Source organism: Terrapene carolina, unplaced genomic scaffold (genome assembly GCF_002925995.2).
Source record: "Terrapene carolina triunguis isolate 2854851 unplaced genomic scaffold, T_m_triunguis-2.0 Scaffold838, whole genome shotgun sequence".
NCBI lineage: Eukaryota > Metazoa > Chordata > Testudines > Emydidae > Terrapene > Terrapene triunguis.
Genome location: NW_020665189.1, coordinates 8935736 through 9002625, shown reverse-complemented (window position 1 = coordinate 9002625; position 66890 = coordinate 8935736). Strand labels below are relative to the sequence as shown.

General features: G+C 44.2%; 1 protein-coding gene across 1 annotated transcript; it reads left to right on the top strand.

The window, feature by feature from the left end:
* Positions 1-18716: 18716 nt before the first annotated feature.
* On the top strand, positions 18717-47262 carry GABRP (gamma-aminobutyric acid type A receptor pi subunit). Its single transcript, XM_026660872.1, has 9 exons — positions 18717-18772; positions 26964-27076; positions 31169-31236; positions 33874-34091; positions 34922-35004; positions 38562-38699; positions 44343-44495; positions 45926-46119; positions 46960-47262. Exons 1-9 carry the CDS (start codon positions 18717-18719, stop codon positions 47260-47262), a joined length of 1326 nt encoding a protein of 441 aa, XP_026516657.1.
* The last annotated feature ends 19628 nt before the right edge of the window (positions 47263-66890 follow it).

The following is a 66890-nucleotide window of genomic DNA, read 5'->3' as shown; positions in this document are numbered from 1 at the left end:
TTTTTTTTTTTTTTTTTTTTTGCTTGGGGCGGCAAAAATGGTAGAGCCAGCCCTGCTCCTGGAAAGCTTTTTCTTCCCTCTCAGACCTCTCTTTTACTTGAAGGGGAGAGGAGGGGACCCAGAGCTGCCCAGGGAGTGTGCCGCCTCCTTCCCTCACCGCTGCCAGCTGCTCCCCATCCCTGATTACCACCCAGTGGATTAGGATGGAAGCAAAATGAGGTCCAGTGCCAGGTATAATAATGTAGTGTGGGAGAGAGCGCTCTGTCTGCTACAGAGAGGATGGGTGGCCTGGGAGTTATAGCACTGCACTAGGCCTTGAGAGATCTGGCTTCACCTGCTGGCTCTGCTGCAGAGAGCCTGTGTGCCCTTGGGGGCATTTCCTCTTTCCGTGCCTCTATTCCCTCTCTGTAAAGGAGGATATTAATATGTCCCTGTCTCACAAGGTTGCTGCAAAAGCACACCCATTATTTGCCTGTGAAATGCCCAGACACTATGCAGATGAGCATCATAGAAAAGCGTACAAGGCAGCAGCACTCCTGTCAATGCAGGAGCAGGTTCTCCTGATCATCGCTTCTTCCCACAGCACTCGGCACCCACACAGTGGATCAATGCCTATTTTGCTATTCATATAAAACAGCCCTAAGGAAGCCTACTTGCTCCTTCACTGTTGTCCTGTTGAGAGTCTGTCTTGGGGCTAGTCTGGAACAGAACTTCTTTCTGTCTGAGACAAAACAGTGAAAGTGATCCCCTGGACAGATCTTCTTCATAAACATTCCTTGATACTATCAGGGATGGTATGGTTATTTCTCTACCCTGACTTTTATCTTAGCAAGATAGCTTGCATTTTGGAAGTCAATATTTCAATACATAAAAAAAATTAGGAGTTGAAATGTGAAGACCTTTTTGAAAGACTCTCTGTGGTCTTGAACTCTAAAAGTGATCATCATTTCATGCAGATTTCTCTTTAATGGAGAAAACAACACTGCTTTGGTTGTCAAAAATCAAGATTTCATCCATTCATCATCTGGAGGAAGAGAGAAGCCAGAGAACTGCATTATTTTCCTGATATTCCCAATTAGATCTTGTCTACATACAAATTGCATTGATTTAACAATTGACAGTATTTGGTCCTGCCATGCGGGCAGGGGACTGGACTCGATGACCTCTCGAGGTCCCTTCCAGTCCTAGAATCTATGAATCTATGAATCTATGAAAACAAAAGGAGTTTAGAAACTGGTTTAAGACTGTCCACACAGGGAGTTGTATCAACTTAATTGAATCAAGTGTCAGGGGATAGCCGTGTTAGTCTGTATCCACAAAAACAACAAGGAGTCTGGTGGCTCCTTAAAGACTAATAGATTTATTTGGGCATAAGCTTTCGTGGGTAAAAAACCCACTTCTTCAGATGCATCTGAAGCCCAAATAAATCTGTTAGTCTTTAAGGTGCCACCGGACTCCTTGTTGTTTTAATTGAATCAGTTTCTAAACTTCTTTTGTTAAATCAGCACAACTTCTGTGCATAGGCATGGTCTTACCCTAGAAATGTAATGGCTAAACTAACTTCCCTGCAAATTAGGAGCCAAAAACCCAAGTGATGGGAATCAGTCTCCTAAACAAAAGCCCAAGTATTGACATACCATTGTTCAATATTCATTTCTGCCCCATGTTTAGCATTAGTAACCTGTAAAGGACAAACGCAACAACAAAATTGCATATGAGATGACATCAGGGCTCCTTGGTGTGAAATACAGCTCTAATGGAATGCGACAGCATCTGCTTTCACGTTGCTGAAGTCAATTCATCAATATGATGAGGGCAAATGTTTTGACAGGAAGCTTGAAATGATTAACGAGCAGGCACACATTTTATGTGTAGTTAAAATTGCAAACACCTGCTAAGCCTGAAACTTTATTAAATATAAAGGTTGAAGCAACCAGCACGTGGACTATGCTTTTTTTAAGGTGTAAATCTAGGCTGAGGCTTATGGGACTGTTCCAACACTGAACTCCTAGTGACTTTAGATCAGGCCCTCTATTATTTACATTCTGTGGTCTTTTTGGCCAAAGTTAGACAATACGAGGTCAGGTTATTAAATAGTGTCACTAAAGGGTGAGATTGCAGACTACCCCATATGTTTCTGTTCCATGAAATGCCTTTAACAGTGAGAACAAACATGTTAAATGGTTGTCAGTAGAACTATCCAGTGCTGAGCTAGTAATGGCCAACTAGATTAGTGCCCTTGAAACACACAGGAAGGATGGGGAAAAATGCTGATGCATGATGATGTGCCTCAGTGTAATGCTATGTAGGACAACTTCTTGGATGTTGTTAAACGTGAACCTAACATCAGGTGAGGCAGCGTAAGGGTGTGACTAGATTAGATGGCTAGATTCCAGTCTTCTTTCTCTGTTTGTTGTAGATAGATTTCTTTTTTCCTTTGTCTTAACATAGTAGTTTTGTTGGTATGTTCATCCATAGCTGTGTCTGGTGTAACATCCATTTATAATTACATTTGTGCTGTAAGAAGGTGGGGCTAAATTCATCACAGTTACATCAGCATCACAAGGACTGTCTTTGTGTTTGTATAGGGTCTGACTGTTCTATATTTGGGGCTCCCAGGAGCTCCCACAATACTGATAGTAAATAATAATGATCTTACATCCCTTCTATGTGTAGTGGAATTGTGCTGGTCTAAGAGAGAGCAGGATTGGCCCAATTCCTTCACTTTTCCACAGAATCAATATGACAAGGGCAGAGGTAGTGCAAGCTTCCCCTGGACTACAATTCAACTTTTCACTCAGAGCTAGGCTGAGACCACCTCTGAGCACTGCCAGGGGAAATGACAGACACTCCAGCATGGACACTGTGGATGCCTTTCTGGAAGATATGTTTTAGCAAACACGCGTTACTGGACTCAGTTCAGGGATAAGTGGGTGAAATTCTGTGGCATCTAGTCTGCAGGAACTCAGACTAGATGATCTAATTGTTCTTTCTAGCCTTAAAATTCACAAATGACCAATTCACAACACAGGGTCACTGACCAGCCATCTGATTGTAATAACTTGGGGTTTTTGGTAGCTTGAGATGGAGTTGAACCACTGATTTTCTGATGAAAAGGTCTCTGTCTAGTTATTAGTTCCCTGAACCATCTAGTCTCTCTAGCAGGTACTACTACAGCAAAGCATGTAAGAGCATGCTTGAGCCCCTTTGACTTCTGTTAAAGCTAAGCACATGCTTAAATGCTTTGCTGATCTGGGACCATACCGTATGCTTTGAGAAAATGCAATCACTCTATTACTCCTTCCTAAGACCTTAAAAAAAAAAGAATTCATTTATTAAACAATAAAGAAGTGCCTGCTTAAAACAAGAGATCCATGAATACAGTAGACCTCCCCTTTTTTTGCAAGTTGAAGCATCTCATCTTTCTTAGAGAACAGATATAAGTCACTTTGGTTGCAAGCCCTGAGCAGTAATTTGTATTCATAGTAAGTCATTTATTGAGTTAATTTATTTAAGGCTAGGGCATAATTTCTAATAATGGAAGAGACTCTAGGCCCTGTGAAATCTTCTGTCTGATAGGACATTAATATTTTAAGGGATTATAATACTCTGTCAATTGATCTATGTTTTTTAGGGGGTGAGTTAGAAGTTATTGATGTTCAGTCTTATGAAAGATCACCTTTAGTGTGACTAGTACTCTGCAGCCTGAAGTCTGCATTGTGATCTTGAGCAGTGGGTCTCAAACTTTTTTACTGGCCACCCTTTTCACATCGCAAGCCGCTGAATGTGACCCCCCCTCCACAATAAGTTAAACACACTGTTTAATATATTTCACACCATTATAAATGCTGGAGGCAAGCGGGGTTTGGGGTGGAGGCTGACAGCTCGCGACCCTCCATGTAATGATCTTGCGACCCCCTGAGGGGTCCCGACCCCCAGTTTGAAAACCCCTGATCTTGAGTGATGGTAGGAAGGTATTTTACTGAGGGAATGGGTGCAAGTGAAATGGGGAGGCTTTCATGTGTTGTGGGTTTGCAAGGTAGCTGATTGTCTCAGATCTCTACACATAGAGTGCAGCGAAGGGAGAATTTAATTCAGAAAAATTCACCAACTATCTTAAAGGTTTATTTGATAATCTTGTTGTTGATCTCAATTTCCAAAGACTTTAGACATGACAAATGAGATAGTGATTTGGGCATGGAGATGTTGTCATATACTCTGAAGGAGTCCCTGTGGCACCTTAGAGACTAACAAATGTTTTTGGGTATAAGCGTTTGTGGACTATAACACACTTTATCAGATGCATGGAGTGAAAAATACAGTCGGCAGGGATAAATATATAGCACATGAAAAGATGGGAATTGCTTTACCAAGAGGGGGGTCAGTGCTAACGAGCCCCATTCAATCAGGGTGGATGTGGCCCATTCCCAACAGTTAACAAGAAGGTGTGAGCGTCTACAGAGGGAAAATTACTTTTAGTAGTGACCCAGCCACTCCCAGTCTTTATTCAGGCCTAATTTGATGGTGTCAAGTTTGCAAATTAATTTCAGTTCTGCAGTTTCTCATTGAAGTCTGTTTTTGAAGTTTTTTAAGTAATGGAGATATCCTATCTCCTAGAACTGGAAGGGACCTTGAAAGGTCATCAAGTCCAATCCCCTGCCTTCACTAGCAAGGCCAAGTACTGATTTTGCCCCAGATCCCTAAGTGGCCCCCTCAAGGATTGAACTCACAACCCTGGGTTTAGCAGGCCAATGCTCAAACCACTGAGCTATCCCTCCCCCATTCTTTTGTTGTTGAAGAATGGCCACTTTTAAGTCTGTTATTGCATGTCCAGGGAGATTGAAGTGCTCTCCTACTGGTTTTTGAATGTTACTCTTGATGTCTGATTTGTGTCCATTTATTCTTTTGCGTAGAGACTGTCTGGTCTGGCCAGTGTACATGGCAGAGGGGCATTGCTGGCACATGATGGCATATATCACATTAGTAGATGTGCAGGTGAATGAGCCCCTTATGGTGTGGCCAGGTCCTATGATGGTGTCCCTTGAATAGATATGCAGACAGAGTTGGCAACAGGGTTTGTTGTAGGGAATGGTTCCTGGGTTAGTGTTTCTGTTGTGTGGTGTGTAGTTGCTGGTGAGTATTTGCTTCAGGTTGGGGGGCTGTCTGTAAGCGAGAACTGGCCTGTCTCTCAAGGTCTGTGAGAGTGAGGGATAGTCGTCCAGGATAGGTTGAAGATCCTTAATGATGCGCTCGAGAGGTTTTAGTTGGGGGCTGTAGGTGATGGCTAGTGGCGTTCTGTTACTTTCTTTGTTGGGTCTGTCCTGTAGTAAGTGACTTCTGGGTACCCTTCTGGCTCTGTCAATCTGTTTCTTCACTTCACCAGGTGGGTACTGTAGTTTTAAGAACGCCTGATAGAGATCCCGTAGGTGTTTGTCTCTGTCTAATCTAAGTGCAATGATAGTAATATGGGACTCATACTAATAGAAAGGGGAAATCCCATGATAGTGACTTGTACTGCAAGATAATAGGGAGGTTATCTTAACATACAAAATGTCATGCACAGGCACCCTGCTAAAGTTATAAATGTTAAAGCTCTTCAGCCAGGCTTGCTTTTGACTCTGCCTGTGATAGTTTTTGACATTCTGATGTCCTGCAAAATGGCACCGGTTCGATAGATCTTGTGTAAAGATATAGTTCCCTTTAATTTAACTCCAACTCACTTCAGTGAAATGCTGCATACAATAGTGAAGTGACCTGAGAAAACAGAGAGCCCAATCCTGCCTTAGGGTCTGATGCTGTGAGCACTTGCTACTGGATGCAGTGTTTGCCATCACAAGTAGTCCCATTGGCTTCAAGTATATATAATTAGTTATGCCTCTTAATGCATTGTGTGTGTGTTTAAAAAAGGTATATTTACTAAGAGCTGAATTCTGCTCTTGGCAGATTCCAACTCCACCACTTTGCGATCAATAACCCTACACGTATGATATCCCACTGGCATTAATTATCATGATTATTTTATCCTTATTGAGCAAAATGACTGTTGGCCTAGAAGGGTGTGCAGCCATAATGCACTGCATTTCCAACTATTGTTTTGATAAGATTGCATAAATAATGTTATTTATAAAGAGGAGCCCATGGAGGCTTTCAGGGCACTACTTAGTCATATAAAGGCCTACTTCTGCCAACACTTACTACCAGACGTGGTGATTCACTGCCATGCAGAAATTGAGTTTGCTGTCCAAATAGAACAAATGCTCGTGTCTGAACTATGCTCCTTGGGGCATCATCTGACTTTTCCTATGTTTGTGCATTGCTGTGCACATTATCAGTACTGGAGCCATCACTTAACAATCTCATCTTTTCTATGTTATTCTTTATCTCCGTCTTCAGAAAGACCAAATTCCAGTTCCCCTTTTCACCAGAGCTGCTGCGCTGTGCCAGGCGGGCACCTATTCAGTGATGGACCGTGCTCAGAGCAGCAGAGGCAGAGAGAAGCCAGTCAAACCCCCGTGCACCATCTCATTCCTTGTCCCAAACTCAAGGGAGCTCTTCCTGTGTCTGCTGCCAATGAGGGGCTTTTGCAGGGTCCCAGGGAATGGAGAAGGACACCACAGCAGAAACAGACTGGATTGTGCCAGTGGCTTATGTGTTTGTGATGGGGACGGTGTCCACCCCACACAAAGGCTGAAGGGGTTAAAGTGGCTAGGTGGGCCTTTGAGAACCCAACACACACACACACACCCCACCCCAAAAGAGGAAAACTGCAGTGACCTGGCCTAAAGAGGGAGCAATTGAGTCCTGAGAGGTAGAGAGGACCTGTAGGAAGGGGTGTCAGACTGGCAGAGCTAATACCCAGACATGACTATGAGGAGGCGCTCCAGCGGTGAGTAGACCACCCCATGACAGTGCTCCAGTATTCTGCCTCTGAGAGTTGCCAGTAATGGATACTTCAGGGGCAGGGACAAGAAAGCCTATAATGAGCAAGTCTGAAATAACTTGCCCATAAGGAAAGTCGTGTCCTTATCCCCTGCCAGGTAGAGGTTGGTTTATGCCTAGCAGCTGGAGGGCTTAAATTCCATCTTTCAAAAAATAATTCTATCTAATGTAACTTTGGGTGTTCTCATGATCCATATAAATCTCTCACCCTCTTTTGAATCCTGTTTAGCTCTTAGCGTCAATGACATATGGTGGCAGTGAGTTCCACAGGGTAATGGTGTTCTGTGTGGTTTTTTAAAAGCATCTCCTTCTATTTGCTTTGAAATGGTTGTCATTCAAATTCATAGACTGTCCCTTTGTTCTTATATCATGAGAAAAGAAACACAAGTGCATGACTTACTTTCTCTATACTGTTCATTATTTTGTATGTATCATGCCCCTTTTATTATTCCTTTCTTCCCTAAGCTAAACAATCCCAATCTTCTCAACTGCTTCTTATATGGAAATCTTTCCCTGGTACTGATCAATTTTATCTTCCATTTCTGAACCCCCTCCTATGTCTGCTATGCTTATTCTAAGATGATATGGCCAGAACTGAACAAAGTATTATAAGTAAGGCTGTACTTTTGGTTACTTTTACATTATAATTTCTATCCCAATCTTTATGGAGTATAGATGACATTGGAGTGGCCCCATTTCATGCCATCAGGGCGAGTTAAACTTGTATATGGTAAAGGAACCATTTGACTGCGATGAGCAGAATAACATTGTCCCACACCTGTGCACAAATAATGGAGAGGAATCCGATGGGAGAACTGCTGAGGTGGGAAGTACCATGAGTATAGGATTACAGGTAGAGATCTGAGGAGGGAATACAAAGCTTTGCCTGCAATCTGAGTGCCTGCTAGGGAAGGGAAGGTGAGCTATCTGCACCTGCTGCTGGATCCCTGCCTGCAGTGGATTGGTGAGGGGACAGGTTTAGTGAATGAATGAAATCTCTGTTCTGTAACAGTCACACAATGTGACTGAGCTCAGACAGCAGTGAGCCAGCTAGATCCCCTGTTGCAACAGACGACTCCACACAAGTTTATATTAGAAGTTGAGTTCAGAAATCTAGTATCTAGAGAGAGATTGGAAAACAGTTGGGGTTGGGGTGATATATATTTTTATAAACAACCTCATTTATATTCACATATATATTCACATATTTTGCTCAAACAGCATAAATGAACTGCCTGACCAGGAGCAAAGCTTGCCATTTTGGAGGAAGAATTTATTGCATGTAAGTAAATCTTGGAAATCCTTATTTTATTTTTTCTTTGTCTTGCTGCATGTATTTAAGAACTCAATCCTAAAGCTCCAGGCAGGTCCATATGCCATTTTAACTTCAGTGGGGCTCTGTGCAGGCTCAGGTTTCCCCCTCTACCAAGCAGTGTGAAGAATCAGGGCTTATGTCCTGGAATCTTACACTATTTGGGGCGGAAGGGTTTCTTCTCTTCTACATGAAAGGCTTGTTTCTAATTTCATTTGCACTGGTCTTAATCCGGTGTAATATCATCAGACTTCTCCGGAGTCTTTCACTGGTGTAACTGACGGCAGAGTTCTATTATATTGAAACTGGCATGATTCTCCTTTTTCTTATGCTGTTGAAGGCAGTGGTGTGAGTGCGTGTACCATTCACTACACTAGTGTAAATGAAATCAGAATTAGGCCCTATATTTTAAGCTATTCACTGTGGATTTGGGGGGATAGTTAAAATTGGGTGATGGAGTGTGTGAATGCCTTCAATTGATTGTTCATATTTGTTTTAAGCATGCAGTCCTTGGACTTCCTGTACGTCACTGAGCTCAATGGGAGTTTGGGCTGTGCAAAGAATGTAGGCTCAGGCCCCAAAGTTTAAGACATTGGTAGCCTTGGCTAGAGCTCAGTGTGGCTATTTGCTGTGAAACTTCCCCATGCAACTGCCACAATTCACCTCAATGGTGCTAATTATTTCTGGAATGTAAAGGTCATTTTTCATATGATGTAATGATAGTCGCTTCAACCGAAACTGTCTATTTTGAGCAAGAACAAAGTTCACATGAGTTTGTATAGGACTCCTGAGAGTGCCAGGAAGTCACTTATTTGTTGTTCATGATTTCAGCAAAACTTTTTCAGCCTAATGAAAACTAAATGCATAGGAAAACGTCAGTGTCTAGCATTGTGAAGATAGTTCTCAGTGCTAGCATAACAATCCTACCCCAGGCATGCATGCACCTTTGCCAGCAGAGTACAGGGGACAGTACTGCTGCTTCTGCTCATGACACAGTCCTGCCCTACCTGACTGTTTCAGTGCATAGGGACACAGCTCCCAGCTCTCACCGCTCTATACATGGGTGAAGGGGACATGCGTATACAGACGAAAACTCTTCAGAACTTTCAGATTATCTCCTTACCATGTCAAGTGAGGAACAAAGAGAAGACATAATGGTGGGGGGAGCTATTAAGTCTTTTAATCCATCCCTCTGTTGGAATAGGATTGTTGCTCAAAGAAAGGTATGTACAGTAGGAGTTACCAAACTGTGATGAACAGAGCACTGGCTGCTGGTGTGCAGAAAGTTGGCTGGTCAGAGGGTGTTGGCTGCTTTTGCTTCCAGTTGTGAAATCACATTAAAAGAAGCTAAATATGTACAAAAACTTTCCTAATATCACTTTTCTATGTAATAATTGCAGTAGTTGTTATAGGGATTCTGTGCGATCACTAGTGGGAGACAAGGTGTCCATGGACAATCTATTAATGCATGGTCCACACTACGTACAAGTTTGAGAACCTCTGACTTACAGACTATTTCCTTTTTAAAGGGATGTTTCCAGCAGTAGTGCCTGGCCCAACCCCACACAAAGTTTTGTCATTCATTCCAGTTTAGTGTTTAAAATATATTTTCATTGTCAAATTCACTCCTGTGCAGAGAGCCAGCAGAAGCTCTGTGCATCACATCAGTCCCATTTAAATTGCTCACTAGATGGACTTCCATCATGGCAGCAGCTCTCCCATGTGTTGACAGGTCGGCAGAGTCCTTTTAACTCTTCAGGTCCATAGCAACATGTCCATGTCCATTCTAAGTGATTGTAAAGTGAGCTGATGAAAAGTTCTAGGAGGACTAGCTTGAATATCATTCAATTTTATACATAAACTAGCTGCCTAATTTTCCTCCCATGTAAGTAATAAACCAGTGTAATTCCATTGCCTTCAAAAGCGTTGCTCCTAATTGACACTTGTGAAGAGAATCAGCTGACTGGTTTTTCAAGTCCACAACTACAAGAGGATGTGCCAAATTTATCCAAAAATTCAGAACTCCATTCCCGCAGGCTATAAACTTTATTTTTCCATCCAATGTATAAAAACTGCTTAAATAGTTATTTAGATTTTAAAATTGTAGCCTTGTACCTCAATAATTAGAAAATGGGTCCTTTCCAGAAATCTATCTTGCATAATATAACCTTTATATGACTGGCTCCTCTCCTGTCATCGCAACAGGGCCCATGTGTCAAACTGGATTTCCATACTCTTGTATGGTAGGTATATCCTAATAACACCTGGTTCTTTCCCGATTGGCTGGCAGAGAAGACGATGCATTTTAGGAGCCCTTGCTCACAAAGTCCCCTGACTACTCACATTCCAAAGCCGGTTTCTTTCAAGATCAGTTCAGAGATACCTACTTAAAATTCAGGCTTTGGGCAAAAAAGACAGACGATCTCAGGTTTGAATCTCTTCATTTCCTCTTCTAGATGGAAAACTACTGAAACATACTTGATGTCTAGAATACTCCAAAGCCAATTAAATCTGATCCCAGAGTGTCTGATGGCACAGAATGATTAGGAAAGCAAGCAGCAATCATTCTAGTCATACCAAGGACCATTGTCACAGGGCAGTGTGATTACAGCCATGGGACACTCACTCTGAGGGAGGACAGGGGACATTCCCAGCAACACCCTCTTTAGTGTTCTCTGTTGGAGGAGCAATGCTAATAAATGGGGACACTCTAATCTCTGGCTGTAAGCCTTTCCCTGCCACCAGTACCTAATCTTGGGGGGTTGCACTGACTCCCAGATAACCTCTAATGACACAGCACCGGCTCCACTTAAGGACTATGCTGTGCTGCACAGAAGCTGACATGCACTCAAGGTGAACCCAAATTTCTTCACATTCAGGATGGAAATACCACTGAGTTATCACTTCCTTGCGAGACTTCCAGCAACTCTAGTCATGGTCAGGGCGGCACCCAGCAGAGGCAACATGGAAATGAAAAAGGCTGTCCTAACACTTCTGGAAAAAAGCCATTTGAATTTGGTTCTAAAAATGGCTGAAGGCTAAGGGGAGAGAGAGGTCTAACCAAAAGAAGGCTGAGGGGGGATATGATTGCTCTCTTTAAATATATCAAGGGGATAAATACCAGGGAGGGAGAGGAATTATTTCAGCTCAGTGCTACTGTGGACACGAGAACGAATGGATATAAACTGGCCGTGGGGAAATTTAGGCTTGAAATTAGACGAAGGTTTCTAACCGTCAGAGGGGTGAAATTTTGGAACAGCCTTCCGAGGGAAACGGTGGGGGCGAAAGACCTGTCTGGCTTCAAGATTAGGCTAGATAAGTTTATGGAGGGAATGGTTTGATGGGATAACGTGTCTTTAATCAATTAGGCAATAATGGCCATCGCTGGTAAAAATGAGGGTCTGGCTAGAGAATCTTGCCTGTATGCTCGGGGTTCTGCTGATCGCCATATTTGGGGTCGGGAAGGAATTTTCCTCCAGGGTAGATTGGCAGTAGCCCTGGAGGTTTTTCGCCTTCCTCCGCAGCATAGGGCAGGGGTCGCAAGCTGGAAGATTCTCCGCAACTTGAAGTCTTTAGATCACGATCTGGAGACTTCAACAGCAGAGTTAAGGGAAAGTGGGGGGGTCAACATTTATGGCCTGCATCATGCGGGAGGTCAGACTAGATGACCATATTGGTCCCTTCTGACCTTAAAGTCTATGAGTCTATGAGTCTCATGAACTGCTGAGCCTGCATGAGACACCCAGGACTCCAAATGGCTATTTGTGCCTAAGGCTGGATTTGAACCTTTTGCAAATTATAGTGGTAAACACTGATGCTGAAAGCAACCTGGCTGCAACAGTGCCTTGCAAAGCTTTCACTTGGGAAATAGGATAGATCATGTTGTGCCTGAGTCGGTAATGAGACTCTTCATTTTGTGCAGTAGAGGCAGCTCTGAAATGAGCAAACAAAATGTTAACTGTTCTCGGGTCAGCATTTATTTTAGCTGTGCCAATGCTGGATGGCAAATTAATCTACTTTCTTGCAGTGCTTGTCTCTGTCCCACTCCAACCAAATTCTCCTCTGTGACATCCATGCAACTTGGATGGCACCAATGTAAGTAACAGATGTATAGGTTCAAATTCTGTCAATCCCAGTTCAAATTCCCACTGACTTCATGGATAGTATAGGTGCGTAAAGGCTGCAGGATCAGGTCCTAGATTATGTCTTAAATTAAAACATTAAACTGGTATGTGTTGTTGCATGGTGGTGTTATTCCCAGCATTCATGTGGCAGAGTCATTACTGAGAAGGTAGTGTTGTATAATTTTGCTGTACTCACTGGGTAGTGTTTGGGTGGCCTTATCTACCCCTTTCCTTCAATCACAGAGAGAAAATAATCATTTACACTGAGACCTCTATGCACTGGTTTGGCAAAGAGGCCTGAACATGGGAGTCCTTTACATTTACTGTCATGTAAAGCAGCCTTGATGTAAATGAGAAGCAGGCCCCAGAGATGTACAATGTATACTTTTAGAGAGATGAGGCAGGTGAGGTAGTATCTTTTCTTGGACTAACTTTTGTTGGTGGAAGGGTCCAGCTCTAGAGCTTCCAGAAGCTCTTTTTCAGCTCTGGGGAAGGTAACTAGAGTGTCTGAGCTAAAAGTTGGCACAGATTGTTAGGCATAAGGGGTTCACCCATGCTGTAGGAGACAACTTAAAATGAAGTGGGCAGGTAAAGCTTAGCAGGCAGTCAGGGCTGGGGTTAGGGGGTGGCAACCAGGGCAATTGCCCAGGGCCCCATGCCACAGGCAGTTGCTCAGACTTCAGCTTTAGGCCCGAGTGGCGGGGCTCGGGCTTTAGCTTTCTGCCCTGGGCCCCAGCGAATCTAATGCCGGCCCTGCAGGCAGAGGGTGTGTGTTACAAATTGTTGCAATAAGCCAGTTGTAATAAAACCAGTGTCTGTTTAGTCCATGTTTTTAGTGTCTAGCAGAGTTATGAATTATACCGCAAAGAATGTTTATTTTTCTTACTAACACTTTATTACAGATAAACAGGATTGATGACACTACAAATTATTTTCTCTGTGTGTGTGTGTGTGTGTGTGTGTGTGTGTTTATCATCCTCTTGAACTAACGCTGCTGTATTCCTTACCTTTGGTGAGGCAGCATAGGCTGAGTTACAATAGATATACATATTGGACCAGATCCTCAGCTGGTGTAAATAAGCATAATTGCATTAACTGCAGCGGAGCTACATGGATTAACACCACCTGGGATTCTGGCCCCTGGTGTTTTTTCACAACACTTGCAATTTGTATAACCTTAAAAATCCACAGGGAAAGTATTATTTTTAAACAAGTGAATTATTAAATTCTCAGCATCTTCAATATAACTGTGAAAGACTAAGCAATATATAACTGTGCTGCATATCTTCTGGAGTTGGAAATAATTTCCCCATCAGTGAATTTATGTACTAATCTTGCATTTGTTGTATTTTACTGACAGTATAAGAAAAATCCAAATTAAACAGAGCCTAACATTGTTCCTGCAATCAACTAAAATTCTTGACTAGTTAATTAGAAAAACAAAAATATATTGTACCAGATACAATCTTTTTCCAATCTGCTTTACTGCAGTAATTTGTAATCTTTGATTACAGCTCTTGGAATATATAAGTGGAAGAGTATGTGTATTTATTGGCCTGTTGGGATTCTTGTGCTGAATAGTACCACACAAAGCAATAGTTTTGGCACTCCCATCTCCCTATATATTTGGGATCAATAGTAAATCATAGATAAAGGGCATCATTCTCATTTCAATCAGGCTGACGCAAATCAAGACTAACTCCAGTGAAATCAATGGAGTTATACTGTAAAAATTCTTTGACATCAGAGGCAGGTGCATATTTAAGTGGAGTATAGAATGGTAATGCACTTGGTTTTGTGAGTTTATTCTCTTCCTTCCTACGCTTTCATTATAGACTGTGTGTCTAATCCCCTTAGTTTTTTTTTTATTAACATCAAGATAATTTAGGATTATGACACTGTTCAATCCTTTTTATGTCATGGGAGAGTTGCAATGAAATCATTTTGCCCTGGTAATTCTATAGTAATCAGTTATCTAGATGCTGCACTGACATTACATTGTTCTCTCTTTGTAAACTCAAATCACAACAGCATTTCAATGATAGATTTTGCTCTGATGTAACTGGTGCAACTTCATGGAATTCAGTTAGGGTTCCTTACACCAATACATTTTGGCCCAATGTCTTCAGGTCCACTGAAATCCATTTTGCCATTACAGCCTACATTCTAACAAGTTTATAATGGAATCACATACGGAACTCAATAGACTTCCAGTGAAATTGTTTCTTTTACTGTTTTAACCTTATTTGGAAACTCAGTCTCTGTAGTAGTACGCTGGAACCATCGTGAGGATGTTGTGACAGGAGTGAACAGGGACTTAACATCACTAAAAAAAGAAGCCTGTAAGAAAGAAATATTGTATATGTTCTCTGTCATTTTTCAAACTTAAATACCTCATTTTTCTGAAAGAAGTTGAACTTGGGGAGAGAGGATGTTTACACTCTGGCTGTGTTTGGTGCTAGGAAGTACTATCTTTCATACAAGTACAGTACTATCTAGCTAGCTTTGGTACTTATCTAGTGCCCATTACCATTACACCTGAGTGCTTCACAATCGTTAATGTATTTCTCCTCACTACTGCCCTTTGAGGTAGGGAAATGCTATTAAACCCATTTTACAGATGGGGACAAAGCAACAGAAATGCTGAGGCCCAGATCCTTAAAGGAATAGTAGGCTTTTAACAGCCATTGAAATCAAGGTCATATCAACTTTCAAGCAAAAAGCCTCTAAGTAATTTAACAAGACATCAAAATTCATGAAGCCACAGGGAGGAATAAATAACCCATTCTTTTAAATCTACCATGTAACATATTCTCTTTTGGAAATTTATATTTTTGCCATTTTACAAAACAGACTAACTGAAACCATTTTAGGAATATGCATTGAGACAGACATAGTAGATTGGAATGGCCTGATTCTCCATAGCCCTGCACCTTATTTTGTGATTTCCACTGAGCAGAGTGAGTGTAAAATGTTATCACATCCAAATGTCCACTGATGTAAATGATGACACAAGTGTAGGGCAATGGAGCTCAGGTCTTATGCCTTGACTCCCATCCAGTTGTAGAGGAATGAGCGATTGAATCCTCAGAACGAAAATGTCTCAGTGAACTAGTTCATTATTCTGTTTTCAAGGATTAAAAATGAATTGGGTATTTTTTTTATAGCAAGCTCTTCTAAGTTTGAAGTTAGGAAGAGAATGTAAGGAACCCAGGATGATAAAATTCAGTGACCTCTCAACCATGTGTGTAAAGCAAAGGCTCTGTAACTTGGTGAACTTACTAGCTTGTTTTTTCACTTGTGGGGAAAAAAACAAAACAAGAACTGGCTTATCCACAGGGCAAAATGAATCAGGTATTACTTCATGCTCACAATACTCTTTAGATTTTAATTAGTCTTCAAGCTGCAACACTGTCGGCTTTTTGTCTGCTAAGCAGAGCTAGGGTGGGTCACAATCTGGATGGGACACTACTAACGGGAATAAGTGCATTGCATTGGTAATCCAGCAGGTGATGTGCCCATCATGGCATTTATGAGCACTGCTCTTCTAAAGAGGCCGTCTTTCACATGAAATGAGAATACCAGACCTCGACTCCAGCACTTTATTCTATTTAACATCTCACGGCACTTTTCAGGAGAGGAGCTGTGTTAATCCTAGTGCTCTGGCCCAATGCCAATTTGAATAATTGAATTCTGCCTCCATAAGAGCCCCCCCCCCCCTCAGTAATTTCAACTGGATACAATGTTCTCCACTTTCCATCCTAAACTGTTGTGTAGTGTTGCTGTGAGCTGTTAAAACAATTCCAGTTGTGTTTCAGTGGTGGGCAGGGCCATGTGCATGCCAAATTGGATGAAAAGTGATAGATATGCAAGAGCCTTGTCAGAATTTACACAGAGAACTAGCGATGTCAGAATATATTTCATTTTGGGGAAACACTCCATTCATACCCCATTTTTGCCCCCACTTGATTCTCCTTATATGATTCCTTTGGGTTCATTGTGGTGCCTAGCTGAAACTGCTTGCCATATTGTTTCATGGAGCTGCTGCCAGGAATGCCATGAGAAAAGAACAGCAAGCCTCTTCCCTCGGTTCCCATATGCTGATCCCATCCATTACATACAGCAGGTAGGTTAGGACTTGAGAAACTCAAGCTCAGATCTGCCCTTAAGAGCACCTGAATCAAACAGCGGAGTGAGGCACTAAGGTGATAGGTCACTGAACCCCAGGCTTTAGGACTCATTTCTCTCCCATCAAAACTCATTTCTTTCCTCTTACATTTAAAAGCAGCCGCTGGCAGCACAGGCAGCCAATGTTTTTGATTATTCTTTAATCTAGTTATTGCAAGGCTTGCTTTTTAATGACGTGTACAACCACCTCTGCCTAGCAATAGGGTGGCAGGATGGCTACTGCTGGCATCACTTCCTTAAAGAGAAGTGGCATCCACTCTAGCATTGGGTGGTTTGCTATCCCTGCTGAAAATTTATAGAGCCTACCCCATCCAGGGCAAACTCTCAGCCTTGCCCAAGCTAGTCCCAAGTCAGGACTTCTGGATGCTAACAGTGGGCTAGATTCTCCCTTGCATCTGAGCTCAGCTCAGCACAGGAGCAGGGAGGAGCCATCAGGGAGCTGGTTACAGCTCTCTGATTTTCACAGCCTGGGCTCCACACGAGTTAGGCCACTGGAATATGGTCCCATAGAGAGACTACACCAGTGAAGCCTGGGCAAATAAAACAGAACTTGATGATGCTTGCGCTCTGCCCTGGTGTGTCTTTTCTCTCTCTGGGAATGCTCTTTATATGGTGGATTGAGCAGCTGGTGCAGTAACCAGCTCTGCTGGCTTTGCATCAGCATGGAATACCCCTTTGCCCAGGGAGTTCTCCACTGGCAAGTTACAGTCTGAATCCAGCCCCTTTGTACCACCTGAGTAATGCAAATGGGCAGGATTGTAATGCACATTTGGGCCACAGTGTGCTAAATGAGATGGCTCTAACTGCAAAATAGGAAATGTTCAAAGTTTGGGGGTGTTTTAGTTTGGGGCATTATGGAATAAGGGCCAGCTCTGAAGTTTGAATGCAAATTTCAGGCCATAATGAGAAAACACATTGAGTTAAATTCTGTTCTCAGTTGCTTTCACTGGCCTAAATCCAGAGTAACTGCACTGACTTGCATAGAGTTATTCCAGACTTACATAAATGTAACTCAGTGCAGAACATGGTCCATCAAAGCTGAATATTTCCTTGCCAATATCTGCATGAAAGCACTCATATACTCAGACGTATTTGCATGCTCATTTGGAGTGGTTTAATGGGTTTGATGGTACAACATCATGTTCCCAACTTGAGTTCAGCATGGCCAAGTAATGAGAATGTCTTAGCAACCACAGTGTGTGCAGATCAGCTAACTCCTAGTTTGTTCTTGTTAGAAAGTACATTTATTTGGGAGTGTGACACAGCCATCCATATGCTTTAGGGAAGCTTTTTAACTGACCCACTCTTTTGTTCAGTGAACTTAATACTGGAGAGGGGCTGCAGGTACATTGTTGTCAGATGAAGGCTAGTTGATCATCATGTTGTTCCTTTCAGAAAAGCACAGACCTGAGGAACTCTAAGGCTGAAAGCCAAGATTCAGTTCCACTCCCAGAAAAGTCAACAAAACTATTTTAAAATAGAATGATTTCATCCTGTAGCGAACCCTGAGTTACCTGCCAGTGGTACTATTAATAACCATACGTTTATCGCAGGCATGACCTAATGGAGTACAGAGACTAAAACATTTTAAAGCAATATTTGGGGCCCGGTTGTGTTAGAAGCTAAAACCCTGCTGTGAGGAAAGGAGATCAGATGAATCCAGAGTTGGATCACTGTTAGGAAATGCTGAAAAGCCTTCCTACTTAATAAAGATTTTCCACTGTAGCCAGAATGCCATTCACATCAATCCTTCTTTCTGCCCTTCTTAAACCAAAAACTCAACCCCAAGCCACATTTTCTGTGGGAGAAATGGTATCAAATCCAGAGCCTCCATGAAGTGCACTGAGCATTGCCAGTCTCTTTTATGTGGAAGACATTGCTGAGAGACCATGGTATGGGCATCATTACAGAACCGAAAGAAAGAAAGAACAGATTCTGGAGTCCATATGTGTTGAGAGTGCTGGATCAGGCCCTGATGTTCAGATTATAGAAGAAATGTTTAACTCTTGTCCCCCATCCACTCCCCCAGGATCATATCTCTATGTGTGCTCGTGCACATTTTCCTTAAATTGCTGAAAATTACATGCTGTTCCTTTCTGCTTCGCAGATGATCAGTAGAAGTATCACAGCCAGCACTGAAACAAACTCCAGAAATGTATTGCAGATATTTTGTCCTCATCTGTGCGTGGCTTTTTCTTCCAACTCAAAGGTAAGGTTCCTGACAAGGATACCATCTAAAGTGTAGTTGATATAAATGCTGGGGGCAGGAGGGAAAATAGCCATGGTCCAGACTCCAATCCCTTCCTAAGAGGGCTGGATGCATCAGGGGAGAGCTGATTACTCCATCCCAAAGGATAGTGCAATGGGCACAACTCCATGAGTCACAATCCCTCATTAGGGAGGTGCTGCCCCCTTTCTACAGCTCAGTCAGGCTCTTGAAAATTGCAGCTTTGTGTAACTTCCATTAGAGAATCTGGAACTACATGACCCTCCCCTAGTTTTAAGTTTAATTAAAGTGTAAAAGTCTGTGAATTTTTCAAGTGACCCTATGCCCAACTCCAAGGGAGGCTGAAACCGTTCATGCCTCAGTCCTGAAACAACATGAAGCTGAGCAGTTCTGATCGTTGCTTTGGGATTTGCGGGTTCCTTCAGATCCGAAACCTACAGTGAAATTTCAGGGCTATGAAACCCACATAAATGAGAACTGAAGAAAAAAATTCACAGAAACCTCCAGAACCCAACCTGCTGCATTTCACACTGCATAGCCCTCGCTGCCATTAGGTACTGGCAGCGGGATGATGATGCACTGCCTTGGACCTTGTTTTGCCATTTACACCAGAATAAACACCATAAGACCAGAATTATTCATTCATTTACACTGCTGGCAATTTTTTTTGTACCCACTTTATACAGGGTGTAAGTGAGCACACAGGGCCTGGCTCCACTGGGAAATTACACCATGTTAGAACACGACACCTCTCTGTCTTTCTAGTTGGGTACTTTAGCTTGCCCTGGTCACCTCAGTGTGTAAGTGCCTTCAGACACATTAGTGATTTCTCTTCAAAACACCCCTGGGTCAGGTTTATCGTCTAACTATGGAATGCTAATTTTTACATAACTATCAGAGATAGGTCTGAACGAAAACTCTGCATCTGATCACCCCTGGAGTGAGGTAAAAATTGACTTTGCACATTGGAGCTCAGACCCACTTCTGATCATCGGCCATGCAATCACAGAGCCAAACACAGCAGCTTGATTGTGCTCAGTTTGAAAAGCTTTGGCTCAGGCTGTGAATGTTTAGTATTGGCTGCCACCTGCACCTCCCAACCCAATTCACCCAGAGGCTGAAGGTAGGATTCCTCCCTCTCCTGATGGCATTAGCTGCGCAGGGATACTCTGACACTAGAGGATTATCCGTAAACAATAACAAGCGAGGTGCAAAGCATTTCCTGGATATCAGTGACCACCAAGGAGGAGCTGATGGCCTGAGGTACAGCTTTTGGCTATCAAAAGGTGATGACTAGGGAGGGAGGAGGAATGGATGTATTCACATATGGGTTTTATAATGAGGGGGTGCAGTTTTAGATCTTGTAACCAATCAGCTTTGTAATGAGGGATGCCATTTCATGTGTTCCGTACTGGACAGTTTTAGAGACTTCTAAATCTCCTCCATTTCTAGGCTGTCAAACCGCATGTTCCAAATGATCATGAAGGACATCGCTTACACCCCATACTTATGCATGAGATGGGGGTAGTGGGGGCAGATCTGCAGGGGCAGTAGGGCTGCTGACAAAATCTCAGGCACCTAATTAACCCAGTCCTCATTGGGCTGCTAAGATAGCTGCGGAGGGCCCTATCCTGTGATGAACAGACCTGTAGATGACACAGATAGATTGCTTGACTCTTCTTCAATATTGTCTTCTACCTATATAATGGCTTTATACTCCCACCCACCAGGGTAGTATCTGAGCATCTTCTATGTAAAATCAATAGCAACAGCAAATCCCTAATGACTTCATGTAATGAGTCTCTGGCACTTTTCTCTTCCTGGGGGCAACACACTGCTTGTAGCTGGATCATGTGCTATATTTTTAAGGGGGGGGGGGTGATTGAGTGTCTAAACCCCATTCTGCCACACCCACTAAGAGGTTAAGAGACAGAGTAGCTACCTCTCCAGCTGCAGCTGATTGGCAGATCAGCAACACTTGGAATAAGAGGCTGCAGCGAGGTTGGGAGCTATCATCAGGAAACTGGGAAGAAGCCACCAAAGGAGCAGGACCAGGACGAGAAACACCCAAGGACTGGGGTGAAACCCACCAGCCTACGTGGGTATTCCTTCTTCTGCACGCCATGAACTAGAAGAAGACTGAACTGGGGTGTTGCTTCTAGGCCCAGAAGAAAGACAACATAAGGATTTGAGGATTGTGGGAACTGACCTGAAAGACTAGGAGAGCAAGGTCTGAAAGGGCCAGCCAGGGCCGGCCCACAACATTTTGGCACCTGAGGCAGGGAGCACAAATGACGCCCTCATGTCCCCTCGCTTGGGCCAAAGCTTTGAAAGGTCTCAATTCTGGCTTCTTCCAGTTCTACTCTTCTCATGATACTACTCTGCTACCTACCCCAATAAAGAAGAACTAACAACTTAAAATGCCTTGTTCAAAAATTTTAAGTAACACTTAACTTTCAAACACCTGAACAGCAAATGTAACTTTTCTTGTCTGCATAGTAAACACTGGCATTTTTATCTGTTTGAATAATCAAAGTGGTGCTTTCCGAGCCTTCTTGGTTGCAAAGATTTGAACTGCTTCCTGCTGAAGGTCCACAGTCTGGGCCAGCTCATGCTCTATTGAGATGGCTGCAAGGGCGACCAGCCTCTCCTGTGTCATTGTGGAGTGTAGATGTGTTTTTATTAACTTCAGCTTGGAGAAGCTGCGTTCTCCACTGGCAACTGTTACAGGAAGTGTTAGAAGTATGCTCAGAGCAACAAAAGCATTTGGAAAGAGGGTGCTCATCTTATTTGTGCACATATATTCCAGAACAGCCTTTGGAGTTGATCCTGCTGAAATGTATCTTGAAAGGGCTTTCAGTTCACCCCCTAAATCACTAGCATCAATATCGCGCATGTCATCATGTGTCAACACTGTCTCTAGTGCCCTGTATTGCTGGTGTAGGTCTTCTTCAGGTATAGTGAGGAGTTTTGGAATATCATACAACATCCCAAATATACTGCTGTGTTCCTTGAGCTGCATGAAACGTTCTTCAACTGATTATATTGCACAATCTAGCACCTGATTAAAGCATTCAACTTTGAATTGTTGTTTGGGGTCTCTTATCCTGTGCCTCGTAATCAAAATGCCTTCTTCTTCGGTGACTCTTGTATTCTTGAATGGGTGGAAAATAGCTTCAGTGTGAAGTTCCTCTGCCAACTTCCGTGCACTCTTCAGAATGTTTTGAAATCCCTCATCTGACTGGTAAGACTGTAGGTATGACTTTGCTTTGTTGCTTTTTTGTTCCATTGCTCCAGATGTATCAAGGTCAACACCTTGGAGTCTATTGCTTACAACATTTATTTCAAACCGTATGTCATGCCACAACACTAAGCCACACAGAAATTTGAAGTTATGTATGTTTCTGGTGATTCCATTTTCCTCTGCCACTCTTCTCCCACGAACAGTTCCTGTCATAGCATTATCCTCCATAATGGCAATTATGGCATCATCTATCTTCCCAATGTGGTGTGTGATATGCTTTACTGCCTCCACTCGACTTTCCTATTGTGTGACACTCAGTGGTTTCAGTGTCAGAGAGGACGTTCCCAGATGTTGCTTCAAAATTTGCCATCGATGAGTTGATGCAGAGAAAAATACATAGATGCTTTGAATTACATTAAAAAATTCAGCAGCCTCACTAGAAGCTAATGCTGCACCACTGACCACCAAGTTCAATGAATGAGGACTGCATGGGACAAAAAAAGCTCGAGGGTTTAACTCTCAGATCCGTGTCTGCACTCCTCTGTTCTTTCCTCTCATGTTGGCACCATTATCGTAGCCCTGACTTCTCAGGTCAGCTATCGCAATTCCCGTATCTTCCAGCTTTTTAAGAAGCACATTTGTCATACCAGCTCCTGTAGTATCATCAATGTCAATAAATTCTAGAAAATGCTCTCTGACAGTCACCATTGCAGGGACATTTTCACTAGGTTCTGTTGTTGTTACAAAATGCACCATTAAAGTCATTTGTTCCATATGGCTGATGTCAGGTGTGCAGTCCAGAATAAAAGAGTAATATCTTGCTGACTTCAGATCTGCCACAATCTTCTGTTTGACTTTTGTTGCCAGTAACTATATGATCTCATTTTGAATTGTTTTTCCAAGGTAGTGGTGTGTGTACATTTCTTGGGTGGTGACTCTTCTTAGATGCTCCTGGAGTACAGCATCAAACTCAGCCATCAGCTCCACAATTTTAAGGAAGTTTCCATTGTTTGGCACAGACAGCTGATCTGAAGTGCCACGCAGTGCTAGGTTTTGAGTAGCAAAGTAGTAAAGAGACTCTGATGCAATCTCCTCTTGATGCTGATCATCTATGGTGGCCTTTAACCTTAGTCTCATCTCAAGCTCTTTCCTCTTATGGAATGCTCTCTGGTGATTTGCTGCCTTCTCATGGCATGCCAGCACAGCACTCCACCATCTCTGTGCATCTAGAGCAGAGAGAATACTTATGCACCAGCAACAGACACAATTTTCTACACTCTGGGTCCTAGTGGCGCCCCTTCCCCTCCCCCCAGTCTGGCACCTGAGGCGGCCGCCTCAGTTCGCCTCATGGTAAAGCCAGCCTTGGGGCCAGCATATATCTGACGAAGCTGCAGACAGGCTAGAGGGACTGAGTCCCTTCACAGGTCAGGAGTTGGGTAAGGATTGAGGTGTAGAAGGGGTGTCACTGCTATGAATCTCACTGTATGATGGAAAGGCTTTTCCCAGCAGTTTATCACAGAAATGAGAGACTGGCTCTTCTTCCTTCAACCAAATCCCTGGATCAAGATCTGGGTTTGGACAGGGATATGCAGCTTCCAACCAATCCACTTGGTAGGAGAATCTAAATCCAAATACCCTGAACACTAGGGAGGCTGTGATCCAGAGTTCCAAGCCGAGTTTGGATCCAGAGCCGGAAACCAGACCCGTGATGTTGGTTCTGACATGTCTTTACCTACTGCCAAAGATGGCCAGAGGCATTAAAAATGAACCAAAAACCTCAGACGCCTAGTCTAACCACTGCTCCTCTTCTGTTTAAGAAGCAATGGTGCCTCAGCATCATTACCATGGTGCAGACACATGTAGCCAGAGACCATGGCTTTATTTGCCAAGGCTCATGAATTCAGCTGCAGAATTTCACTGAGATCCTCCACTCTTCTCTGAAGCTGACAGGCCCATGCTTAGCAGCACAAGTCACTGGGAAAATATTACTTCAATACTGCATACTCTGCATTGGTATCCCACTGAGTCCTACAGCATCCCCTACTGGCCAAGAGTAGCTCTGCAGCACCCTGCCTCAGTTTCCTTTTATGTTTGGGGTCCCTTAAAAGTCCACACAGTTCAGATACTTAAAACATTCGCCATCACACCATCTTTTTAATAGACCTCAAAACCTATAACTTTCACCCCAGTTTCAGCTGGGCTCAAGCCATCCTCCCTGAAGATCTGTCCTCTCTCTAAAGTTTACTTCTTTCACCCTACTGCCAAGCTGGGCACATCCCCTCTGCCCTGGGCATCTGTCTTCCTGCTTTCCCACCACCTTTTGTCTGAGGCTTGGCCTTCTCCACTGGCCTTCCCAACCCCTGCTCATTCAGGGCCTTCCCGGAACCTTATCACTCTCTGACAGCATCTCCCAACCACCTGCAACTCTTTCCCCCTTTATAAGGCTCAGGTGCCTTCCCTTAAGTCCACTTGGGCAGCGGGTCATCGGTTCAGGAGCACTGGACCCCACTGCCTCCTAAAGGGGCCAGTTCAGTTCAGGGTCTCTGACCTGGTTTTCAAAGCCTTGCACTGGATTAATCCTGGCTACTGGAGAGATTGTCTCTCTCCATCCAGCCATGGCTTATTTTGAAGGCCGTATTGCACTTGAATGAGGAAACTATCAGCCAGCACAGTGAGGCTGACAACTGGGGCTGGAAGACGCTTCCCAAGACCAAGACACTGGATCTCCCTCTCAGATGAGAGAAGAACAGCCACTAACCTCGCTTCATTCAGAGTTAAGTGCAACTATCACTGACAGTACTCTGCTCATGCTGACAGGGGCATTTTCATATTCAGAGTAAGAAAGGAGGAGACAGAAGCCCGTCTGCTGCTGAAAGGGGCTTGTTACCGTTATTTTTGTTACTTGGATTGTAAACTCTTTGGGGCAGTGGCCATCGCTGTGTTCTGTGAACAGCACAATGGGATCCCGGGGCATGGTTGGAGCTTCTAGCTCTTACCTTAGTTAGTCCATCCCATGCTTTGCTGCATATTGGGCTACCCACATTTGCCATCCTTGCCTGTCAACTGCCCTTCTCTCCAAATCTTCCGATTTCATGTTGAGGTGCTTGATGTCATTCAGAACTGTTCATTTCCATGTTATTCACGGTCTTTCCCTTTCTTCTTGTGTTTTCTGGCTTCCATTCAAGGGCAGTATTTGATAAGCATTCTTTTTCCATTCTCAGCACGTCCCAGCCACTGATGTCTTCTTTTGTAGATTATTTGTGAGAGGGTACCTTGTCCAGTAATTTTTCTGACTTCTTCATTCGTCTTCCTAGCTCTATATGTTATTCCCAATATTCTTCTCAGACAGTTGTGATGACATGCATCCAGCTTTTGCATATCTTTCTTGGTAAGTTGCCATGTCTCACTGCTATATATTGTGATGGCGATAACAATTGCTTTGTACACATTCAGTTTTGTCTTGAGGGAGATGTTTTTGAGTTGCCAGATGTTTTTGAGTCTTCCAAATGCAGCGTTTGCCTTCCCAATTCTTATTATTATTTCCTCGGAACTAGTACCATCTTGATGGTACTTCCAAGATACGTAAAATTGTCCACCTTCTCCAGTTTCTCTTCTTCAGTTTTGATTTCTGTCCCTATAGTCCCCATTAACATGACTTTACATTTGTTTGCATTGTATCTCAAACCTATCTTCTCCATTACTTCTTTCACTTGGTTTGTGCATTTTTGTAGTCCATTGGCATCTTCACTGATAAGAGCGATATCATCAGCAAAGTCTAGATCAAATAGCCTTGAATTGTTCCATTTTAGGCCATATGTATCACTGTCGCATTGTTTTAATCCATGGTCGATGACTAGCATAAACAAAAAAGGAGACAGGATGCACCCTTGCCTTACACCTGTCTTGATGCTGAATGGCTTACTCAATCCATTTTCCATTTTAATGCAGCACTTTGAGTTGGCGTAGAATGTCTTCATATTGTTAATTAATTTTGTTGGAATTCCATATTGTTCCACAATTTTCCACAGTTTCTCTATTTACACTATCGAATGCCTTTTGAAAGTCCACAAAATTGATGACAAGACTGCCTTGGAATTCAATTGTGTTCTCAATAATCCGTCTCAGGGTGAAAATAGCATCTGTGCATGATCTCCCTTGTCTAAATCCAGATTATTGTTCACGCAATACAAATAATAATTGTGGGAAGCATTGAGCTATATGGTGATAGGCACTAATACAAGAACCCACATAAGTAAACATTAAGGAAGTCATAAGCAAATTCCAACTGTCACCATTCCAACTGTTTCTGCACATAAGCATCTTCCCCAGCCAACCATATCCCTCCTACACCACTGTAAAACACTCCAAACTTTGGATTGTCTGTTTAATGAAGTCACATGCTGATTGCCCACAGTCCCTGTCCCACACACAAATTAAACAGCAGAATCAAGTGCTGCTGGCTTTGATGAAGTGTTTTATGCAGTTTCTGTTGGACTGCTGTATACATGCAGGCAGTGTTTCCCAAACTTGGGATGCCGTTTGTTTAGGAAAAGCCCCGGCGGGCCGGGCCAGTTTGTTTACCTGCCGCGTCCGCAGGTCTGGCCGATCACGGCTCCCACTGGCCGCGGTTCGCCGATCCAGGCCAATGGGAGCTGCTGGAAGCGGCTGCCAGCACATCCCTCGTCCCATGTCGCTTCCCGCAGCCCCCATTGGCCTGGAGTGGCGAACCGCGGCCAGTAGGAGCCGCGATCGGCCGGACCTGCGGACGCGGCAGATAAACAAACAGGCCCGGCCTGCCAGGGGCTTTTCCTAAACAAGCGGCGTCTCAGGTTTGGGAAACACTCCATGCAGGGAACGCAGCTGCAGCTGCACAGCAGATGCTCCCAGCATGCCCTGCCATGCCTAACAATATGTATTTGTGTATTTTAGAAAGTGCACGCTGGGCCATAAATCGGACACACACAGCAGTGACGCGGTATCGCTCCCTGGATTTGAGAACCTCACAGAGGGCTACAACAAATATCTCAGGCCATATTTTGGTGGTACGTCAACAGAACATTTCAGTGTCTGATAAAATGATTATATAATCAGTAATGTTTGCATGGAGAGAATAATGTTTTGTGGGTTTTCTTTAACAAGCACTAGTTTATCTGTCCCTGTTAAATTAGCTGGGGCTGGGACTATGTGCCCAAAGTCCGTCCTCACCTACCCCATCCAATTCTGTTTGCTCAGTGGGACTGTATGTGTATGACTGAAGGCAGAATTTATTCCCTTCGGTCATATTTGTCTGTGGAATAAAGAACAGGAAGCTTAGAGAGTTTTGACACCTGTCAAATTAGATACATTGGGCTAAATTCTGCCCTGTTACAACCATGCAGCCCCTTTGTTTCAGTTTGTCCCCTTGGTGTGGCTGTGTATTTGTTAATGGACATCCATTTTATAAGGGTCATTGTGGCTGCAAATGAATGAAGCCTGGCTCCTTGAACTGCAGCATTGCTCACTTATAACTTCCTTCCTGTTTAGTCCCAGTCTCTGGGGATTTGTTTCCACTGTGGAACTATATACACTAAATTCTAAACAGCCTATGCCTGGGCTTTGCCTTAAATTTTGTGAAGGGACAGCCTTCTCAGTGCACAGAGCATGTCTGGATGTTCTGTGAAGTGCAGATGACCAAGCCTCATGCAGTCTGATTACGACCCCTATGCCATGTAATGTAGCTGGTGTACATTGGCTTTGTCTTACACCTTTTCGCTTCTCTCTCTTTATCTTCCTCCTGTGGTGATAAATCTCTACAATAGTGGAGTTACATAGAATAATGACCACTACGTCTGGTATTGTGGAATAATACCAGCTCTTCATTGAAATTTGTCCCATAGGACAACAGATGGTTATAAAATAGAAGAGAGAAGTTTAAATGCATGCAAGTCAATATCAGCACAAGTTTAATGTGTTCATAACACGTTGGGTAAAAATTGTCAGGACTCTGGCTCCTAAATAACTATCACTTTTGAAAATGGGATCTAGCTCCTAAATCACTTCGGCACTTTTGAAAATTGTCCTTTTTGCAACTTGAAATCTTATTAGGCAAATTCTAGATACATTTAAAAAATCTTGTTAAACCTAACTGACTTTTAGAAAGTGGGTGGCTTCAATTCTAACTGGCAAGATATATAGGATTGAGCAAGTCATATAGGCGAAAAAAGTACACGTGTTGACTACATAGATATATATGGCCTGTTCCTGAAATGTGGTGACCACCTGCAAATCCTGTTTACTTCAGCGGAATTTGGGGTGCTCAGCACCAATCAGGATCAGGTCCCTGTGGCCCTAGGGCTTGATTCTGCCTTCCTTATGCACCCAAATCTCCCACTGAAACCAATGGGAATGGAGCATTGGGCCCAGTGCATATGAATGTTTGTGATCTGTGGGTTATGAAGAAAATGTTCTAATATGTTACTGTGCCATATATTTGCTACTGTGCTGACGGGATTTGATCTTCCTCATGTTCACCCTTATTACAATAAAAAGAGGCAAAATATAAACTGACTTACACTAATGTCTTCTGACATTTCCTAGGATGGAGCTGCCCTCTTGTGGTGAATCCTAGCTTCAGTGCTCGAAAGAGGCAGCCACACTACCAAGCTATGTGGTTCTGTCAATGTAAAATTTTGTGTGTATCGACGCAGTGAAAGGGGATACTTTGCCTCCATTTTGTCATGTGTTTTACTCACTGACAAGCTACCTCCTTTCTAGCTAATGGCTGTTCTTTAAAGGTTTCGCTTTACGGGAGCTGAAGTGAACTCCACAAAGGGCTCACCCAGGCCCATAAGCACGAATGAGGCCTGCTTTGTCACCTTGTGTGGGTCCTGTGTGCTGAGGAGAATTTCACCCCATATGTACTGAAATCTGCTAACTAAATTTCTAGTAGGGCCCATTTCCTGACTTGGGAAACACCTGCCCAGGGGACAGGAAACCCTACAAGTTCTGACTTCGTTGTTCTACTAAGTGGACTGAGTTTTCTTCCATCTCTACAGAAATGGCAGGGGTTTGGCCTCCTAAGCCCACAAATCTTCCTGACCCCAATGCCCCACAATTCATGCTCCCCATAGAGCAGTGACGCCCACTGGCTGCTGTCCCACCCAAGCCACCCGTTGTGGGGGGGAGACAGGGTATTCACTGTGCACTACCTCTGAAGGGACAACACATGAAGATAACATTGTTGTTTACAGCAATTTCCTGTGGGTAAGGAAGCTGGGGGGCAGGGAGGGCAGGTGGGGAACAGTGGCACAGACAGCAGCAGTCTCCATCTGGCTCTGCACCTGGTCCATACCCTCCTAAAGTACATCTACTGAGAGGCTTTTATGAGATCAGGCAAATAAGGAACAATGGCAGAGAGCTGGCAATTCCTCTTCCATCCTCTCCAGATGGGCTCCGGCCAGCTGGGTTCTCTGTGCTCAGTGAAGCAACAGAGTCAAATGGGCCCTATCCCAGGAGACAGAGAGCAGATTTCCAAAGCTGGGTGTGCAAAGGAGAACATGTATCTTTTCTCCATAAAGCAAATCTCTCTTCCCATATACTTCCAGTGCACCTTACAGCACTCTGTCCTTTGTTCAGCTCCAATTACAAGGCAGGACGGAGGTGGCCACATTAAAACAAACCTAATACGCTGTCTGCTGCCAAACAATGGTTCACTGGGGCACAATGCTCACTCACTGTAAAAGATTTCCTTAGATCCCGTTTGGCAGGTTCTCGCGGTGCCGGGCTCAGCACTCTGGGACGGGGGAGGTCAGACTCTGTGCACAGACAGTTGGGAGGGTCCCTAGATCAGGTCTCCACTATGAGCGTGTGTGTACACTGCAGTTGGGAGGTGTAATTGCAGCACATGGAGATGTACCTGAGATAGCTTTGATTTGAGCCCAGTGATCACTTTCAGTGAGTGGTGCTGCTCACATGAAAGGCCATGGAAGTTGATTAGACTCACAAAGGGCGACACCTCAATCACTTATAAATCCCTGAATAACCAGGATTGTAGGGAACAAAATCTCACCCTCCCAAACTCAGGGACAGGCTGCAGGACTGTAGAGGGAGAGTGAGACTGGGGACTCTGCCCTGCTTTGCATCAGGAAAAGGCTGTGTGGTTCAGTGGACAGGACATGACTAGGGATCGGGGGGCTCAGTCCTATTCCTGCTTTTGGTTCTGACTCACTGGGCAAGTCGCTTAATTGCTCCAGGACTCAGTTTTCTCATCTGAGAAATGAGGATAATAATTCTTACCCACCTCTAGAGCACTCTGAGATCGAGCCATGGAAAGTGTTATATAACAACTCAAGATTGTTATCGTTACATATGCTGAGCCGTGTGTAGCCCTTGATTTCTGTGGCTGATTGCAATGGAAATATTGCCTACCTGGATTGCCTGGGTGTATGGCCACTAGTGCTGCACGTGATCATTTCTGTCCGCTGATGCCACCAAAGAAAGTGGCAGCACAAGTGAAAAGTTTTTGAGCATGAGATTTCACAACCCAAACAGTCTGCTCATGTTTAACTCTCTGAAATTTAGTCTAGTTCTTTGGTCGCTGGCAGCAATAGGGACACCCCTATATGTAGGCTTGGAAGGATTAGACTTTTATAGGTAAATGTTGATTGCATCATACGTGTGCAAACCGATGAAAAAGTATTTCCATCAGTAATAATCAAAATAGACAGTTAGGCAAAGTAAGACCAATGCTGCTTGAGAACTTATTAGAGTTTGATTTTAAGGCTATTTACTTTGTATATTTTGATATTTGATGTTGACAATTTGGTTTAATGGTTACAAAGCTTTAACTTTTTTAATCTGTCTACTGTCATTAAATAATTGTCTGACCTCCCTGTAGTTTCCCACAACTGTAAAAATTTAAATAGCTAGATAAAAATCTTTAAAAAGCTTTAAAATAAACATTGATATTATGCATCAAAATTATAAAAAAAAATCTAATTCTTGCAAGACTACCTATGTGTGCTGCTCGATTGAGTGCAGTGAACTGAATTCCATACTGAATTCTAAGTGTCCATTTCTTTTGTTTAGTACACAACAACATAGCGTTACCTTCACCCTTTCTTCACTCTAATCTAAGCCTCTCTATCCCTCCCCAGGGAAACCTGTTCAAATAGCATTGAGCCTGGACGTTGCAAGTATTTCAAGTATATCTGAGAGTGACATGGTAAGTGACTCAGTCTCGATTACATACTGAGGAGAAAGGGGCCGGTTTGGCTCTGCTGCTCTAGAGGGGATCCAAGTTTGAGACACCAGAGTTGGAGACCAAGAGTGACTGATGGTTTGGGTGCCTCTGTTCTTAGGAGCCCAGTGTGGCAATTCCCAGCTAAGCCACAGACATCCTATGACCTTGGGACCAGATAGTCATTTGGGAGCAAGTCCTCAAAGGTATTTAGGCATCTAACTCCCTTTCAATGGGAATTGGGTGCCTAAAAACCTTTGACAATCTTGGCCGTGGTCTCCCTGTGCTCAGCTGCTCTTCTGCAAAATGGGGATAATAGCACTTTCCTCACTCACAGGGCTGCTGTGAGGATCAAATCCATTCACAATTCCCCATTCACAAGCACTCGGGTGCTACAGCCGAGGGGATATAAGGACTGAGTTAGAGACAGAGACAGGGGGCTGACTGTCAAAAGGCAGGAGCTCAGCATGTCCTGAATGCCGGTCCCTTTTGAGGGGTCTGAAGCTGGGCACCAAAAATGGTGGCACACAAAGTTATTATTCACAATCGAAGATCTTAGCCGTGGGTTGCAGCTGTTGTAGCATTTCATCCCCCCTTCTGTTTTCCTGCAGAGTCTCCTCTTGCAGGCTTAGGCATGACACTGGGCGTTGCTCCAGAAGCCACCTCCAGTCCTCCTCTTTAGCCTTCAGATTGTGGAGGAGTAAAGCGGATTAAAGCTGAGGAGAAGGCCTAATGTTCAGAGGGCTAGAAGGGCCATCGCCCCAAGGGGAAATATAAAGGGAAACCTTCACCAAATAGAGGGTATTTTCATGAGTCTAGTCTCCCACCCCTTGTAAAACTACCCCTTTCTACAGCATATATTTCCTCCACATCCCACCTAAATTCCCCTTGTGTCAAGGAGAACATTATAGAGACATACTCTATGGCTAGATAAATAATTGAAATGACCCAGAGGTTTTCCCCTTCATCACCAGTATTAATAATTCACTATACTGAAACTCTTAACAGTGCATCATTTCAATCACTTAAGTCGTAGAGTAGAACTTACTGCCCCACCTCCCACACACACACACACAACAGTCTGAGAATCAAATCTGAAGAGTGAGGATAACATAATTTATTTAGCACCTTTCATACCGAAGGATTTTACAAACCATCTATTGAACATAAGGGAATCGATTTATCTGCCACTGAAATGCAGACATGTCTGGGCAGGAACATGGTAGCTGTATAACAATGCACAACAACACTACACAATCATGAAAGCTGCATTTAGTTCATCTGCAAACTAGAGAGCCAAGGATTGCCACAAGATCCGGTTATGTACCCAGGAGGCTCAGTAAAGAACTGTCTTTGTATCCATTACAACTGAGCCCTGTTTTTCCCTTTATCACGGGGGCACTATAAAAATACTTCATCCACTTGTAACTGCTGGGGGGATTTTAGGCAGGCTGGATATTGCAACCAAGTTGGAATTTGACCAGGACACTAGAATTAACACTCCTACTCTTGCAAAACGTTCAATGACAACAGTTGGTCAAGATCTTGTTTTTTGACTCTCCTACCTAAAACTTCAGTCCCATAGCATCCCTAGTCCCTGGCCTGGGCTCAGTTTAGTACCGACCTGACAGAAGAGTAACACTACAAGCTTTGACTGCACTTCCTACTTTATTTGGCTTAAATAGCATGTTATTTTCTTACATTTCTTCAACATATCACCCCCAAAATACCTCTCCTCTAAGCACAACCCACCCACCCCGTCTGAGTGATCTAAATATAGCTCCCAATAGTGAATGAAGGGAACAAATATTGTACAGGATCAGTGGCATGACTCACTCGTGGTCCTGCTTATCTCCATTACTCCAAACTGTGTTATTCTTCTCATCATCTACTATGCATAGTCTTTCCTTCCCTTATACAATTGCCTTCCATGGCTTAAACAAACGAACTTTCAATGGGGTGAATAGGTGAAATGCAGGTAAGTGTTTGCTCTTGGACTTTTAGCTCTGGTGAAAGGCCAATGCAGCTGTATTTGAATACCTGCTCTCCCTATATGTGGCTATATATACTGCATTCGTGTGTAGGTTACGTATATATTTTTCCCATACTGGAAGCTATTTCATATGTAATTGATGTAGGGGCTTGAGTAAGCCAGTCAACCTCTCTGCTTCTCTGTTTTCTCAGTTGGAGATTATGATCCTTACCCACCTTAATACTTACTTATGTAAAGGGCTTTAAGGTTTAGGAGTGAAAAGCACAGTATAAGACTACGTATTATGAATATGATTGTTTATTGGGTATGAATACATGAAAAACCTCAAGCAAACAGAGGAACTAAGTTCAGAATTCAAGTCTACCAGCTTTGTCCTGTGTGTTTTAAGCTGAGTTTTGGTGTGTTACATGCCCTACATTTAATGCTATGGCTGTATCCTTTAGGAAAGACAGCCAGAGGTCTGGATATTGTAGCAAAGGAGGGTGAAACACACACCCACACACACACACACAGAGTTTGTGAAGACTATGCCTCAGCCTCCTTAATACGTTTTGGACATAGGAGGTGGACACCAATGCCTCATAAACATTCTTGCTGCGTGTCTTCTCACACCTGCCTTTCTCCTTCAGGACTACACTGCTACAATATATCTGCGGCAGCGCTGGACGGACCCCCGCCTGGTTTTTCATGGCAACAAGAGCTTCACTTTGGATGCTCGTCTAGTGGAATTGCTATGGGTGCCAGACACATATATTGTGGAGTCTAAACGGTCTTTCCTGCATGACGTTACCGTGGGGAATCGTCTTATAAGATTATTCTCCAATGGCACTGTCTTGTATGCATTAAGGTAAGTCACGTACTGGTGGTGAAGAGCAAATTATTAAAACCACACCGGATCAGAATGTACGTAGGCTGGTGTGGCCATCATGGTTAACAAGAGCTTTGGAGTCAACAGGCCCCTGGTTTTGACATTATTTTCTGGATCTCAGCGTAATTTAATTGCTCCTTCACTGCAGTTGCACATTCCTCCTAGTCAGTGCAGTTGTTATCTTGTATTATTTCTATTGTATTAGTCCCTAGGAACTCCAGTCAAGGATCACCATCCCCTTCCACACACACCCCCCATATCCTCCTTGTGGTAGGTGCTGTACAGAGCAGTAACACAGAAGACAGTCCCTGGCCAGGGACCTTACAATTTCAGTGACAGACAAAAGATGGCAGATGGATAAAACAGAATGGGCTTGAAGAATATGAGGGGCGGAGGTAACAAAATGAATAAACTTTAGCAGAAAACTGGAAGTCTTGGCTTGCTGCTTGCTTAACCAATACCAGCCAGTGGTGATCTGTAGGTATCACATGAATATTCAGTTAAAGCCACTTGTGTCATTTCCCCATTAATTTCCCATGCTCATAGGGCAAAACTGTGCTCTCTCTTACACCAGTGTTAATCCTGAGTCACTCTATCTCTGCTGACTTAGACTACACTGGTATAACTAAGCTCAGAATTTATACCTTAGGATGCAACTTCTCTGGTGTTATTAGTGCATTGATTTCAAAAGTCAGAACTATCCAAAAGCCTGATCAGAATCTTTGGAGTCTGTAGTTTGCTATGAAAAATAAAGACATCCTGTGATATGTTTTTATTGCACAGCTTCTGAACTTTTTCTCCCCATGTAGAATCACTACTACTGTTGCATGTAACATGGACCTGTCAAAATATCCCATGGACACACAGATGTGTAAACTGCAGCTGGAAAGCTGTAAGTATAGCATTTTACAGATGCCTGAGAATATTTGCCTGGCCTATTTTGAATCTGTTTATTCGTATGTAGGTGTCCATTCAAATATTTGGTTTCAGCCAGAACAGCCTCTGAAAATGTGCCTTTATTTCTGCAAATACAGAAACTTTTCAAGAAGAAAACAGTTCAACTTAATTCTTCAAATATAAATTATTGTTATTCCAGGGTTTATAAGGTTCCTGTCCTCATGGTCCCCATGCACACTTTATAGAAGTCACAATGGTAATAAACACTACCTTCCCCCAAACAGTCAGCAGGTATTTCAGTCTTTCACATAGACATAAATGATACTGTCTTTCTCTAAAATCACCTCCTTTTGAGCACACTCTTTCATTAGGGCTAGCCTTTGGTACAATAGGTGGATAATAGGACCCAAATTTTCAAAAGAGTGCCCTCAGTTATCATCCATATTGCACCCCATTCACACATGCAGTTCATGTTTGTGTATGCAGAAATCTCTGTCTCGAACACATGCATTGGACTGTAATCTTGCATAAGTCAGACATGCCCACTCGTGAAAATTAGAGACTAAGTGGAATTGCCTGGATTGTGGCTAAAACAGAATTTGGCTCTACAGCAATTTCATTGCTGGGCTGGTGGCTTCCCCTCTGAATAGGTCTGTCAGTTATTGATAAAACAAGCAAATGCAATGAGCTGGTAATAATCTCACTCTGGGTGCTAATGGACACATGTCCACATTATACAAAAAAAAGTACCAAATCTGCAATTAACCAGCGCCTTTGATGGTATGGTTTGAACTGTTGCTTTCACTGATTCCCTAGGAATAAGCAGTGCATGTTAGTCTCTAGGGTCCTCAGTCCAGCATCTTTCACCTGTGCTAAATCACTTACCATAAGTTATTTTCAAAGCAGAGGGAGTTTTTTTACCAGGGGGAAGATCTGAATTCAGGAAATGTGTATTGCTTGTGAAATTGGTGAGCTGAAGCTAGAGCCGGTCCTAGCACAGGAAGGCACAATGAAAGCTTTCCCAGCTGCGCCCTTTGTTACAGTAACATAAATGTTGGCGAGCATGGGAACCCGCTCCTGCAAGCCCTCTGTGCACAGAACCCCACAGTGGTGCTCTCTGGGACTCTTGGCTGCAGGGCACTTGCAGGAGCAGTGATAGTCAGTAAGCAAAATGCTCTTGGTTACTTAAACTCGAAGGCCTGGATATTGCAATGCTGGCCATTTATTGACAACAGACTGCATAGATAACCCAATAGTAGTCGCCAGAGACAGAGAACCATGGGACTGGCACCAATACACCGTGTCTTTCAGGAGAGGAGATCTCTGCTCCCGGATGCTGAGCAGAGGTCAGCTGACTCCCCCACCATTACACCCGTCTGTAGGCAGGCTTCCTTCTCAGCAGACTGCATGTCAAGACACTGCTGTTCCCTGGGGAAAGAGTCTGCTCAGATGCAGCGCACTCAAAATCTCAATGAAAAGAAAGAAATTCTTCACCTCCTGCTGGGACAAAAGGGAAGGGAGCTCCCACCTAGCCTCTAATGGAAGCTCCGTTTTCAGGCATTCTTAAGCTGGGGCACCCACACAGGGCTCCCAATTCCCTGCCTCAAACTGAGCACCCAGAGAACTCATCTCCTCCTTCCTCCCTGCCTGTTTCTTAAATTCAGCTGTGCAGGAAGGTCGCTTCCCAGTGCTGCAGGTGAAGCGAGGCACTCTCCCCGTCACACAGAAGTTCATCAGTAAAGATGGAGCTTTTCTTAGTTCCATCCTTGAAAATCCCCGGAGTAAAGCAGCAGCCAATCTCCCGTTTCAAGCCACAAAAAATAAATGCCTGAAATCTCATTATTTAAAAACCAGGTTTGACTTGCCAGCTTCTAGAATGGAGCTCCTATGGAAGCGCATATTATTTTCACATTAAAATCCTATTAGTTCACCATGATTAACTTTATTACAAAGAATAGCACCTGAAATAATAATGATTGGCCTCTTCTTTTAAAGTGTAGCTGGCTTCAGACTTTTTTTCTTTTAAAGTAATTGGGTCTTACGTCATGCTCAGTTGCTGTCTAATTCCAGTGAAATTACATGCATATTGCCAGCTGGAGATTTCATTAGGATAAATGCCTGGAATTAATGCTATTTAAATATATGCTAGATGAATTAACAACCTGTCATTTATTATAAAGTTTCCCTAAGTAACCGCAATTGCTATTATTACAAAACTGTCCAGAAACTTTGCAAAGTCACATGATTAGGGTTTGCACGCAGGGATTCAGAACCTGTGCATAGAATGTATGAGTACGTCAGAGGCATGCTCCAGTAATTTGTGTCTAATAGAAAACACAATTAGATAAACAATACTGTAGGAAGCGTGGTAGTTTTCCTCCAAGGTGTGAATTGGTGACTATTGGCCTACCAGTGTCACTAGTCATTTTTCAGACAGACATTTAATTAAAAGAATCAAACTAATAAGATTAATGGGCTTGTTCACTAAATTAATATGACTTTTTTGAGCTGGATAGCTATTCGGTGAGTGAGTAGGAACGTCAGGTTATCAAAAAGATCACTCACTTTAATTTGCGGTCATGTTATGCTGTCACTTAAACTTCCAGAGCCAGATCCTCAGCTGGTGTAGTTTGAGGTAGCTTTGCAGAAGCCAGTGGAACTATGTTGACTTACACAGCTGAAGATCCGGTCTGGGCCCATTGTTTTCAGTGGGGAGTTCTATTTCAAAATCAATGGCGGCTCTGATAAATGAGCCTCACAATATTTGAATAGTCCAGTTCAGGGTTGATAAGCTCCCAGATGTTTAGATGCTTGTCCAAAGCATCTTTTAAGTGTGCATAAATGGGTGGGCCATTTGGTTAAGAAAACCACACACACTCATAAGATTTCTGACTCTTCTGCTTCCAGTCATGAAAATTTATAACAGTTTACAGACTTGATTCTAGAACAGGGCGAAGGGTTGGGGGATGAGGCTTGTACTTCTTTCATAAACCCATATGGCTGACGTAATTATGCACGGGGATTGTTATTGACCAAGATTACCATTTGCAATTAAATTAGAGCGGAGTGGGATTTCCACCTTTAAAAAAATGTTAGAATATTTAAAAAATAAAATAAAATGCTGTAAGCAGATGATATGAAATAGGAGCTGACTCTCCACTGCCTTGCATGTTGTTATTTGCCTCTGGGCAATGTGGGTGCAAAACGCTACCAGATCAGAATTCGCCACTCATTTACAACACTGGCAGAGACTTACACCCACATGAGCAGGGGTAACTGACTGCACCAGGCACTGAAGAATAAAGCCCATACAGCCTAATTTCAATTTCAGTTTGATCCATCAGAATAAAAATATGGCTAATATAAGAACAACCACTTTCACCAACATTGTAAAGAAATTATACCTATAAAACAAAACCTGTAGCCACCTAGTAATCTCGTTGCTTGTGGCTCCATAGCTGATTATTTCTGATTCTATCCAGTAGAGGGCAGTATGCGACACATGGACTAGTTGGTTCATTACAGTAATGTGGTGCTTTATGTTGTCTGTAGGGGGATATGATGGAAACGACATAGTGTTCACTTGGTTTAGGGGAAACGATTCAGTTCATGGCCTGGAAAAACTACGTCTCTCTCAGTACACTGTGGAACGTTATTACACTCTGGTCACGAGATCCCAGCAGGAAACAGGTAAAGCAGGGAGGTGGGACTGGTGGAAGAGCATGTGTATCTCGCAAGCATGTATAATTTTTCTCTTTCCATTCTATGCAGTGATGTCTTTCAAGCCAAGAGGACATGGGTAGTGAGATCAATAGCAGTTCCTAGTCCCACTGGAAACAAGGCAGTAAAATTGCTTCTATAGGAATAGGTGATATGTTCCTTAGGTGTTAAATAATAATAATAATACCTAGCTCTTGTATTATACTTTTCAATAGTAGATTTCAAGGTACTTTACAAAGGGAGGTAAGTATCATTATTCCCATTCAAGTCATGGAAAATATGGATTTCACACGTGCCTGAAATCCACTTGACATTTTTATTACGTCAGAAAAACCTAGATTGTGCTTTCTGCATCTACAAACTATAAATATTGCATTAAGCATTCCAGGAAACACTTAAAGTAACTGGAATCAAAACTAACTTGTTGAATATTTGTTTCCAAAGGTCACTTCTGTCTTGATGCAATGGGAATGTATTTCTCATTACCAGCTGGTTTAAACTTCCTTACCTAGTGTCAGAGATAATATGAGGAGCGAAGTGTAAGCGGGGGAATGGTCCCGCTATTATGGGGAACTTTCCTGGCTTCTGCACTACACCGGTGAAGTGGGCTAGCGAAAGGATCCGAGTCCTCGCTCCCACTTCCTTTACCCAGAGGCCTCCCTGCCCTTGAGGACTCGCCTTCCACTCTCCTGTCTGGCAGAGTCCTCGTAAACCCCAACAAGGCTGGGCCCAGGATTCCTGGGGGGCTTGACCCCCAACCCTGCTGTGGTCACCTAGGACAGGGGCTAGGGTGTCCCCACTCCGGGGTACTCTCTCTGCACTGGGCACCTCCCTGACCCACTGATCATTTCATACAATTTAAAGCAAATACACGTTGTTTAATTAACAATTACTTTTAAAAAAGAATAAGGAAAAATGGGAAAGGTTAAAGGAAAACACATCACCCTGCTCTGTGGCAGGGAACATCACAAGCAGTGTCTCTGGAACGTCAGGGCAGGTCACAGTCTGTTCCTTGTAGGTCCCAGGCCTCCTTCTCAGGCCCTGGCTGTGCTGCAGAGACGCTGCGGGTTGGACACTTGCGCTGGCGGTGGCCACACGCTCTCAGGCTCTTGGTGGCAGGACCCTTCTTCCCAGCGTCGCCCCCACCCCGTCGGGGTTACGATCCCCCTCCAAGTCTGGCCTGCAAGGCCTCTTGGCTGAGGCGTCTCCCTGTGCTGGGCCCACTGCCCAGGGTCCCCCTCACTCTCCCCAGCTGCTCACCGCACCCAGCTCCCGACGGCTCCAGCCCCAGCTCCAGCTCACTCTGCCTCAGCCCGGCTGCTGCTGCTCCTCTGCCTTCAGCTCCCTGGGCTGCTTCTCTGGCTTCTCTGGCTCTGGTTGCTACAGCTCTGCCCCCAGGACAGGTCGGCTCTGCAGGCTGCTTCTGCGACTCTGCTCCCAGCTCTGACCTGCTTCCTGGCTGCTTGTCTGGCCCCTCTGGCTCTGGTGGCTGCAGCTCTCCTCCCAGGGCAGGTCTGCTCTCTCTGGGCTGTGCTCTGGCTTTGGGGCTGCAGCTCTGCTCCCAGCAACTTAGCTCGGGCCCCTGCTCTCTCCTTAGCTCGGCCCCACTCTGTCTGACCCAGGCAATTCCAGCTCACACGGAGGACGGGACCCCCCTGGCCTCCTGATTCTCTGATTAGCCTGCCCGCCCTGTCAATCAGGCTGATGTGGAGCATTGGCCTCTCCCCATTGTTCCTGGGGACTGTCATTCTCAGGCTCCTGATTTGCTATCGACCCTTCCCCTTTTAGTGCTGGGAGCTAGCCAACCAAAACACCCCCACTGAATGTTAGTAAGGGGGCAACAGTCCCCTTACATTAGCAACCTTCCTCAGGGTGACCAGATTTTCAAAATGAACCAGGACCTGGGGTGGGGGCCTACCAGCGAAGGATCAAAGGTTTTAAACATCCAGGACATCCTGGCCTTGTCAAGATACGGGCTGTCCTTAAGCATAGGCAGCATACACGGCTGCGTAGGGCACCAGAAAATTTAGGGCACCCCTGGCTTCCACCTCTTCCTATCCCTTTCTATCCCTGTTCTGACCCTTCCTGCAGGCTCCCACCACAGTTGCCTGCTGCAGCCTAGTGAGTCTTCCTCTGGAGGGGATCTAGTAACTTAAATGTGAAAAAGCCTTCCAGCCTGCCAGATCTATTAGCACAACATTGAAACTGTTAAAGAGCCATTTAACAGGCATTTGTCACTCCCCAAGTATATACTGTCAGTTTCTGAATTTACTGAGAAAAAAAGTTGTGCATTACTATAATATTTACTCAGAACATGTTAGTCTTCAGGACCTTAGTTTAAAATTTGCTTTAAAAATATTTCATTAGTGTGTTGCTGAAGATTATAAAATCACATCTCTAAAACATCCTTGCAAAGATTTTTAGATGCACAATCTGAGTATTCATCTTTAGCCTTAAAATAGGGATCGGCAACCTTTGTCACGCAGCCCGTCAGGGAAATCCACTGGCGGGCCGGGCCGGTTTGTTTACCTGCAGCGTCCGCAGGTTTGGCCGATCGCAGCTCCCACTGGCCGCGGTTCGCCATTCCAGGCTAATGGGGGCTGCGGGAAGCGGCAGCCAGCACATCCCTCGGCCCAGGCCGCTTTCCACAGCCCCCATTGGCCTGGAACAGCGAACCGCGGCCAGTGGGAGCTGCGATCGGCGGAACCTGCGGACGCTGCAGGTAAACAAACCGGCCCAGCCTGCCAGCAGATTTCCCTGACGGGTCATGTGCCAAAGGTTGCCGATCCCTGCCTTATATGCTTGGACCTTCAGACGTATAGTTTTTTAAATAAATCCTTCAAAAGACCACCCTTATCTAAAATACACATTTTAATTTTAATTACTATAGTACAAAAAACTTGCTTCCAAAGTCTTCCTGTCCATCCCTTTCTCCCTTCACCCCCCTGTTGAAGAGAGCCCTTAATGGGACAACACCCCTTCCTTCCAGATAGCTGGACAAATGAGTTTCCTTTTCTTTACTTCTGACTATTTGATGAACTAGTTTTAAGAGAAACCTCCAGCAAAATCAGTACCTTAGTAAGATATAAAATCCTTTGTTATGCCTAAAATCTTTGGAAACATATTTTTTAAAGTTGGTGAAATTTCATAAACATGTCTATTGTTATGGACATCACACAAAGTAAATTAATGTTCCCTTTTTCTAAAAGCAATGAACATTGTTATGAACACACTAAACCTCTGTGACTGATTAATTTAAAAGAATGTCTTTGTTTCAGTGAGTTAAATATGTAGTGATCTGGAATGATTACTTTATGAAGGCTTAAGAGTACATTTAAAATATAAAATCATCTTAGAAATACTGATTAAGAAAATGTAAAACAGAAGAGCTGCATCATGTTTTCCATAATATTTAATGTTGTATTCATCAAGACAGCTTACTTGCCCTTACTACAAAGTTTTTACAAATAAATCTCTGACAAACTTCAGGGTATATCAAAAAACCTGTGACTGACATTTTTTATTCCCAAGTTTAGTGCTTTTAATTAGGTATCTTCTGCATGTCCAGTCTTCACCATCTGGCATGCTGTGGAAAACATGCTCCATTTTCTTTAGAAAGAAATTGCAGACAAGTGTTTTTTTCAAATGGCATTTGCTTCAGAGATTTGGCCGGAAGGGGGTGAGCGGGGAAGGAAGAAAGGAGGAGTGGGGAGAGGGCGGGGTCTGGGCAGAGTGGGGTGGGGCCTGGGACAGAGCAGGAGTGGAGTATGGGTAGGGCCACAGGCAGAAGAGGTGGGCTGGGGAGCTAGCCTCCTCAAGCGGCAGCTTCACCCACTGCCCATGACAGCAGGTAAGAGCGGGTCGGCTCCCGCACTCCCAGCGTGTGGTGCAGTGTCCTTAGGCAGAGGCCATATTCAGAGAGTCGAATGCGCCAGCGCAGTGCATTCTGCATGAGGAAGAGGGTACAGGGCTCTCTGCAGGGAACTATGACTCTCCGCCACCGTGAGGTGCGCCGGGTGGCTCGGTATCCTTTGCTTCCTCGTCCCTCCTCCCCCCTCCCCCCGGGCTGTGAGCCCGGGCTGCCATCGGGCATAGGGGCACCAATTTAATAATAATAATGCAGAGGGTCCCATAAATCCTAAGGACAGCCCTGACAAGAGGTGTTTATTTAAGAAAACAGCTACAGGCAAATAGATGAGCTTCCATACAACTTCATTCCAGTTTTGGAATCCCTTGTTTACTAGAGATCATGTCCCGTCTGGAACTCTATACAGCACACAGAGACCATTAGTGGCTATATCATATATTGTATTTAACCAAATCATTACAGACATGCTACAGCAGTTCTATGGTACAAAGCAGAGAGTTGAAGTGAGAACACAATGTTGCATCCAATTGTAATGGCACAAAGCATTCCCTCTTTCCCGTTGGCCTTCCGTGGTTGAGAACTTCAATTCTGTGGTGATATTCCCACTTCCTACTAGCCTACAAAGCAGAAACCTGAGATCACGTTTCAATGGGCTATTATTAAGCTACAAGGCCAACCAGCTACCACCCTTGCTGTTTGCTGTAGAAAACTTAAGAGGAGCACATTGATGTAGGAAGCATTGTAACAGGTTAACCGGACTTAAAGACATTATGGGACAGATCCTCAGCTGATGTAAATCAGTGTCACTTCTTTGAAGTCCATGTTGCTATATCAATTTACACTGGCTGAGGAGCTGGCCTATAGAGAGGACTAAAGCAAAGCTTATGTTCACTCTTGGAGACATTGTCTGGTCAGATTTGGCCTGAAATACAGATTGTGTGAGAAAGAAGCTTTTACAAAGCACAAGGTTAACAGAAATGTTTCCTTCCATTGTGTTTTTTCCATGCCGATGGAAAAGGTTCTAAAGCACCAAATAACCATCACCACACAGCATTTGCAACTCAAACACTACAGCCCTGTGCTAGCTTCATGACAGACTGATGGAGAAATTGACTTGAGGCTGAAGTGAAGTGGGTTAGGCTGATTTCCTTGTCTAAGTGGAGAGAGATGCAAGCAGTCACTAAGCAGCATGAATAGCAATAAATAAATTAGATTTTAAAATTTCTGTAATGTTAACAGAGTGGGGTGCTATTTCTGGGCCTGATCCATAGCCCACTTGGTTCAATGGAAAGACTCCCATTTACTTCAGCGGGTACTGGATCAGAATTTTAAGTCCTTTTAAAATGCTTCCTTGGGAAAAATACTCTGTGCTGCTTGTTAGAGATGAAATGAAGTCATCAACCTGTCTCCAGGCTTTGTTAGAGTAATAGTGTGGAATATTGCCTGTAAATAATAAGATGGGGAGTCCTTAGTGAGCTGCCTATTTGTTTTAAATATCTCTTGCTTACCATACATTGTTAATTAACTTACGTTGTACATTGGTTTGTTTAGGAAATATGAAATGAATAAAAAGACAAGATGGGTCAGTCTCTCTACTGATGTAACTTGATGTCACTCCAGTGACTTCAATGGAGCTGTGCTGGTTCACATCAGCGGAGGAGCTGGCCTATGATATGCTTGAATCCTAATCAAACTCTCTCTGGAAACCTTGCTTTTGTGGCATGTGTCCTTGCTTTGCCTAACAGGCAACTACCCGAGACTGATACTGCACTTTGAGCTGCGAAGAAATATCCTGTACTTCATTTTGGAGACCTATGTTCCTTCCACGCTGCTCGTTATCTTGTCCTGGGTTTCTTTTTGGATCACCCTGGATTCGGTTCCTGCAAGAACCTGCATTGGTGAGTGTAGCGGGATGGTCACCCGCTCCTGCCCTGAAGGGTTTAAAACAGCCCTGGGAGAGGGCTGTTGCAGGAGAAGGCAGCTACGAGGCTGATTGGGGAAGCACCCGCAGCTGGGCCACGCCCCAATCAGGCCTCAGCTGGCCCTATATAAAAGGCTGGGAGCCAGGAGCTCAGCAGACTCCCTCTAGCTTCTGAGAGGGAGGGACCTGGCTGCAGGGACCTGAGCAGAGTACCTGAGGGGAGCAGGGCTGGGGAAAGGCAGAGGAGCTGGGGAGCTCCAGCCTGGAAAGCCCCAGGCTGCGGCCTAGCATAAGGCCAATGGATACTGGGGGTTGCAGAGGACAGCCCAGGGGTAGGCAAAGGCAGCAGGTCCAAACCCAACCTTGCTGGTGATGAGTAGGCTGATACTGCAGTCTGCCCCAGGGCATGGGGGCTAGATGATGACTGGCAGTAGCCTTATACTGAGGTGAGGTGGGGATAGTGGGTGGGGGTTCTCTGGGGAGGGGAGACCCTGAGAGAAAGAGGTTACTGCCAAGGGGCAGCACCCCAGATAATGGGTCACTGGGTCCGGGAGGGACACGGAGGCCAAGCGGCAGTGGACACCAGCCTGCAGAGGGCGCTCCAGAGGCTGGATGAGCTAATTCCCAGAGATGACCAGCCGGAGGCGCCGCAGGGGTGAGTCCCACATTGCTACAGTGAGCTGCTGCCGGGGGAAGGATACTTGAGGCATGTGCAAGTGAGTGGGCAGAGTGCAGTGTGCAGTACAGTCAAATGCCAGCTTTTCTCAGATGAGCATGGAAATGGAGAATGACAAATACAAAAGGCCTGGTTGCACTTCATCTTTGGCATGTGAAGAAGAGCCAGATTAGGAGCATGGAGGGTGGAGGAGTACATTCTAGTTGGAACACTGCCCCCACCAGAGCCCTTCATGGCCAGGGCTTCAATGCGATCCAGGACCTGAGGCGCGCCTGCTGTCCATTTCAGGCTCCCCTCCTTCTACCAGGGTATCTCCATCTGGGTTAATATTGCAGGCAGTGACATCACTTAGGTTCTGCACCTCCCCCAGAGAGGGACTTTTTGCATTCGCTGAGGGTAAGAAAACAGCCTAGGGGTGGGAAGAAGAGCAGCACAGAGGGGCTGGCCTTTTACACTGATGCACTTCAGTATCCATGGGGCAGGAACTTCTCTTCCCACTGGATTCCCTGGGTGGAGAAGCTGAATTCTCTGCTTCCTCCATTTGTACAAAGTGGTATGAAGTGCTTACCATTGTAAGTCAATGGAGGATTTGGATTTGGTAGTGTTATACCCACTAGGCCTTGGTGTAAAGGACTATCCAATGGGTAAGAGAACCAGGCTTTTTGTTTCCTGAAGTGCGGGTGAAATGCTTTCCCATTGGACCTGAAAATATGTCCTTCTCCGCCTTACAGGAGTAACAACTGTGCTGTCGATGACAACTCTGATGATTGGCTCCCGGACCTCACTATCTAAAACCAACTGCTTCATAAAGGCCATTGACGTTTATCTTGGCATCTGCTTCAGTTTCATTTTTGGTGCCCTGCTGGAATATGCAATTGCTCACTACAGCTCATCACAAAAACATGCAGCTAAAGAGCCTCAAAAGGTACATACGGAGGTGCCTTAATGAGCAAGGTGATATTGAGTCAGACGTAGTTGGTCCTTGTTAATGGCATATCCAATGAAGAGTGAACTAGAGAAATAGTCTTCCTGTTGGGGGACGAATAAGAGGTACATGAGTGTCTCTCTCTTGTTCCTGTACCCATTAAGCAATGGTATATACAACTCCCACAGTCTCACGCAACACTGGCCCATAGCCATGATGCTAGTGTTTGGCATCACTTGAGTGCTACTAGCTCCAGAATCCTAACAAATCTGACTGTGTTCACTCATTGTCTAGATGCATGTTAATAGCCGGAAGAACCTTTCTTGCTGGCAAAATGTGGTGAGTAACTGTGCCAAGCCAAAGCATTACCGCAGTGGGGAAGACCACCCTGACCATGGGGAGAACTGCATGTTGCAACATGAAGCCTGCAGGGGCTTTTCTTTCCTATTGACATGCAGCCTTACGCTGTGCACCCAGCTGATTTTATAAGTTATGAGGATTGGGCTGGTTCAGTGGCTGGAATAGAGACCTCCAAGGAATACCTCCATTCTTCAGGAAATGCTGCTGTGATCCATAAGATGGCACTTATTGAATGTTTAAATTTTGCATGTAACAACCCTAGCATTACGGGTCATCAACCATGATAGACCCTTCAGGTCTAAAGCATAGGGCTCTACCACTTAAGCTAAAGGAGTAAATCCCTTAGTTGAGAGCTGTGTGTAGTCTCTTATCTTCTGTACAAAGCAGCCAATAGAGGAGGATATGACACACTTAGCCAGTGCATTACATGTGTATCCAAATCACATCACCTAACATTAATTGCGCTCTATCATTTCCTAGGGGCCTACCAAAGAAACTGAAGATGTCAACATCACGAACATCCTCAATAGCTCCATCACCAGTTATAAGCAGAAAATAAGTTTAGCCAGCACTGAGATTTCCAGCGATAACGTCGACTATCGTGACCTGACCATGAAAACCCATGACAAAATTAGGTTTGTGTTGAGAAACAAAATGCACAGGATCATCAGCTATTTCACAATTCAGAATCCCAGCAATGTTGACCATTACTCAAAGTTACTTTTTCCTTTGTTTTTCATGCTGGTCAATGTATTTTACTGGGCTTACTATCTGTATTTTTAGAAAATGACACCTCTTCATTCTCACACTTCAGAGGAGCTTGAAACCAGGTGGGACCAACCCACCTTTATTCCTTGATACCCCTTACTGGACAGAAAACTCACTGAGCTAATCCTACCACATTACAATTGTCCTGGAAAGAAAGGTAGATCTTCCACAGTTCATAGAAGGAGCTACAATTCTCAGAACATTGGGACCAGGAATACAGCCAGTGAACCCTTATTATTGCTCTGTAACCAGCATTTTTATCTTGCTCCTTGTCTTGAGTTTCTTTTAATATGTGTGGGTCAGAGTGTAGTTGTGATTCAGCCACTTTTCTCTCCATAGAATGCTATTAATCTATGATGGCAACTGTGACGCTCTGTACCTTGGGGGAACACTCTGAACCCCCATGTTCATCCTTATAATATGATTGTGTGGTATCCAATGCAAAGTTTGTCATGTTAGGTGTCTTCGGAAGGCTTGTGATGCGCTGAGCATTGTTGTTATAGTAATGTTATAGGTTGTAATTTCATGTATATAGTTATGAGGCTGAAAATGTGTCCTCATGGCTTAAAACAAGCCCAGGCAAAAACTCTCCAGGAGCAGAGGCCCAAGCAAAATTCTCCAGGAGCAGAAGGGCAGTTCACACCTCATCAGGGCATGTATGGGACAAACCCAGCCCAGCCTCACAGGAACAAAGGACACTGGCCTAGGCAACAACAAAGGATCTGTTGGACTCTCAAGTGAGTCACCCCCCTCCCTTGGTCAGTTTGGGACTATGATGAGGTAATGCTCACCTGACTCTGAGGGGGGGGGGGGAGGAAAGCCAAAGGGGAAGAAAGAACATGATAAAAGGGAGAGATGTTCGCCACACTCTCTCTCTTCCACCTCCATCTACAGACACCGCAGCCAAGCACCTGAAGTGCTGATGAAAGGGGAGAGCCTGGCTGAAGGGCAACCAGCCATCCTGTGGTGAGAAGCATCTAAGTTTTTGTAAGGGCACTGAAAGTGTTAAGATCAGCTTAGAATGCGTTTTGCTTTTATTTCATTTGACCAAATCCGACTTGTGCTTAGATTTTAAGTGATTATAAGTCAATCTTTTGTAGTTAATAAATCTGTTTGTTTATTCTACCAGAAGCAGTGTATTTGGTTTGAAGCGTGTCAGAGACTCCCCTTGGGATAACAAGCCTGGTACATATCAATTTCTTTGTTAAATTGATGAACTCATATAAGCTTGCAGCGTCCAACGGGCATAACTGGACACTACAAGACGGAGGTTCCTAGGGTTGTCTGGGACAGGAGATATTGGCTAGTGTCATTCGCTTGCACAATCCAAGCAGCAGCTGGCCAAAAGAGCTCACTCGCATAGCTGGGAGCAGCTTACATGCTAGAGGCTGTGTGTGAACAGCCCGGGAGTGGGGGTTCTCACAGCAGAGCAGGGTAAGGCTGGCTCCCAGAGTCAAGGATTGGACTGACCTAGCAGCTCACTGGTCCAGATAATATCGGGGAATGTCACAGCAACCCTGCTGCAACTTTTGTTACCTCTTGACAATTCCTCTAACATTGCACTCCAAATATTGTTTATGCCAGCTTCTGGGCAAGTGTTTTTCTGATGTCTGTTTTATCATATGGAAAAATGCAGAGTTGCACACGCACACACACACACACACACACACACACACACACGCACACTGGATTTGCAGACGCAGGGAGGGTCATAATGGTGCAGTTTGCAAACACTGATCCCATTTGTGTGCACAAAAATGGGTTCTTCATACAACACCAGGTCGGTCCATGTGAAAAATACATTGCCCATACAAGATTGGGGAGGGTCGTTTTAAAGGCCAGCTTCCACCCCCTTTGAAAACCATTTCTTATCTTTCATTTTAAAAAATTAGTCAATTTCTAGCCCTCATAGTTGCAGAGAAAAGCTTGAAAACATGAAGCCTAAAGGCTCCAAAACCAGAAGGTTGGTGAAAGGAATCCATATTTAAAATCTCGTGACCTTTAAGCCAATCTCATGATTTTTGTGGGACCCGATCCATGAGTTTGACCACTTGAGGTTGGCAATAGGGCACTTGTTTCTGTTCTTGAATAAAAGCCCAACAGCACAAACAATACATCATACAGGTGTTTAATCTCAGTAGATTTCTCTCTTCCTGCTTTAAAAAAAAAAAGTTCCCCTAACATTCTCTGTGCCTGGAGATTTATTGAGATCCCTCTTGAACTCCTATACTCTTGGATTCGACTGCCTTAAAAACTCAGCATCTCCCTGTCTCATTCATTTTCTAGTGTGACACATCACTGACCCTATAGATAATTCTTGTATGATTCTTTAAAAATTGTACCTACGTTTTTTGTAATAAAATCAGAAATCTAAATAGTGGGATGATAATGGGACAAATTCCACTTTGTTACGCTGGCATAAATGCTGAGTAGATCAACAAACGTCAGTGGCATAACCCTGGAATAACACTGGTGTATTGGAGAACAGAATCGGGCCCCTGTGGTTGCAGAGTGCATATGCTGGAAACTTCAGGTCAAGTGAAGTAAAATTCTTAATTCCCATAAGTTTTCCATCCACATATCTCATCAATGGTCAAAGACTGTGAAATAAATACAGAACTGCAGATTAAAACTTTGTACAGGAAAATTGCTCCAGATATGCAGAAGCTGAATGTTAACCATGCACTATTACTGAGCTGGGTCCCTCTTGAATATTCTACTCAAAAACGCAGGCATATTTTACAGGCAATTTGGTTTGGAAGTTGGGCTAGAGAACTCTATAAATCAGACCATTGCGCACAATGGCCAGAGCTACCTAGGCTCTGCCATGATAGACATATCTTGAGAATAGCTCATCTTTGATAATATTTTTGTGCTTGCTTTTCTAGTCCTGGCAGGAAGTGAGAAGGAATGTGATTTATTTTTAAAGTTACCTGAATATTTTTAATCCTTTGGTTCTGGCTGTCTTTGTTGTTGTTTTTTAAAAGCGGTCTCTGTTAATTCTGCTATTGTCTGTGCCCAATCATCGATCTCTGATTAGAGGGTCAATCATGCCCCAAGATCTGTGTATAGAGGGGACCTTCCAGTGCCAGACTTCACTGTTCCAGTGTGTGAGAAGGGGATCAGCTGGCTCTGTGGCAGCATTCCCACCCCAGTGACCACACTGAGGGGTCTCTGTAGGGTCAGGGCCTACATGGAGGGAGAAGCAGGGCCTTGCTGGGCTGGAGGTAGGGAGCTGTCCGTCTCACACTGGGTAGGGCCGGGAAGAGCACACCTTGTCCTCCCTTCAGCCCCATGGAATTTACCTGGAAAAATAAATATTTCCTAGGGCTGTACTATGTTTCCTATGTTTGTGGAAGGGATCCTCCTTAAAGGGGCCAGCTGTGGTCTGGGTGTCCCTGGTTGCAGGGTCTCTAAGACCCATGTTGCCAAGGACTCCTCAGTTCTGTGACTCACCCTGTGTGGCCCTCAATGGGCTGATTGAAGAGAAACTCTGCAAAGTGGTCCTTGGAGACAGCCTTTTTCTCAGCTCCCTCCCTCAGGTCTCACCACAGGAAGGGCTGATCCAGCCCCACAACACCAACTCCCTAACTCCTTTGTGTTGGGTGTGAGAGCACCTGTTTTTAGACTGCCAGGCTATTTGACCTCGCTTGGACGAGAGAGCCCTTGAGGGTATGTCCACAGAGCAGCCGGGAGTGAGCCTTCCAGCCCTGGGTGACAGACTCCTGCTAGCTTTGCTTGAGCTAGCACGCTAAAAATAGCACTGTGGATGTTGTGGCACGGGCGGTGGCTTGGGCTAGCCACCGAAGCGTGGACCCAGGGTTTGGGGGACTTGGACTCAGGTGGCTAGCCTGAGCTACCGCCCATGCCACAATGTCCACACTGCTCTTTTTAGTGTGCTAGCTCGAGCAGAGCTAGTGCAAATCTTTCTGCCTAGGCTGGGAGGCACGCTTCTAGCTGCAGTGTAGCATAGCCATACTCCGAAAGGCCTACCTCCAAAGAACCACCTTGGGCTGCTCCCTCAGAAGAGGGGAGGGGCTAAAAAAGAAACTGGGGTCAACTGATTGCTTGTGACAAATCAAACAAGGCCAGGGATGGGAGTAGGGTCAGAGGTTCAATAAAAGGGAAGCAGAGAAGTTCAGGCAGCTCCCATTGCTTCAAGATGATGGCACAAGCTGCCAGAACTGAAAGCCCTCTAGCCCAGTCCTCTTTACAGTTACAGCACAGATACCAACAGCTGTGCAAGCTGCCCTGCCAAGCTGACGTGACTCTAACGCAATGAATGTCTACGTGGCATGTGATGGGACTAGTACAGTCTCTGTGGTCCACACCGGCCTTGGCCCCTCTGCTCAGATGCGGGAGTAAAGTGAGGTGATGGGTTTTATAATGTAATCAGCTGCCTGCTAGGAACTGGATTGAGTTCACATTTCACACAAACCACCGAACAGCTCTGACGATCTTTAATCAAACACAGATGGATTAAAAATTGCATCGTCTCTCAAGTTCCATGTTCTGTTATTAAGCCCTTTGCCTCTTGCACCCTAGACTTACTGAGCAGGTGACATTGTGAGAGATGACATTTGTCAGGGCGCTGGACACCACAGAACTCCAGAAGCAACATCCCAAGTTGCCAAAGCTGTGTAAAGCATATTCTGAGCATGGGGAAGGAGTAGCACCGTGCAGGTCAATGGGTTGTTTAACAGTGAAACGCCATCATTAACGCCTCCTTCCTCAGCAATAATATATTCTTAATGGTCTTTATCCTTTCAACCTTGGTAAGGGACAAAGCTGCCTTTGCAGATGAAGGCAGAGATGGAGTATTATGTTGTTGTTTAAGTGTAGAACACTGTTACACTTCTCCAAAAAGTCAAATTCAAAGCAGTGCTCGGGAGCTAATTATGTTTGTCGGCTCAATTTTGCTCACTCCAAAATCAGCATGACTGACTGCTTTGTTCTAGAAATGAGTTAAATGTGTGTGTGTCCCACACCCACACTTCAAAGCACTGAGCATTTGGTATTGTGTATCTTTAGGCTAGAGAGGATGGTTTAATTTCCTGATTTTAAAGTAAGTCTCTTAAACAGATTATATATGGCTGATTTTGTTTCCTTTTGGTATATGCAACTTTCATTTCATGCCTTCACTAAAGGCATAATCTAGAAGTTCTTACTCAGGCAAAACTACTGTTGATTGCAATGTCTGTCTTCAGTTGGAGTTTTGCCTGAAAAAGGACATATCTGCATGCATATTTGTATTAGAGTTGTGCAAGTATGAGTGTTTGCTTGGTATGTGACTGACTAAAGTGAGCTAAATCTCTTACTAGGGTTTGTTATAGAAGGTGGGAAAAGCGTGTGAAACTTTATGGATTTCTTACTTTAATAACTTTTTATTGAACCATTTTGCTACAGTACATTGTGAAGGATCAAAACCACATATTCATAAATCATACCTTGTATTAAGTGCAGCACCTGAGAAAAAAATGGGAACCGAATGACAATGGCAAGTGAATAAACAAAATTCCAATAATGAAATGTAGGCTTGTACATAGTGGCATTTAAACTCTATTCCATAAAATGTAATAAAGTGAATGTTTGAAATATAAAACCAAAGCCCTGGATAGGTCATCTGTTTTTTTAAAAATCACCACTTTCTTTTTGCGTCAGTTTCTTCCTTTAATCCCAACTAAAATGCTGTTATTTGTTCTATGCTGAGCTTCACACACAAACACTTAACAAAGGGAACTTTCTCTATTATAGTGGACGTGGTTAGCAGCTCCCAGGGTTGAGGCTGAACACTCTATTTGACAACGCTCCCTTTTTAAGAGGGGCTCATAACTTGTTCACAGAAGTTCTCTGTGAGCTGAAATTCTTCACCCACCGCCCCTCCCCCAACTCAGCAAAAAACCCCAATATTTTTAAAAGTTTCAGCACGATTCATTCTATGTGTTACTGGTTTGGGGTCTACGTTATATAGCATACACACTATATATATAAAATAGTACAATACACACATATCCCACAAAGAAAAATCATTATTTAAAAATCAGTTATGGTTGGTTCAGGGGAACATCCACCTACATAATCCCTTACAAGCAAGGTAATGCCCAAAAGTGTTTGCATCCCCATTGCATTGGCTTTCTGCAAACATCCTAGCAAAAGAGGTTACTGGCCAGATTATTCCTGGAGGTCCCGATTCAACAAAGCACTTAAGCACATGCTTCACTTTAAGTGCAGGATCCTTCTTTAATGTCCCTTAACCTCCACAATCACTTTCAGTGACAGACTCTAACCCTTTATAAATAAGTTCCACACACCTCCAGCATGTACAATAACACAATGCGCACACCCAACTCCTCACAAATACACTGTAACACAAAATCTTAAATCTGACCTCAGCTGGGTGCAACTGGAGTAGCCAGGAGGCTGTTCTGTTGGACTGAGCTCAAACCAGCCTCCAGCTAGGTCCAAGATTTGGGAGAAAGGGAGATAAAGGTGACATAAAGCCACCTCTGCCTCACCCCACCACACCTGCACCCAGCACAGCTCCAGAACTGTGGAGGATTTGTCTCTGCTAGTATAAATGAGTATAGCTCCATTGATTTCAGTGGAGTTCCACCAGTTTACACCAGCTATGGATCTGGCCCCAAGGGTGCAGACTGATTCTTGTAGATCACTTACCTTTGACACTAATGACCACAACGTGTTGTTCACAGTCATCATGAGGCATAGATAGAGTCACTCTTGAGATGCTCTCTTCTTTTCTCTCTCAGGCCTGGTCTACAGCTAAAACTTAGGCTGACCTAGCCATGTTGCTCAGGGCTCTAAAAAAGCTCACGCCCAGTGTGACATAGTTAGGTTGACCTAACCCAGTAGTTCTCAACCTATTTATCATTGTGGGCCGCAGGTTGAGAACCACAGTGCCCCCGCAGTCCCTTATGCCCAGTGCCCCTCACCCAGAGACCCCTCCACCAAACGGGACCATGAGCACAACTGGGCGCGGGGGTGGGCAGCCGGCAGCCTGAACCCTGCTGAGTGGGGCCAGGCAACCGGGACCCGGACCCTGCCGTGCCCTGCCAGGAGCATGGGCTGGCAGCCAGGACCCGAGGCACAGGCCAGGAACCTGGGGGTTCTGTAGCACCCCTGCAAACCCCTAGTTCCCAGGGCCCCCCACCTCCTCAATGCTTTCCTGAATCAGGACTCCAATCAGGGAATAATACCAGCTGACCAGTTGACTTAGATGACCGACCAACCACAGTGAAAATTTCAAATTTTGGCAGCCAGCTATTCATGAATAATCGGAGGGGTTAGTCACTGAAGAAATGTACAAATAATGTTCAATTTTTCCCTGTACACCTCATGTGATATTGCTTCTGGGCACTGCCACATTTCATGGGAAGCACTGAATGTGCACTTCCAGTGTAGCATGCTACTTAGCAACCTGGTCAAGGAAAACTGCATTCTTTGCTTCTGCTGTGCTAAGCACAACAGATGGAACCACCAAATCTAGCATGGATTCTGTAGATCTTTCTCTTATTGGGTTGTACCAAAGTCCTTCCCTTGGATTTTCTGTGGACAATTTTGTTTCATTTATTTTCATTGATTTTATAATTCTCATAAATTGTAAATGCTAGCACTGGGGGGAGGGGGGACTTGCAACCAACAATTTAATTTCAGTTTCGCTTTGTGAACTGCCTGCAAGCAGGGTGCAATTTTCTCTCACTTATGCAGTATTCAATATTATTTGCTTAATAATATCTGTGAATAACTTGATCTATAGCTTGTTTGCGGGCACTTAGTTATGAATACTTGATAGTCAAAATTTGATCTGCTTTGATTGGACACGGGTCCCATGGTGTGTTTCTTTTGCCTTATTTGGGACAAACAAACAGATAGAATCGGGTTTCCTTGTGAATGCTTGTGTGGCTACTCTGCTGAATCAGCTTAAATCTTGCTGTTTCAGACCCTGACTTAGCAAAGCAACTGAGCACATGCCTAAGTGCTTTGCTGAATCGGGGCCTCCATAAACATTCTGGCCAGTAAACTCATTTGCTAGAATGTTTGTTTGCAGAAACAAGTCGAACACAAAGGAAATGCAAACACAATCAAAACTAAATTATGAAAACAAAGTGTGAACTAATATTCACCAAAGGTTTGGGTAGTAAATTCCCTACTCTAGTAAACATACATATTTCTGAAAGCAACAGTAGATTAGGGGAGTGGGAACACCTTAAAGTAAATTTAAGTATTTAAGCAAATCTACTGGCAGGGAGGGAGTAAGGAGTACAGGGATAGAAAGAATGAAAGGGACTTGAAAGTAACAAGCATGAGGAGCAGTCAGGCTATTCTAACCAATCTCGCTCACACATATGCACATGTGCCCACACACACACATACATAGGAGGAACTTTCTTAATATTACTGACATCTGATCTGTGATTATCCACTTTCATAGTAAACCCCAGTATGATGGGGTGTCCTCTCCACACTTGCTCTGAAGGGGTGAAGGTAGGCCAGAGGGGTCAATTAACCTATTAGGTAGCAAGCTGGGGGGAATTATGGCTGAGAGGACATCCCTAATTAGAAGAAACTCACATGTGCAGGAACAGGTTGGGCTTTCATAAAGCCAGGGAGCAGACAGCAGAAAGCTGCAATTCCTCCCTGGAGGGAAAAGGAGGTGTGCTGGGGCTACAGAGGCAAATAGCTTACTGCAGTTACTCCATGGGAGGAAGGAGTTTTGAGACTGGCAAACCCAGAGAAGGAGGGGAGAGCCAGCAGGTTAGGAAGGCGCTCAGGGAAATGCAGCAAGCTTCAGGATGGAACAGACCTGGCCTGCTGACTAGAGTGCCTCTGAGCTGGAACCCAGAGTAGAGAGTGGGCCCAGATTCCCCTGCCAGCCACTGGGGAAGAGGCACCAGCAGGGCAGTGAATAGGAAGACTGCCTGAGCCTGTTGGTGGGAACAGACTTGGGAAACCACTTGGTGACCTGGCTGGATGGCTGTCACGAAGAGGACACTGTGGTTCCTGGAGTAAGCATGGTGCGCAGGCTGAGAGAGTGATGGCAGGCAACCGCAGGAAGGGGCATCAGCCACACACAGCTGTTTCCCAGGGTGACCAGGAGGCAGCGCTACCAATGGTGAGTACAGCACCCCTTCACACAGTCCTGTGCTGATCTCCATGCAGGTTGAGCCCTTTACCCTGAAGGGGCAACTGCAGAGCTCATTGTGGGATTTAGAACTGTAATAAATAATGAAAAGTAATCCTGTTTTAATTTGTGAGTGTCCATTGTCCAAAAGCCTCTCCAGGTCTGTCTACACTGCAATGAAACACCCAGGGCTGGCCCATGTCAGCTGACTCAGGCTCACGGGCCTCATGCCAGAGGGCTGAGTCAGCTGACATGGGCCAGCCCCGGGTGTTTCATTACAGTGTAGACTGACCCTCAGGGTCAGAGTTAACTCAGGTTACTTACACATGAGTTACTCCTCTCAAGTTAGCCTAGTGTCAGTGAGAGCAGCCATGCTGCGAAATAGTCGAGTTAGGGTTTGGGTTTTTTTTTTTGAACTTTCATATGGGTTTATTTCTGTAACCTCAATCAGCTTCCAGGAGGTATGGCCCAGCTGGGGATTCCTCTTCACTTCTTGCTCAGAAATCTAAGGGGCTACAAATGGCAATAAGGAGACGCCAACATTGCTTACAAACTCCATTCAATGCCACACAACTCTGCTTAGCAAAGCAATGTTGCTACTGCCACCCTAGTACATGTTCGGCTCCTTCAGGCACCACATGGCAGCCATATACTTGATGATCTCGCTGTTCCAGCATGGGAAGTACAGTCTGCGGTCGGTGTGGTCCACGCTAACCAAGGATGTGGTGTTCCAGCCAATTTCCTGTCTCTCTGTCTGTGGCTTTGTATATTTCTTGGTTGGCTCCAGTGCAGTATGGTGAATAAGATTTAGAAACTTGGTGTCTTCTATGTTAGCGTGTCAAGACATTGGCTTCCTGGTGATCGTGTGAACCCATTTGAGGGAGTTGACTCTACTCCATGTGCAGTTGTTGGCACTGCAACTCCTTCTGAAACGTCTCTCAGAAAATCTGGTTCTGATGCATCAGGTCAGGCGACTCCTTCTTGCGGCCCCACACAGCAGTGAAGTTGCTGCATTCACAATGGCACTACACTCACTCATTTGTGGCCCTAGGAATTCTGGGGGCACATCCCATGATTCTTAGCAGTAAGCTGTATTGCACTATGAATTCCCTCTGTGTATTGTGGCTGGTCAACGTGAGTTAAAAGCACCATTACATGCGGGTTGTTGACCTGAATTTGATGGGTGAATTTTTATGGCTCGCCACTGATCGCATCCGACCAGAAGATTTATAGGTTCTTATCCAATTCAGACTACAGAGTTTAAGAACTCAGAGTTCTATATTGGGAAAGGATTCTTGGGGTGCTTGGCAAGAATGCATATACTGAGGACAATACCAAATTGGTAAAATCTTTATTGCCATTAACATAAAAACAAGGAATGCAATGAAACTTATAACTGCAAAACAGTAAAAATTCCAAAACTCCTGCTGGTAACATTTCTATTATAAGTACCTTAACCTAACATACTCACACCCTTCCTTGGGAACCCGGTAATAGGAGGTGAAGGACCAGCCTCACTCCTGGCATGACCGATTAAGCAATGGTGCTGGCTTGTTATGCTCATACAAAGCACACGGGATCTTTATAGAGGAAGGCAAATACGCAGCATTTATTGAAAATACAACAGTTAGCATATGCTTTTCAGTGTCACACACACACACACACGCAGAGAGTCCTGCCAGTGATGTTTATAGTTCCCAGTCTGTTGTAGCTTGAGTCAATCTAATGGCCAGTTAGATTGAGCACGAGTGTGGAGCTGGGCTTTTGTTGGTCGCGATCTGAGGCTTTGCAGGACTGAACCCAGAGTTCCATGGCAAAACACCCCAACTTTATAGTTGTAAATTCCCATTTGAGTCCATGCATTTTGCAATGTCATCCTGTAATCATTAGTCCTTAAGTGGTGTTATCATTTGATGGTTATTGTCGGGCTTCCCATCATTATCTCCTATTTGTTGTCTCGCCTTCGGGGGTGCCTGCCTCACCTCTGAGGTCGTCAATGCTGCTAACATGTTGTTTAGCATTGGATACAATGGATGTTTTCTGATTGTCTCCTGGTCTTTCCAAGTCTTTCACTTTTTTCTTGACCATCTGGACATTTGTGATGGCTTTCACACCTTATCTTTTCCTGTTGCATGCATTCCTCATTCACACAAACAATCTCTTACAGAAACCTTCAAAGGTATACAGACAGCAGTATTGCATATTCAGCAGAGTACATTGTAAATCAAGCCTTGCTAAATCTTATAACTAAAACAATTCACATTGGGGCTTCACGCCCTCAACATTCCTCTAATCTCCTTAACATAGATACAATACAAGATCCTGTCTCTTACTTACTAAAACCTTAAAACAAAGAAATGTATATTTAACTAGAGTGCTTAATTTGTAATCCATATAGGAAACCATAGTAGACATTATAACTTATCCTAAAACAAAAGGGTGACCATAATCCATCATAAGGATTGTTCTGGTCTGTCATTCCTTTCCCCTAGTCAAAAAGGGTGACTGACCGGATAAAATCAATCATACATTAATTCTCATGGGACATTATAAAATCCTGCTCCTACAGGCTTTCCCGATGGTTAGGAATGTTGAGTAGTTATACTATACTGCATAAACTGAGCTGATAGCGTGATAGACGATAGTCTCTAGAAACCAAAGCTTCAAGAGTTAGAGTATAGAGCTTAGAACCAGAACTTAGGCTCTCGAACCTCTAAATTCTATCCCTAAAACTATCCTTACAGGGTATTTTATAGGATCCTGATCTATGTAATTCAGGCTAACCTACTATACCCAAATCTTGTTTCCATACCCTAACAAATTTATGGGTGCCTTTCTCCTATAGGTTAGTGGATTATGACACTTACTTTCTAAATATATTAATAAGAATTATCTCACTCCAAAACTGCCAACCTAGACTCTCTTGATGACCTCAAGATGTGGTGTACCCTACGGTTACCAACCGGTTGTAGGAGCCGGATAAACCTGTGATGTGGGATAGTTCCTCCCTTTGGTTCCCCAAAGTTCAGGGACCATTCTTAACGGTGCCAAAAGTTGCCAGCTTTTATGCTAACATATTTATAACTGATTATGCTTTTTGGTATCGAGCAGATCTTATAAGCCGGTAGGCTTCTTGCATTTCAGCAAAACTACTTATTTGGAAATACATGTCTCAAAACATCCTAAATTCCAAGGAATTAATACTGATAAAATCTAAGAATAAAATGGATTAATATTAGAAAAGGAAACATATTAATTAATACTGCTGGCCGAATTAGTAGGATATAATAGCTATCAAAATAATCCTATAGGGTAAAAGGTTTTTGTGTGTGGATAGGACTCGAGTTAGGGGCAACACTCTAGTTACAACTTGAGTTAACTTTGCAGTGAAGACAAGCCCTGAGTGTATTAACAGGAGATAACTAAAAACAGCCTCTTCCATGGAAGAACAACATAGAATATCAGGGTTGGAAGGGACCTCAGGAGGTCATCTAGTCCAACCCCCAACTAAATCATCCAATTTTTTGCCCCAAATCGCCCCCTCAAGGATTGAGCTCACAACCCTGGATTTAGTAGGCCAATGCTCAAACCACTGAGCTATCCCAAAGAAACTGTGGATAGGAGCTAAACAGGCACCAGCTGGTTTACTGGGCAGGAAGCTTGATTAGATCTGTAAAGTGCCTGCCAGCTTTAGAACAAAAGGGGGAGTGTATGCACTGGCAAGCCCCTCCTCCCCCTAGGAACTCCACTGGCCATTGGCCAGCCAGAGAGAGATGGAAGCTGATTGGCTTCTTGCTCCCCACAATCATTAATTTAAACCCAGGCCCGGGGTTTCTTGAGTCTTACCGCTTTTAGGGGCCCCTCTGCCCCTCCCCCATAATTATATAGTAAGGAACTATGATTTTAGGTGCTGTGGGTCTGACTGATCGCCTGGTTTAGGGGTCAGGAAGGAATTTTTCCCATCGGAGCCAAATTGACTAAAGTTGGTGTGTGTGTGTGTGTGTGTGTGTGTAAGCAGAGTCAGGATGAGCTCTACCCTGACATCTGATGGGGAATTATGGTGAGTGTGAAAAAGAACTTTAGGGGCTGATCTTGTTTGCATAGGCACACCCACCCCGCCTAGCATGAGCCCACGGCAGCCCAAAATGGTCACTTTGGCAGCTGTAGGATTCCCAATTTCTCTATTATTGGGGCAGGAGGAATAAAGTGGTGTTACCCTGATCATGTAAATCAAGGACAATGAAACTGTTTTATGACAGAGGGTCTCACCATCACCTAAGTAGCACTTGCTAGACAAGGGACATGGGTTCCAAAACCAGTAAATTGAGAGAGGTTGGGGGTAGGTATGTGTACTTGAGGGTATGGGTCCCTTTTGAGGGCCTGGAATGTCAATTGCACTACCCCCCTTTTTGACTGTTGAATAGCAGAGCTAATTTTGCTTCCATTAGGAGTCTAACTAGAGGTTGTTAAGCTGAATTTATTTTGGGCCAATGGTGCACTAGCAGTGGGGCTCCCCTACTACAAGCTAAAATTACTAAAAAAGGTAAAATTGCTGAGCTGAGATCAAAGTGCTGTGTTAACTAGTGGGGGAGCCTGAAGATATATTGCTAAGCAGCTGGCAGAGTGGAGCAGTTTGTGGGATGGTTGGAGCCGCCCACAGAACTGTGAGCGGAGCAGAGTTGAGCAGTTTGCGGGGGCAGCTGGAGCGGTTCATGGGACAGCTGGTGGAGTGGAGCGCCTGGCAGAGCCGAGCAGTTTGTGGGACGGTTGGAGCGGCCCACGGAACAGCAAGTGGAATGGAGCGGAGCAGACCAGAGCAGTTTGCAGGGACGGCTGGAGCGGAGCGGCGTGGCGCGACTGGTAGAGCGGAGCCATTCGTGGTGAAGGCTGCAGCAGAACTCCATGGAGAAGCAGGGCAGTTGGCCTCGGACCACGTAAGGTGCCCCTTAACACCCTGTGTGCCCCCCCCCATTTCCACCCAGGCTGGGGGGGTAAAACTCTGCAGATAAACTTTTGAACTCTGGGGCAGCAGTGACCAGGGACAAAGACTTTTGGGTTGTTGGACTTTGGGGTGATTGGACTTAAGATCCTGAGGGGAAAAGGACACTGCCAAACTTACTTGGAGGTGGGTCTTTTGCTCATGGTTTGTGTTATGAATTCTGTTTGTGGTGTTTTCCCAACATAATGCTGCATTGTTTCCCTCCTTTATTAAAAGGCTTTTGCTACACTCAAACTTCGTGCTTGCGAGAGGGGAAGTATTGCCTCCTAGAGGCGCCCAGGGGGTGGTATGTAATTGTCCCAGGTCACTGGGTGGGGGCTTGAGCCGGTTTTGCATTGCATTATTGAAACGGAACCCCTAGATACTAAACCCGGCCCTTGTTGCTGCCAACTCAGAGGGGCAGAAGGGTCACATTTTGGGGGGCTCGTCCGGGATCATGCTAGGTGGGGTGGGTGTGCCTATGCAAACAAGATCAGCCCCTAAAGTTCTTTTTCACACTCACCATAATTCCCCATCAGATGTCAGGGTAGAGCTCATCCTGACTCTGCTTACAATAGCCTAATGGAGACACAGGTTAAACTGAAATAGGATTTAGAAATGTAGTATTAGGAATTGTATGAATGTCTAGTTCATAACATCTGGCCAGTGGGGATAAAAGGCCAAGAGGGCCATTGCCCAGAAATAAGAGCGATGAGATTTCCCTGTGAACCGCAAGCCTAAAGGAAAAGGGGAGACCTGTAGTCTTCATGGAGTGGGGTCCCTCTTTAGTATCTTCTGTCCCCTTTGCAGGGGGGAGGGTGAGAGGATTCACCAGAAGAAAGTCAGCCGTCAGTTGTGGGCTGTATGATAGGAGCCCTGTGAATCCTGCACGGGACCCACTCTAATGCCTGGAATGGGGCAATGGGGTAGATCGCACCTCTCCCCAGTGTGAAGTTAATAAAACCGCAGCCTGCCACTTAAATACACCCTTCTGTCTGGCCTTGTTCCCTGGCATGTCCTGATTGAAAAACAAGCAATGTACACAAAGGAAACAAAATCATCTGTGCTTTACCTTGAAGGATCAGCTTTGACATAGGTGGAGCAGGCAGGCCTGCCGATTTTGGGCGGGGGGCAATTGCCCAGCGGCCCGGGGGATTTAAAAGGGCCCAGGGGCCCCTGGCTGCTGCCGCCACAGTAGCAGCGGCCAGAAGCCCTGGGCCCTTTTAAATCGCCTGGGTGGGCCGCAGAGCTCCTAGACAAGTGTGGGGTGGTACTGGCAGTGGCAAAGGCAGCTGGGCAGGCATGTGGAAGTCCTGGCCATGCCAGAAGAGCACACCCAGCCCAAACATCAGGCGGACCTTTCTAGGGGGCCCATTGACTGTTCTGCCCTGGGCACAGAGCCATCCCTAGGGTACGGTGAATCGGGGTGACCACTCTAGGCCCTGCACTTTGGGGGGCCCCACAAGCCAGCACGATTGGCCAACATGGCTGGTCCTGGAAGTGACAGATTCGTCATTTCTGCCCAGGGCCCCGCACCCCCCTAGGGACGGCCCTGGCCCTGGGGCCCAGAATTGCTGTCAGCAGGCCTGGGAGCAGGAGAGAGTTTCTGAGTACTAAATCCTGGCTGGGAAAGAACCTGGACAGAGGCTGGCCATCCTTGGGGTTGGTAACCAATCAAACCCCACTGATCTCTTCTGCCCAAAGAGGAGGGAGGGAATAAGTGACATTCTGTGTGGAATGTAGAGCTTTGAGGGACCACTACTTACCTACAAATCACATGAAACTCCTGTACCTCCTATTGTTCTGAGTAACCCCTAATGCTGCTCTTTACTGTTCCTTTATATTTTCAGATTGCATTTGACAATGCTGCAAGTATATAGGGGGAAAGAGTGACATTTTCCATACACAGTTAGGATTTGTGAGAGTCTTTTTCACACAGCATCAGAGAGATAAAAGTGTATTAAACATAGGAAAATAATATGGTAAACCATAAGAAGGAGGATTAAGGGACAACCTGGTTAGATTTTTAAGTTAATGGTGTTCGTTGTACAAGTGTGTGATGTTATTGACATGAACTGTGACCGTATAGATTGTTGCAACCACTGTTATATATTTGCAGCAAATATTGTACAAAGATTGTCAAGTGAGGTGTCTATGAAAAGATTATGATCTGCTGGTTATGATTATGCTATCTGTATGCATGTGTGATGTTATGAGTATAATATAATATCTCATTGAAAGGTCACAGGGCCAGAGAGTTAATTAACTCAGACTGACCTGACCCATGGGTGAACCTTAAGGACTGGATAGGAAGATATGTGAAAGAATAGAGCTTTGAAATGCAAGTCTGTTAGAGATCTCAAGGGTAGATGTTTGCTTCATCACAAGACCTGAGCAAACAAGTCTTGTCTATTGCTATAACTTTAATTCAAAGATCAAAAAGGAATATTAACATTTATGATAATACTTGAGTGAAATAGTATTATTGTCTATATGTCTCTTTGAAGGTTGTGGTAACCTGTATCTGAACTGCTTAATGGATAAATTACCCGGTGCTAATTGCCAGGATGTTTGGAAGGAGAGTTAAGCCTATTGTTTTCTCAGGCAGAAAGGCTGCTGGAAATATATAAGAACCCTGGGACATAATCCTTCTTCATCTCAGATCTGCTTTGGGTTTCAAGAGGGGGAAACCTTAAGCCACAAGGATTGAGATCCCCAGTCATTGACTGGAGCCACCCTGAATATGGACATTGGACTATAACCTATGGACTATTTCTAAAAAGACTTTTGGCAACTACAAGCTCCCCTCTGCTATGCATCTGAACCTCAAGAATTGAATTCAAGTCTGTATGTATATTGATCTTTTAACCAACACACTCTCTCTTTTCTTTTTAATAAATTTTAGTTTAGTTAATAAGAATTGACTGTAGCGTGTACTTTGGGTAAGATCTAAGTTGTAATTGAACCTGGTATGTGGCTGATCCTTTGGGATTGAAAGAACCTTTTCTTTTATATGATGAGATAAGATTTTCAGTAATCCTCATCATATCTGACAGGTGTGTCTGGATGGAGTCCTGAGGCTGGGTACTTTAAGGGAACTGCATTGTTTGGACTTCTGAGTAACCAGTGAGGTACTATAGAAACTGTTTTGTGCTGGCTTGGTGAATCTAAGTCAGGCCTGCACAACTCGTAAAGCGGCGAGGGCCATATTACTCCAAAGAAAACAGCTGAGGGCCGAAACCCCCCGGCCCCGTGGAAACACCCCCCCCCCCCTCCAGCACCGCCCAGCCCCGCGGAAACAAACCCTCCTTCCCCAGCACCGCCCCGCCGAAACAGCTAAGGTTTGGGGGGGGGAGGGTGTGTGATACTTTATTAAGAATTTTTCAATTAAATCAAACAATTTTTTTAATTTTTATTAATCATGGAAAAATTAAAAACATCTGTTCCGTTGAAAGAAAACATTTGTACTTTTCATAATTACCTTGCAAATTTAATGAGAAATATTACATCTCTTTTCGGCAACAAGCTTGTCGCATTTGGGGGTCATATTTGAAGTGGATATTTTCGTAATGTCTTCCAAATGGTCGTCAGTCAGAGAAGAACGTTGCTTGTTTTTATTCATTTTCATGATGGAAAATGTTTGTTCACGTATGTAAGTGCGTCCAAAAATGCTGAACATTTTCAGTGCAACTTCATTGTCCAGACTTTTGTAGAAGTCCCGCAAGCTGCTTTCTCTGTGCTTATTTCGGTAAACTGCTGAACACTGAAGTTCAATAACCTCCAACTGCAAATCTAGTGGCACTTCCTCTGGATCCACAGAAAAGGGATCTTCAATCAGCTTCAACTGGACGTCTTCTTCTTTAGACAAAGTAAGTCTTCTGTCAAATTCTTCAATCAAAAGAATGATGTGCTTTGCGTATTTTTCTCCTAACTCGGCATGTTTGTGCTGAGGGATACGCTGTGCACAAGTGGGAACGTGACACATTTCACCTTTTGACAGCTGACTTCTGAAAAGTTTCAATTTCATTTTGAAAGCTTTCACTGCTGCACACATTTGAAATATAAGTTGATTTTTTCCCTGAAGTTGAATGTTGAGATCATTCAGGTGTGCTGTAATATCACAAAAGAAAAAGAGATCTTGATTCCAGGACTCATTTTCAAGCTCTGGGAATTTTATTGGCCCATTTTCTAGGAATTTTGCTACCTCCTCTTTCAAAGCAACAAAACGCTGGAGCACTCTTCCTCGACTCAACCACCTCACTTCTGTATGGTAGATTAAGTCATTGCACTCAGTGTCTACCCCTTCAAGAAAGGCTCGAAATGTCCTATGTTTTAGTCCTCTGGAACGGATGTAGTTTACAATGGAAACTACCACTGACATTACATGCTCAAATTTTAAGACTTTGCTACACAAAACCTGCTGATGCATAATGCAGTGACGTTTGGTTATTTCTCTCCCGATAAATTCTTCAAGAAGAGTAACTGCTCCAACATTTTTTGGCACATAGCTGGAGCACCATCAGTACAAATGGCCACCAAGTTTGTGAAATCTAATCCCGACTTATCATTCGTGCACTTTATCACTTCACTGGAGATTTCTTTTCCGGTTGTGCGACCCGTCATGGAGCACATGCCAGCAAGTTCTTCAGTAATTTCAAAGTTTTTATCAATACCTCTAATAAAAATAAGAAGTTGGGCGGTGTCTTTTAAATCGGTGCTTTCATCCATAGCTAGGGAGTAAAAGCAGAATTCACTGACTCTCTGCTTTAACTGATCACTTAAATTAGTAGAAATGTCAGCTATTCTTCTCCGTACAGTCATGCGTGATAGACTGACATTCTCAAATATTCCCCTCTTTTCTGGACATAACTCAGATACAGCAATCAACATACACTTTTTTAATAACTCGCCTTCTGTCAAGCATTTCCCAGCAGCAGCAATTTCCTTAGAAATTTTAAAGCTTACTTTAGTAACTGTATCGTTCTCAGTGCTCACTTTCTTGAAAATTTGCTGTTCTCTACTAAGGTTTTTCGCTAAACTGGCTGCTTTAATTATTTTTTCATTTGGGCTCAATTTGGCGAGATTGGGATGCTTAGTTTCAAAGTGCCACCGAAGGTTGTATTCTTTCGGAACGGCTAACGTTTCGCGACACACGAGGCACAGTATTTTGTCTTTGGAAATAGTATATAAGTATTTATTCGTCCATTCAGTGTTGAAAACTCTGTGCTCTGATTCTATTTTTCTCTTTTTCTTTTCACTCATGGTATCCATTATGAAGCTCAAGATTTTGTTGAATAAATTCACACACAAGGGAAACACTCACAGTCACACACAAAGAGAAGAGATATCTCACGGCGCATGGCACACTAGCAAGGCACTGACGGTGTGTGGAAGCCTGTAGGTCCAGGGGTCACTATATTACTGCACACAGCAGTCAATCAATGCAGTTGTAGATAAATCTCTGCATTATGCATTTTTGTATAACTTTTATATGACTTTGTATTGAACCTTGGTACTATGTTATAG

What these genes read in the sequence shown, in the direction of transcription:
- GABRP (XM_026660872.1), top strand. Translation starts at nt 18,717, where the DNA reads ATGTATTGCAGATATTTTGTCCTCATCTGTGCGTGGCTTTTTCTTCCA. An exon ending in CTTTTTCTTCCAACTCAAAG is followed by an intron (nt 18,773 to 26,963) that starts GTAAGGTTCCTG and finishes TGTGTATTTTAG; the next exon opens with AAAGTGCACGCTGGGCCATA. An exon ending in GAGATCCCAGCAGGAAACAG is followed by an intron (nt 38,700 to 44,342) that starts GTAAAGCAGGGA and finishes TTTGCCTAACAG; the next exon opens with GCAACTACCCGAGACTGATA.